Raw genomic sequence first — 72089 nt, 5'->3', positions numbered from 1 at the left:
GTTCTCCTTTCCGCAGCCCGTAATGTAACGAAGTGCAAAGAGGCAGACCTTGCCAAAGCCATCGACGCCAACGCTGCATTGGAAACTCAAGTTTTCAAACAAGGTAACTTGATTCAGGCTTATGAGGAAGAGGCTAGGTTGCGGATTGAGCAAGCGTAGGAAATGGATAAGAGGTTGGAGGATCTCAAGGCTGCCCATGCTGCTCTCTTGGAAGCCCATGAAGAGCTGGAGCAACGCGCGACCAAGCTAAATGAAGATAATCTGCAGCTGGCCGATGGGTATAGGGATTTAGAGAAACGGGCCAAGAAAACCGAGGAGGAGAGGCAATGGTTGATGAACGAGGGTCTTGCACTGGTATATCATTTTGTTGAAAATAGTATAGAATTGTTCGACAGGTTATTAATCATATCAAGAACGGGCCTGAGCTGGTAGACAACCTTGCTATGTTGCTCAATACTTTGTCTCAAGTCGGCCACAAGGGTTGCTTTGAGGAAGGTTTGGAGTATCTGAAGGCACAACATTTTGTTGAGGAGCATCCGCTGCATGTTCTGAATATTAGAAGAGAGTACAACAAACGCATGAAAGAATACGATGATCTGTCGTTTCCTTTTCAAGCTATGCTTCCCGAATTTGCTTCGGCAGAGGATGGCTTCCATCGCCTAAAAGAATATTTGCATGAGTCATCAGAAGATACGCCTTCCACTCCTCCAACCCCTCCCAAGCCGGATACTCCTTCCCAAATCCAAGGCCCAGAAGACGCAACCGCCTAGAACCCATAGAATAATTATGACTATGCTTTGTGATCCTTCTCTTATTGTAATCCTTTTTAACTTAATACAAGAAGTTTTTTTCATCCTTTATACTTTGTCTTATGAATAATATAAGTGTTGGGATTAGGATCTTTTTGTATGTCAATAAAGGATTCTTCAAATTTATTGACTTGCGGGTCACTTCTGACACACAGACAATGAATTTTTCTGACACGCGGGTCACTTTTGTCACGCAGGCCATGAATTATTTGACTCGCGTGTCACTTATGGCATGCATGCCATGAATTATTTGACATGCGGGTCACTTCTGGCACTCACGCCATGAATTATTTGACACGCGGGTCACTTCTGGCACGCAGACCAGGAATTATTTAACACGCTGGCCACTTCTGGCACGCAGGCCAAGAATTATTAGGCTCGCGGGTCACTTCTGGCACGCATTCCAGGAATTTAGGTTTAATTTGTAAACAAGACATGACTTGGGACTAAATGATTATTTGAATAAGATATGGCTCGTAGACCTATTACATGATAATCTTTGCTCACATATGCTAGCTACTAGCGGCACGCAGGATAGAAAGAAAGATAAAATGATACTTTCACATGTAACATCTTTTGAGTTGAGTAATATTCCAAGTCCTTGGGATTTCGGTTCCATCTAGTTTCTCTAACTTGTAGGCACCTTTTAACAATACTTCTTTCACTCGGTAAGGCCCATCCTAAGTTGGAGCTAACTTGCCTAAGGGTTCTTGACTCGATGCCTCGTTATTGTGGAAGACAAAATCTCCCGCATAAAAATTGCATTTCTGAACCCTTGAGTCGTTATATTTCTGCAATTGACGTTTGTAATTGTGTTCACGGATAAGTGTCATTCTCGCCATTCTTCAAAAAGATCGAGGTTCAACCGTAGTTCTTCCTCGTTATTATTGGTGGATAAAATTCTTGCTGATGGCATGCCAATTTCGGCTAGAATCATGGCTTCTGTTCCGTAAGTTAAGCTGAACGGTGTTTCTGAATTGCTTGACTTTTTCTGAGTCCGAAAATCCCAAAGTACGTGAGGTAATTCGTCTACCCATCTCGTTCGTCTAGAACCCAGCCTCAACTTGATTCCGTCTTTAATGGTTCTATTAGCTCTTTCACTTGGCCATTGGCATGTGGGTGTGCAACCGATGTAAACACTTGATTGATCTAAAGTTATTTCAACCATGCCTGCAACCCGCTATCCCCAAATTGCATTCCATTATCACTAACCGACGTTTGTGGGAGGCCACACCGACAGATTATGAATTCCCACAAAATCTTTTTCACACTTGCGCCCGTGATGGATGCAATTGGCTTGGCCTCAACCCACTTATTAAAATAATCATTTGCTACGATCAAAAACTTAACGTGTCCCGGGGCTTCTGGAAATGGTCCCATAATGTCAATAGCCCAGTTCTGGAACGACCATGCGGATGTTACCGGCACTAGTTCATTTTTTGGCCTTAAAGTTAGGAGCATGATGCTGGCCTGAGTCACATTTTCTGATCTCTTTCACTGTTTCACTGTGTCCATATGCATTCCTGGCCAGTAATAACCCGCATTCATGAGCTTGGTCACTACCATCCTTGGACCCCGCATGAAGACCACAAATGCCTTAATGAATTTCTCTTATCAAATAGTTTGCATCCTCAGCTGGCCTGAGTCACATTTTCTGATCTCTTTCACTGCGTCCAAATGCATTCCTGGCTAGTAATAACCCGCATTCATGGGCTTGGCCACTACCATCCTTGGATCCCGCATGAAGACCACAAATGCATTCATGAATTTCTCTTATCAAATAGTTTTCATCCTCAGCGTCTACTCATCTGAGAAGCGGACCCAAGAACGAACAAAGATATAATACCCCATATTGTAGTTGGTAATTTAAAGCCTTATATCTTACTTTCTAAGCCACTGCTTTTTCTTCTGGAAGTATTCCAGATGTCAAGTAAGCAAGAATTGGTGTCATCCAAGACTCAACTCCTGTTTGAATGACCATTATTTGTTGTTGCGGAACAGAAGGTTGATCTAGGACTTCGACGTGGATGTCTTTTGCAAAATGTTCAAAATTCATTGAAGCCAATTTACTCAGAGCGTCTGTGGACTTGTTCTCACTTCTTTTAATGTGAGTGACTTTACAGGATGAGAATTGGAGAATAAGATCTTTTACGTGCGAAAGATACGTAGCCATAACATCATTCTTTGCCTCATATGTACCATTGATCTATCCTGCTATCAACATCAAGTCTACTTGTGCTTCTAAATGCTTTACACCGAGGTTTTTTTTTGCTATCCGCAAGCCTGCTAAGAACGCTTCATATTCTGTCTCATTATTGGTACTTTTAAAGTCCAATTTGATGGCATAAGTAAACTCGTGCCCCTCAGGATTAACCAATCTAAGACCTGCGCCTCATCCTTCACCACTTGAAGATCCATCCATAAACAATGAACAGACCTGGTCTCGTTCAGGAGGTATTGGAGTCTGCTGTACAATCAGGCATTTTTGTTCTTGCTCTGTGGAACTTCTATGACAAAGTCTGCCAGTACCTGACCTTTGATTGTCGGTCGAGGTCTGTACTCAATCGAATGTCCCCCTAGCTCGATAGCCCATTTTGCTAATCGCCCGAACAATTCTGGCTTGATCAATACGCTTTTTAATTTGTATTCAGTCAGTACGTTGATTGGAAGCCCTTGGAAGTACCTGCGAAGGCGTTTGGCCGCATAAACCAATGCTAACACTAATTTTTAAGTATTGCATATCTGGTTTCCACGTCCGTCAATGTTCTGCTTACATAATAGATCGGTGTTTGGAGATTCTTTCTGTCTGTCAACAGTACAGCCTCAATGGCGATGTCGGAAGCTCAAAGATACAAAGTCAGTGGTTCCCCCGCCTGCGGCGCAATCAAAGTAGGCAAATCCATCAAGAACTTCTTATCTTTCGAAAATGCTTGTTCCACTACCGCGGTCCATTTAAAATGTGCTTTCTTTAAATAGTTTCTCAATGTTGACACAAAAGGGAAAGATTTAGCTGAATGATTTGCTAGAAATCTATATAAGGCCACCAATCTACCATTCAGTGTTTGCATCTCTTTGAGGGAAGAAGGTGAAGGCATGCGGGCAACTGCTTGGACCTTATTTGGGTTAGCCTTGAAACCCGCACCCGTGACGATCACACCCAAAAAGTTTCCTTCTTCCATTCTGAAAGAACACTTGCTGGGACTAAGTTTCATGTTAATCTTTCTCGGGTTACTGAATGTTTATTCTATATCTCACAACATCTGATCTTCCTAATTACATTCTATTACCAAATCGTCCATGTATACCTCTAGGTTGTGCGCGATTTGTTCTTTAAATTCTTCATCCATCAACCGCTGATAAGTAGCCCCCACATTTTTAAACTAAAGGCATCATGTTATAGCAAAACGTGCCTTGATAAGTGCGGAATGCAGTTTTATCCTCATCACCCGCTGCCATGCGGATCTGGTGGTAACCTTTGTAAGCATCAAGGAAACATTTGAATTTGAAAGGTGGCACTGCATCAACTTTCAAATCTATTTCTGGTAACGGGTAACAGTCTTTAGGGCATGCTTTGTTTAGGTCCTTAAAATCGATGCACATCCGCCATGTTCCATTGCTCTTGGAAACAATGACTGGATTTGCAACCTACGTTTGATATTGAATTTCTCGAATGATCCCAGCGTTCAGTATATCTTGAACCTGCTCATTCACAGCCTTTGTTTGCTCAAGGCCCATCTTACGTTTTTTCTTGACAAATGGTGTGTATGCCGGATTTACCCGCAGCTTGTCTTCCGCAAACTTTCTTGGAACACCTGTCATGTCCGCAGGTTGCCAAGCAAAGATGTCCATGTTTCTTGTTAAAAACTGTTTACAAAACGTCCTCACTATCTCAGAAATAGTAGGTCTAATCGTGATTGTTTGATCTGAAAATTTCTTATTCAACACCCACTTTTATGGTTCAGTTCTTTCCGCTTGCTTTTTGTTTCCACTGACTCGTCCTCCCTGAATCATATGAACTTTCAAATCCATGACCTGCTTTTAAGGCGGGCCAAGATTGACTTGTGCGGAAGGTTTGCTAGTCCCTTGCCTCAAATTTTTAACTAAATGTTCCAACTTTCTAGATTTAACCACAGCCTCAATCTCATTTTTCAAAGTAACACAATCGTCTGTATAGTGACCGATATCGTCATGAAACACACAATGCCTTTTGGGATTGAGATGTGCTATCTTCATGAGCGGTTCAGGTTTTATGAAATTCACGTTTTCTGTGGTTAAGATTTTCGAGTGAGTCTTTATCAGTGGAGTCCAACTGTTAGTATTCTACGTGAGAGTACTTGCTTTATTTTTGTTGCCGATTAGTGTTCTTGCGTCTGGTTGTTTCGAAGCTTCCGCGGGAGGTTGAAGTTTTGACCATATTGATCCTTTAACTGACGTGTTCGCCCGCGAACTTTGAAATTCCACTTTCAGTGCTTGTTTGGGGCTTTCAGATCCCAAAGTTTTTTATGTCCTTGCAAACAATTTTTCGGCAGACATTATCTCATCCCATGCTTTGGGCATTACATCTTTGCCCATTAAACAACTGATCAAGGCATTACTCCGCACGTTCTTGCGGAAGGCTCCTCTCAGCATGTCCTCGCTGATTCCTCCAATGTTTAAGCTTTCGTCGTTAAACCAAGAAATGAAGTCTTTGATAGACTCATTGTCCCGCCTAACGACGCCCATAATTTCGGATGGGTCTCGTGTGTGTTTCTTCTGTTGACTGAAATGTTGAGAGAACTTAGCTACCATATCGTCCCAACTTTTAATCAGTCCATCAGGTAGTTTTTCGAACCATTCCCGAGCTGCCCCAGTCAAAGTCAATGCAAACATATGGACGGTCCACCCACTGACTCCTCCTACCGCCACAAAGTTAAGTAGGTGATCTCTTGGGTCGGACATTCCGTTATACTTCCCTAAGGTAGTAGGAACTTTCACGTTAACTAGGAACGGAGCCGTGGCAATGCGCGGGATAAACTTTGACTTCTCAGCAAATGCTGTGGGCCACTATGATTTTGTGAAGTCTTCTTCCGCATAGCTACAATATTCCGTATCGAAAACTATCACGCGTGGGCGACTAGTTCCCTCTCTTCCATGGACCTGACTATCACCGTTGAAGTAACTAACCTCGTCACGGCGGTACGTCGGATCTCTCTGACTTCTGGAATCATGACTCTGGTCGTATTCAATTATGTGGGAAGACTCCCGCACGACTGGGCGATCTCTATCATGACCTCTCCTTCTGATTTCTTCCTCAGAGATCTTTTAGTCCGGAGACTCTCACGCATCTGGCTCCTCGGTATTGATGGAGGAGGAGACGGAGATCTCAATGGAATCTCGTAATAAACTAAAGTTCGAGCGCGAATTCGTTCTTCATGAATCATGCGCTCATATTCTTCTATAGTGTTCTCTTGCTGCTGGCATAACCATTAATCAGGAGATTGAACTCCTTCAGATATGAGATTACGAATATGAGATCTCGTAAGTGTAGAATTACCAGATCCGTCTTCCAGTTCTGAATCTGTGCGGACCTTGTGAGTTTCTATCGTCACATATCTCAAATCACCTGGAGTTGGACCCTCAGGTGCAACAACACCAGCAGAACGTCTAACTACTGCCGGAGTTTTCGTCGGCCCTTGGAGAGATTGACTTATATCGTTCGGAACAACAAAAACTTTCACAATTCTATCACAAGCATGGATGACGCCAATGAAGAAACACAGATCTAATCCCTATGGAGTTAGATTAATGAGTCCACAGGATTCGGGTTGAACAATTACCAAACTAACGATACAAGCCTAATCTCTCAAGTCCAATGACGTAAAACCTGCAAAACAACCACCGTGAGCTCGTTACGGGAAGGACAATAGGGGGGTCTTCCCTTAACCACCCTCCAACATGAAAATAAATAGCGTTCTAAAGAAGAGAAAAGTACTTAGAATATTTAGAGTAAATCGTGGGGAGTGAATGGATACCTTGTGAAGATGATGAAAGTATTTATAGCCGAAGGGTTTGGGGAATATTATTGGTCCAGCTGTCTTTTTCCAGAATATGCTCGTGTAACAACTTGGACATGTTCAGCATATGATAGGACGAGCTAAATGGCCATGTGCAAGGTTATAACAAATTCTCCAATTGTCCTTTTATAATTGGTTGTTACATCACGTGCTTCCCAAGGAAAAAACCTTGTAAATCTTCTAGAAGGAATTTAGTTAATTACAGTTGTCCCTCTAATCACCTTTGCGGGTGGGAGTTATAACCTGCGGATGACTTCTGAGGACGCCCGTACTATTCCGCAAATAGTCTCTGGATTTTGTTAATATTCTTCCTCTGACTTAAGTTATGCGGGTGGCTAATATGTTCTGCGGGTGACGTTTGAGGGAGTCCTCTTCCACCCGTGAATATTCCTTATGTGTATTTGGGTCTTTTTGCTACCCTACCACTATAACGTTATAAAACCATAATCATTACAATCATGAGTGTAAGGTGTGTGGATTTCCATTTTTTTTATTATAAGTCAAAAAAATTTCAAAGAACGATTTAAGGTATAATCTATGTTGGCAGGGCAAAGGCAGATGAAGTGGTAAAACTTATGAATTCAACCTTACCCCAATCCTTTAAAATCAGGGTCATTGCGGACATGGTAATTCACTTTCACTTTAGAAACATATTTTTCATCTATTTTTTATTTGTAAAAGGTTGGTTTTAGCATTTTGAAACTTGATTTTAACCTGTTTAAACTGGTTTCAAGGTAGTAGGTTACAAACCACTTTCAATTTTATGGCAAGAATGTATCGAAGCTTGAATTTTGGTAATGTAAGCAATAATCATATATTTCGGTGTTTATATTTTTTAAACTTACTTTTAATAACATGTGATGAATCTTGTGCAGTGGGGTTATCACGGGATAAGTGGAAGCATGAGGCGAATGAGAGGATTGGGACGGATGGGTGGTGGTTTGAGAGGCTTAGGTGGTATCTTACTATCTATGACAATATATTTTTTCTTATATTAGGTAGCACTATGGCAATATAGAATTGGGATGAATGAGTGGTGGTATGAGCGGCGTGGCTTGGTTTGGTGAGTATTTTACTATCTATGACATTATAGGTTTTCTTATCGAGCTGGATCCTAGATCTAAATGTTGCTTTATCAGGTTTGTAGTAACTATTACTGGTCCTAAAATCGCTTAATAGGATCAACGGTGTGAAGTTACATCTAACATTAAAAGTTGAGTTTGTCTTGTCTTATGAATCTTTATAGAAAGAAATGGGTGCAATTAAACTTTCGAGCAGCCTAATACTAGCTACATAATCACTTTTTGATATATCATTTTAAATGTTTAAAATTCTACATACTAGTAGCATAAGCGAGCCGATCAGAGTTAAAGCTTGTCTGTGCTCGAGCTTGAGCTTGGCTCGCCAGTTTTTTCAAACTCGGGCTCAACACAATTGTATTTATTAATTAATAATTGTTTTATATACATTTTTAATTACTTATATAAATTTTGAGAAAAACTTTAAATAAGCCTAAGCTCGTCTTGAGCTCATGTACTACCCTTAAACAAGCGAAAGCTTGGCTTGAGCTCGACTTGGTAATGTAAAATTGTAGCATATAAGTCTAAAAGAGGTAAAACTAAACACACAAGGCTCGAGCTTGGGCCCGGGCCGAGCTCGATAGCTTTAGTGAGGTTAAAACGCAGTTCATAAACTTAATACAATAATAATTTCATTTTATGTTGTATGTGAGGTATAAAACGCACTTCATATATTTAATACAATAATACTTTTTTTTAAAATTGATTTAAAGTATGTGGTTGAAAAATTTATTTTAGGAACTCAATTTTGGTTTTATTTGTTGTTTTTTTAAATGTGTTTTAAGTTCCATGGTCCACGGATTTGTTTTAGTTTTCACTTACTATATTTTCCTACAACAACGTTAACATGTTACTATTAAACCTGATTTTTTTTCATTTTGTACATAATTCGATTGTCGTTTCGCAAGCAATATTCGAATCCCGCCGCATCGCGCGGGTTACGTACTAGTCTATATATATGTATATATTCACTCGCTCACATATAGTGGTGTACAGAATCAAAAGAAATAATAAGCTCTAAAACACATATTTTTGTAATTTTATTATGCTTTTGGATTTTTACAATTTTTATAATTTTTATTTAGAATACTCTTAAAATCGGCAGACTCGAATGGAGATTAAGAATTAGCTGTCGTTAGTAGAGTGGTATCCTTTACAGAAATTAATCAAGTCAAATAATCTACAACTCAGGCTACCTCCCGAGAGTCCTTAGTGTAGCGGGTCCTCAGCCTCACCCCTTCATCACCATCACTTGTCGAGTGGCTTGGCCTTGTAATTCCAATCAGCTCTCCACCTGATTCTCGTCGATGTGACCGTGCTCATTAGTCCTTTTATGACGTGCCCCCAGCTCATCCACACATCATAGATATTCTCCTTTTGTAGTTTACAAACATCCAACACCTCATTGATTTTCATCTGGCCTAGCTCAGAATCCCGATGCATGCTTGTTGACTTCACAACTTCCATCGAAGTTTCATTATTTTTCTTTAAATGACTTTTCACTTTGAAGCACACCTCCACATCTTCTATCCATGAGCTGATCGATCCCTCATCGATATCTATATTTTCTTTTGAGGTGGCTAGGAAAGGGCGACCAACAATAATTGGGACTTGATCGTCCTCTAGAATGTATAAGATGACAAAGTCAATAGGAAAAACCGAACATCTCACCTTCATCAAAAGATTCTGAACAATACCATTAGTGAGCTTGATTGACCCATAAGCTGTTTGTATGATCATCTTCGTGGGTTGAAGTTCCCTCGAACCTAAGAACTTTGGTACTTCATGCGTGCTTTTGTATTTCAGGTCATTGATCATGCTAAATTGGAGACTTATACGAACATGTAAAAGATACACTGGGAAGACCGGACCATGATTTGGAGTCTTGGGAAGTATTAGAAGGATTCGGGAATAGTTTGGATGAGAAACCATATGCTGATGCTAAAAATATACAAGGTAGGTGGACAACAAAACGCCAAGAAGTAAAACGAGCATTTCCTGGGCTAGAAAATGAGTTATGGGACTCATAATATATGAATTTCGAATTTCTAGATGATAGGAGTATGAAAATGAGTCTTTGGTCGCGTATTGCGACACAATGGGTGCATGTCCATCGCGATACGCGATGGTCATAAAAACGTAAAAAAATGGGTTTTGACCTATATGTTCTATTTTGTGAACCCTAATCAGATATCTTCACTTTCAACCATCTATGGGAAAAAAAGGGAGATTCCAGGAGCCACATATCACCTCCAATCATCTCGGGGTTCTTAGTTCATTATCCTGAATCGATTGCCGAAAACTTATCAAAGATCATGAGTTGCTGATTTGTCTCGAGTAATACTCGGGGTGTGGAGGATTGTATCTCTATATTTTTTCTCATGTTTTTAGAACGAACTAGTCGTAATTGTTAACTATCAATCTATGAACTTTGATGTTTGGTATTATTGTGCATTAGGTCGTTTTGGTTTATTTCAATCAAGACGATTAGTTTGTCCATTGCTTTGATATGTGTTTCATAGGGTTGTATTGATTAGTTTGAATATGATGAAGCATACAATTGCCTTTAGTTGAGCCATGCTGGAAAATAACCTTTGATAACAAGTGTCGCGTATTAGAAATTATTGATGCATAAGGGTTGACTACTTGGTTAACCATATTCGGTTATTAATAATTAGTATGGTAAATGACATGAGATTGTTGATTGTTACATGATTGAACCCTTGGTGTGGTTATGTTCTCGTTAATTGTTAAATTCGTTTAACTGTTTGTTGCTTCCAAATAAAATATGCTAGTATGATTAACACTCGACAAAACTTCATAACTGTTTCTTTATAATTTTTTTGTAAATTTACTTAAATAAACGAACAAACGTATGACATTGACCACATCCTCCTCTGGATTCAATACCTGACTTACACTGTCTATATGTAAAGTTAGGCTTTTGCGTGATCGGTATAACATTGCCATCAATCTCAAATAAAGGTAAGTTGAGATGAAACTTATTAATCAACTCAACGACCTTATGATGCTATTTTTGGAGTATTCTCCTAGGGAAAGGGAGTGGTGGTTTGTAAACCCTTAATGGTTCTTTCGGCTTCTCCTCCTCTTTTCCCTTTTTAGACTTACTCGAAGATTCGGGAATTTTTGGGTTTATCCTACTTGGTCCTTGTTGGTGTAACATTCGGTTTTTCCGTATTTATACTTGTATTGTATACCCGACCCGGGTTTGTTATTCGGGTCGTTCTGGTTAATGAAAACGAGCATTTATTGAGTATATGCTTTTGTTTCATTAGTTTATGTTTATGTATTATGGTTGATCGATTAAGGAACCTCAAATCCTCTTATTTTGAAGTGATGTTCCGTTGAACTAAAAGTCCAAGGGCCAAATTGAATTAAAACAAAAAAATGCTTTTCCACGCTCGTCACGTTATGCAACACGTGGATACTTTCTCCGTCATGTAGCGCGGTGGAGTAATGACAGATTCACCAACAGGGTCTGTCATGCTACGCGACGGACGTATGTTGGGCTGTCGCGCAGCGCGACGAAGCTCATTGTCGGCAGGAATGTTGTGGAACATTCGATTTATGCCATTTTGATTCCATTTCCGCCATTATACATTCCTAATCTTGTAATTCATGAACCTAGACGGCTATTACATGTCATAATATTAATGTGATACTTGAAATTATGGATACCGGGTATATAAAAGGGTGGTATTGATTGCTATTTTTTGGGTGCATTAATATGTTGATGACTAGTCGGATTCAAAGTTAAAGAAATTTCATTATTTTATCATTACACTGATGAACGTGATTTTTTTGAATTAAATGAATAATGTTGAACTTAAAATATTAAACCTTTTTGTTTATTGATATATTTTTATTATGAACCCGAATTTTCATAGTTTTATACCAACATGTGGCCTTAATGTGGCATGTTTACCGAGACAATTAGTTTAGTTTTATTTTAGTGTGTGTTGTCAGTTTGTCGAGTCATTTGTTTGTTTCGCTTGTTTATTTGTTTAATCGAGTCTTTGGGGATAATTTTATTAGTTTGAGCAACGAGTATAGATCGACCCGCCCGTACTCAATCTCTATTCGGGTAGGACGATCTGGATATATAGAATTACGCAAAGGGTATACCCAAAATTTTCATCTTTGGTTATTTTTTATTTTTAGTTTATTTTTGTTTTAGTTTATTATTTTATTATTATTTTAATATTGTGTAACGACCACGACCGAAATGCTATACGGTCGTCGTCACTGTTTATTGTCGACATATTTAATTTAATGTTTTATTTTGAAGATTATGTCAGACCCATCGGGATCGTCACACGCCGTCGGGTGCAAGAGGCCGAGATAGAGGCTCGCGGGTGCGGGTCGTTGTAGCCCATTGCAGCTGCTCGTGGTGCACCAGAGCACCCATGTTACATTGAGCAGAATCCATGGTTTTGGAGATCTGGTATGATGGGGTGGAGATCCAACCGATCCCCGTTATTGATATACCCTCCATTGTTGGAGATTCGGTATGACGAGGATGAGGGTCAACCGATCCACGATATCAATAGACCTACCATGGTTGGAGATGGTTAGCAGATACCTCACATGGTTCTTCGTTTCAAGCATGGATCAGAGGAGAATAATATTTACCAATGGTTTCGTTCCATGCAGTTACTCAGACACATTTTCTTTTCCTTGGCGTTTGATTGATCAGTTGGTATAAGGTGACAAGATTAAAGACTATTTGATATAGCGATGGAGGTCCATGTTTGCGTGTGAATCAGCTCAGTAGGTTGAGCTCAAACGTGAGTTCTATTCCACATTAGACACGACGCCACTTATTTTGCATAGCGATATGCCATATCATTTTCACTTGGCCGACAGACTTACGAGATGTCTATGCCGGATTTTGCTGTAGCCACCGGGTTATACACACATGCAGAGGTACATACTCTAGCCTTTATTCAGAGTATCCATGTCACACCCCGACCAAAGGTTGCGGAACATGTAGGGGTGCAACGGATTGCCCAAGAACACAAGATACTATTAAAGTGACAATATTTTAATAACTCATTAATTTCATTCAATCACCAAAAGTAACACATCTTGTTCATACAAATAACATCAAATATAAGAATTTAATTGTTCATTCTTATAATAACCTAAAAAGTCTCAAATAAGATAGCATCTTCAAACTCCAATCAACAAATAATCAAACCTGTAACAATGCATAATATAATATTTGTCAACACGTACGTTGGTGAGCAATTTCATAGTTTTGCTTATATATAATATGAGGCAAAATCCAGAAACGTATATGATACTAATAATAAAAGCATCAATTGCGGTATATAAATCATAAGTAAATGCGGATCCTTTCTATTCGGTAACAACCGACATACTCGGATAATGAGGCCTATTCTACTAGCACAAGGCTAAAGTAGTTAGCGGTGCGTATGATCATACTTATTGAGGCTCAACAACAACATAAAATAAACACTCGTGCACGTAAAGCATATGAAACATATAACACACAGTAGAGCGAGTATTCTAAGTATCATACACCCTAGAGTTTGTGGTTTGAGGATCGAGTAATATAAATCATTCTTGTTTTGAATAAGTATGTAAGTTACCCCAAAAGTATAAAAATGAAAACGAGTGATGAAATGTACTCATGTGAAAAAAGTAACTTGAAGGATAGTTTGCGATAAAGAGGGGAAGGTTAAGTTCAACAGGCAAGACATAGATTAAAAAGGGTCTTGAGTTAGTAGATGGTTTTAAAAGCTTTAAAGTAAAATAACTTGACAAGTAAAATAAAATAATTAATGCTTGAGAGTTAAAGTGTAAATACATAAGAATTAAAGTAATGGTTTTAAAAAAGTAATTTTACTCGAAATCGGGTCTCGGTATTCTATTCATTAATTTTACTTAACATTTTTTAAGTAAATATTTAGGTAAGGTTGCAATACTGCAAGATTCTTTGTTAGATAGATAACAAAACGAGATTTTACGAGTGTTTGGATTTGTCGGTTCGAGTTTTTATAATTGGTCAAGCTCAAAGCCAAGATTTCAAAGTAATAAATGTTATGAGATAATGAAATAAAAAAAAACTTAACCAAGTGTGTAATTCTATTAAGGAGAATCTCGACGTCCGTTAAGCAAGTGTTTGGTTTTTTCGGTCCAAACATGTTATGAGATCCAGATGAATCCGACATGCCAAGTATTTTGAGAAAATGATTAAAATTAGTTTATAATATAGTTTAGAGAAAAAATAAGAGATTCGATGGCCCAAAACACAACTAGTGTATCTTAAGCGAGTGAACTCGGTTTAGTTCAGTCTTGGTTCGGTCCTTGACTCGGAATAAGACCGAGGATGGTTAACACATACCCAATACCATAGAACTTGTGAAAATGAATTTAGAATTTATAATATAAAAATTTTGAATGTAACATATTATTAAATCATTTTAAATGTAAAGCATCTAAACGAGAGTTCGGTCTTGATTCGGTCCTTGACTCGGAATAAGACCGAGGATGGTTACCACATACCCAATACCATAGAACTCATTAGAACAAACTTAGAAATGATAATACTCAAGTCTTACATAATATTTTAACAATAAAGTATTTAAACAAAAGTTCGGTTTTGGTTCGGCTCTTGACTCGGGATGAAACCGAGAATGGTGGCCACATACCCAATACCATAGAACTCATTAAAATGATTTGGAAACTAAAGTAATTAGAAACTAAACAACATTAGTAAGCTTTCATAAATTAAAGCATAAATTAAAGTGTTTAACAAGGACTATCATAGTCCTCCATGAAGCCTTGCCTAGCAATACACCTAAACCGACATGACCGGAGAAGGGAAGCCAAGGAAACAAGGGGAGTATGTTTTAGACAAATTATAATAAAAGGATTTAATTAACAAGAATTAGTTAGAAACAAAGATTAGTATTATTTTTACCTTGAAGAGTCAAACTATTAAGAACTTGAAGAATGGAATACTTGGATCTTAGATTGAGAGAGTTTGGAGAAGAAATAGCAAACCAAAATGGATGCATGGGACTTGTTTTTATAGTGGAAAAAGTATAGTTTAATCATAAGGGGTATACTTGCATTTCATTGGTTAAAATTGGTCAAACAATGCACAAAACAACAAGAGGTGGTTGACACAATTAGTCCTTTAAGTTTGTTTTAAGTTGTTTTTTGCCATATAGAGGTGTTATAACGTACCGAAAAGGATGTTTTTTTCCGACATTTGTGTAACATAAACGAGCATAAAACCCAACATTTTATTAATAACGAAGGATCGGAAAGACCAAAACGGGTTGGGTTTCCAATACAAAAACAAATACAAGTTAAACAAAAAATGACGAATGTCACAATCCAAGGTTATGATCAACAGGGTGATCGGGTGTTTTGGATTCTTGAAGGACATCCGATTGAGTTTTGGGAGCAGATAGGAGATAGGGACCACCCTAGTTAAGTTATAGAGTCACTTATCCGGGACCCCATTTAAAGGTACCTCCACAGGGTTGTTGCTTAAACTCTTGTCGGTCAACATTCTAGCCACGACATGTGCAACAACCTTGATTTACAATGCTTGTTGTCGATCGTTTGCCATTGGGAGGCCAACATTGCCATGCTTTTACTCACTTGATTTGCACATTACTACTCCGTGACACACTTAGAGACCCTGACGAGCAGGAACGTGTTCAGACTGGAGGTACTGGTGGTGATGCGGGACCTAGTGGAGTAGCCAGTGATGATGTTTTGGAGGAGTAGTTGGTGATACAACAGACGACCGGTTACATTTCGGTTATCATTAAACAAAACCGTAAACACTATTACAAAGCATAAACCATAAAATCTAGCCCAACACATGAGTTCTATAATTGTTCAAGAGTTGTGTGAGTTGATTACTTGATAACTCAAGATTAATCCTTTACAACTTAACTAATCTTAATTGGTATTTTAAGTATAATACAAAGGTTATTTTTACTAAAATATCAAGGACAATTCACTTAATAATTTAAAAAATTGTCTCATATTTAAACTAAGTTATCGTATAAATACTTTTTATAAATCATTTGCTTACATAAAATGATGTTTTAGTGGAGGTCATGAAGTTAGCATATCTCTTTTCTTTATATCATGAAATAACATGACTTAGGAATAAGGTGTTATCCCCACATTTAATCACCATAGCAAGCTCATATCACATGGTTACTAACTAATTGTTAAACCAAGTTAAGAGAATTTCTAACCAAGATGATACACTTTTATCCTTGATGATCTCTTTAAAAATATAAAACCCCAAAAATATTGTCTTTAATTTATATCTTTAAATTTCATTTAAAACTAACTTGTCAAACCAAATCACAATGATGTTTACTTTCGGTTAAAATAAATAAAACTATTTACAAGTAAAAATCAAACAAGTGTGTATGTGGATTGATACTTGGTTCTTTCCTATACTTTAATATATATATACGATATGTAAACTTGCCTATTTGTGTGTGGTTTAGTTAAGATTCATTTTTTATAAAATTTAAAACTAGACGTTGTGTGAACAACCTTTTAAAAAACTTAACAACTTATTCTATACTATCCACACACATCAAGTTTTTGGCGTCGTTGCTAGGGACTGTTGGTACATGTGTGTCAGTAGTTCATAGTCTAGCATTTGTAATCGAGTCTGTAATGTAATTATGTTTTTGATTATGTTTATGTTTTTGTAACAAGCGAAGTTGTCAACAAGTTCGCTCAGGCGAACTTGTTGAACAAGCGAAGTTAATGACAACTTCGCCTGAGGCGAAGTTGTCGTGTTTATATACTGTTCGCTGTAACAGTTTAGTCGTTGGTTTTTAGGGTTTCGTTTCAGCCGTTCAGTTCGAGAGTTACGTGTTTGCTAGTGTCTGTAATAGTGACCTGGAGTCACGTGTTCGGTTATTAATATAACGTGTTCGTTCATTTTGATTTACATATTCTGCACTCGTATCTAACTACGCAGGGATTCCGCACCTGCGCAGATAGCGACATCCCGTGTACGATCCGTCCAGGAACCTACAATTGGTATCAGAGCAATCGGCTCGATTGTGAGGTTCGGGATTTCACGCGGGTGTAGAAAACGTCTCGTTTGACCTATTCGCGGGACGTGTTTTTACTGGGATTGTGTTATACTCGTGTTTGACAGTCATTTTCAAGCCATTACATCGATCAGAAACTGCTAGATTGACGAAATCAGATCTGAACAGTTTCCTTGTTCATCGGGCGAAGTTACCGTTCTTCAGGCGAAGTTGCCGTCACCGGAAGTAGGGTTTCGGCGAAGATATAAGGATTAAGCGAAGTTAACCACAACTTCGCCTACCTCATAAGTTCGCCTCAGCGAAGTTATTCTCAACTTCGCTTACCTCCCAAGTTCGCTTACCTCCTAAGTTCGCTCATTCTAAGCGAAGTTATTTTTAACTTCGCCCAGTCAAGCGAATTTAAGACCCAGCGAAGTTACACTCTCCAGCGAAGTTAACTTTCAGCGAAGTTATTCTTAACTTCGCCTACTGTGCAGTTTGGAAGATTTTTTTTAATTTTCGGGTTTTCGTGTTTTCGCAAAGATGTCGTCAATTAACATCTCCGATTTGGTCAAGATGGAAGTAGAAGCGGGGTCAGCCACTAAGGCCCCGAGGTTGATGAAAGGAACTGACTTCGTGGCATGGAAGGACAGATTCATCCAATACATTAAATATCAGGATGCAAAAATGTGGGTGTGCATCCAGGATGGATATATCCCTCCAACTATGCAATACGAAGGTCGTGATGTGGTTAAGAAGTATAGCAAAATGGAGGACGAAGAAAAGAAAATGTATGAGGCCGAGAGCAAGGCCCATGCTGCTATAACAATGGCACTTCCTCAAGAGGTTCTCCATACGTTCCGAAAGTACACTTCTGCGAGAGAGCTTTGGGATGCTCTTGAAAATAGATTCGAGGGGAACGTGTGTATCCGTGCATCAAAGATTAAACTTTTGAAGACTCAGTTCTCCGTCTTCAAATTCTTGAAGAACGAATCACTGGATGATATTATCACCAGATACTATCATCTAATGACAGAGCTTAGCAATTATTCGATTACTTATCGAGAAGAAGAGATCGTTGAAAAACTTCTCGATGCTCTCCCACCGAAGTGGGAAATGTACACCGTTCTTATGAGGGAAGATAGAGACTTTCCTAATTATGATCTGGAAACGGCAGTAAACAAGCTCAGAACTTATGAGCCTAATATGGTTCGAAAAGAAACACCAACAGATCAGATACAAGACCCTGGTATGTATGGTGCAAAGGTTAACTCAGGCTCAAGTTCGAGGCCTGAAACAGCTGCTTATTACTCAAAAGGGGAGTCAGGTTCTGACTCTTCTCATGAAGGAAACGTTTCTGTAAACTCGAATGGTGATGTCTGTTTCGTTGCTGGAGGATCAAGTACTTCAAAGCCTCAAGCATCCACAAGTGGTTTCTCTGCAAATGCCTCAAGCAATAATTATTCCAAGATGCCTATGAGTGTAAAATCTGCTGAAGAGCAGTTTGCAGTCTATGCATCATTTATTGCTTCCTATGAAAACTACATCCAGGGGAAGATTGTGGACCCTGCTGTTCTGGATGAGGATTACGACCAGATCGATGCTGATGATATGGAGGAGATGGATTTGCAATGGCAAATGGCAATGATTGTGAGGCGAGTAAAACGGTTTATGAAGAAAACTGGGAGAAAGTTTGTTGGTGGTAGGCCTGGATTCGACAAATCTAAGGTAAGGTGCTATAATTGTCAGCAATACGGGCACTTTGCCAAAGAATGCAGAAATGAAAGAGTTGAACGTGGACAAGGTCGGCCTACACAACACTCTGGATTTAACAGAGAGATTAATGCCATGTTGACCAGAGAAGCAGGTGAGTACAACTGGAACCTGCATTCAAATGAATCTGGTGAGCAAGCGAACATGGCTGAGGCTGAAGTTGAAGAATGTGAGAAGGTTGATGGAAATGAGAAAGCTACTGAAGAAGAAACAGCTTTCATGGCAGATGACAAGGACAATCGCTCCGAGGTAAGTAATAAGAATATTTGTACTAATTGTGAGAATTTGTCTGAGCAACTAACAACAATAACTGATCAATACGTCCGTTTAGATGCTGATTTTAAAACTATTAAAGAAGATCACCATTTTACAAAAGCAAGAGAAACAAGTTATAAAATTAAAATAAAAGCATGTGAAAAAGACATTCAAAGCTTAAAAACTAAACTCGCTGAGAAAATTGAAATAATTGATCTTAGTTATGAAGTTTTAGAAGAAAAAACTAAATTGATTGCTGATCGGGATAAACAGATTGCTGACCACCAGGTGAAGGTGGTGGAACTGAACCACAAACTTGAGCAGTTCAGGAATTCCTCGACCATCCTTGATCACCTTGTGAGTGATCAAGGTACCTCTGCAAAGAGGGGAGGAATCGGTTATCACGAGGTTCCACCACCCTTTAACCACAACTATACTTATAATCCGAGTGTTCAGAAATCTGTTGATTTCGAAGTTCCTCAGACAACTCCAATCAAGATTACAAGTGTAGAACCAAGTGTTAGCTGTGGCGAAACGAGTTCGCCTGTTTCTAGTGTGAATATTTTTGTCTCGAGTCCAGTCTCATCGGAATCAGATAAGTTGTCTGAATCTGGTCAGACAAAAGAGAAGGTAGGGTTACCCACCGGTGGAGATAAAAATAAAATTTCTAAAAAGAGTACTCCACTCAATCCGTACGTCCCACCTTATGTGAGACAAACGGCTGGTAACACTGCCTCTACATCCAAACCAACATTTGACAAGAAAAAGGAGAGTCGGTGTTGCTTTAGATGTAACAAATTAGGACATCTAGTTGCAGATTGCCTTCTGAAGCCGAGATTCAGAGGTGTGAGGCCAAATAAAACTGAGGATAAGCGTCATTTTGTTACTGCTAAAAATGAAAACTTTTCAAAGTGCCAAAATGTAACTAATTCAAGTTTTTATAAAAACAAACCTCAGTATTTCAACCAAACCACAAGATATAACACTTTCAATTCACATAGGTTTGGGAGGCATTACACTCAATCTGCAAGGAGATTTCCTAACAGGACTTACAGAAATTATCCTGATGCTAACTTGAGAAAGCCAGGGTACGGGACGTATCGATCCAAGACCAATTGGTCTTGGGTCCCAAGATTCTAACTCTTTGTTTTATTGTGCAGGAACAGTTGAACAGGGCTGCCAACAGTCTTTAGATTGTAGATAGCGGCTGTTCCCGGCACATGACGGGCAACAAACACTTGTTGCAAGATTTAAAACCTGTTCAGGGAGCAAGAGTTAGTTTTGCTGGTGAGAGCGGAGGAAGGATTACTGGTAGAGGAACAGTGTCAAATGGGAGAATGACACTTGAGAATGTAAATTTTGTGGAGGAGTTAAAGCATAATCTGCTGAGTGTGTCGCAGATTTGTGATAAAGATTACACTGTCCATTTCACGAAGAATGAAGCGATCGTATTGAAGCCTGGTTTTCAGATACCAGACGAATGGATAGTAATGAAAGCTCCACGTGAAACGAATACATATGTGATGGACATGAGGTCTACTGAAATGGCCACCGGAGAATCTTGTTTAATGACAAAAGCAAGCGAATCAGAATCAGAATTGTGGCACAGGAGAATGGGACATATTCATCTTCGAAAGATGAACTTCAATGTCAAGAATGGGCTTGTGATGGGCGTTCCCTTAAAAAGTTTTAACTTTGAAGACAAATGTATAGCATGCAAGAAGGGAAAGCAACACAAGAAAACCCATCTCACCAAGAAGGTCAATTCTATTGCCGGTACTCTAGAACTACTTCATATGGATCTCTTCGGTCCAGTGAATGTAAAAAGTATAGGTGGTACTTCTTACTGCTTGGTGATAACTGATGACTACTCGCGATACTCGTGGGTATATTTTCTGAAAACAAAATATGAGACGGCTCAGATGGTGAAGAATCTAATTACAAAAGTTGAGAACGTCATGAGTAAATCAGTTAAATACATCAGAAGTGACAATGGGACAGAGTTCAAGAACTTTGAAATGGAAATCTTCTGTCTTCAGAAAGGAATTGAACATCAATACAGCGCTCCGTATACTCCGCAACAGAATGGAGTGGCTGAAAGGAAGAACCGAACGTTAATTGAAGGAGCCAGAACTATGCTGGCAGATTCGAAGCTTCCTGTGATGTTCTGGGCTGAAGCAGTTGCTACAGCCTGCTATGTTCTGAATAGGGTGTTAACCGTTAAGAGACTTGGAAAAACTTGTTACGAGCTTATGCATGGAAGGAAGCCCAACTTGTGCGGTCTTGAACCGTTTGGGTCTCCTTGTTCGATTTTGAAGACTAATTCGAAATTTGGTGAAGTAGCCGATGAAGGAATCTTAGTCGGTCATGTAGTTGGGACTCCCAACAGACGGGTCTTCAATACTTCGACTTGCAAGGTGGAGGTGGTTTGTTACACCGACATTACTAGTTACCAATCGCCAAAACCAAGCAATGGACCTGCTGAGCTTTTCGACTATGTTAAGCTTTTTAAGTCGTTTAACGTACCTGATTTGGAAATTTCTGAAGAAGACGAAAGAGCTGTGACGAAGATGATACTTGAGGAGGAAAAGAATCTATTACAACGACAGCTGATTGAGAAATCTCAACCTTCCACATCAAACACTATCGGTACCCCTGCGGCCTCAACTGAAGATGAGTTTATCAATCCATTTCACTCTCAGCCAGAAACAACCATTGATGAGATCTCTTCAAATTTGGAAGATAATTTGCATGTCGGTGATGTTCCGACCACGAGAATTCACAAAGATCACCCATTGGAGAATATTATAGGTGATGTGTCCTCCAGTGTACAAACCAGAAGTAGCTTGAATGAGCACACCTGTGTTTATACAAGCATTAAAGAAACGGGTATAATGAACGAATGTTTGTACTCCAGCTTTATTAGCCAGATTGAACCGAAAAATTACCAAATGGCTCTTAAGGACAGCTCGTGGGTCGAGGCCATGCAAGAAGAGTTGGCTCAATTCGAGAAGATGGAAGTCTGGACTTTGGTTGAAAAACCAAGGAATGTGCATGCTATAGGCACAAAATGGGTGTTCAAGTGCAAGAGAGATGATAAGGGGATTATCATAAGAAATACGGCGAGGCTGGTTGTTAAAAGTTTTAATCAGCAAGAGGGTATTGATTACAATGAGGTGTTCGCTCCTGTCGCCCGGTTGGAGGCGATTCGATTGTTTTTGGCGTTTGCTGCATTTAAAAAGATGAAGGTATTTCAGTTGGACGTGAAGAGCGCGTTCCTATACGGGAAAGTTGATGAGGTTGTGTATGTTGAGCAACCTCCGGGTTTTCCTGACCCAGACTTTCCTGATCACGTATACAGGTTGAGCAAGGCGTTGTATGGGTTACATCAGGCACCTCGTGCCTGGTATTCAACGTTATCAGACTACTTGCTGGAAAATGGTTTTGAAAGGGGATTGATCGACAGTACTTTGTTTGTGAAGAGAGAAGGATGTGACTTCCTGCTGGTTCAAGTCTACGTGGATGATATCATTTTTGCTGCATCAAGAGTATCCATGTGTCAGGATTTTGAGGCTGTCATGAAGAAACGATTCGAGATGAGTGCTATGGGTGAACTAACTTTCTTTCTAGGATTGCAGGTTGATCAGAAGAAGGACGGGATGTTCATTCATCAGACGAAGTACGTTCATGATGTGCTGAAGAGATTCAAGATGGAGGACAGTTCTCCATATGACACTCCAATCTGCGTCAATCACAAATTGGGCGCTGAATCAGATGGTGACGCAGATGTGGACCCAACTCTGTATCGGGCGATAATAGGTTCATTAATGTATTTAACTGCTTCTAGGCCTGATATAATGTTTGCTGTTTGTCTTTGTGCTCGTTTTCAGGCAAACCCAAAGGAATCTCACATGAAAGGTGTGAAGAGGATTTTGCGGTATCTCAAAGGCAAGCCGAAGCTAGGGTTGTGGTACCCAAAGGGAGGAGACGTTGAACTGGTGGCATATACAGATTCTGATTATGGAGGATGCAATCAGAGTCGGAAGTCGACAACAGGAGGCTGTCAGTTTCTTGGAGGAAGATTAGTTTCCTGGCAGTGCAAGAAACAGACATCAGTTGCAATTTCAACATGCGAGGCTGAATACATGGCAGCATCCAACTGCTGCTCTCAGGTTTTGTGGATTCAGCAACAATTACGCGACTATGGTCTGAATTTCTTACTCACTCCTATTTTAATTGATAATACTGCCGCCATCTCAGTAATTAACAATCCCGTGAAGCATAGTAAAACTAAGCATATTGACATTCGTCATCACTTCATACGGGATTGTGCTGAGAAGAAACTGATCAAGATCGAAAAGGTTGATACACGGGAAAATTTTGCTGATTTGTTTACCAAAGCGTTTGATAAATCCAGATTTCAAAACCTAATTGAGCTGAACGGGATGATCAATCCCGAGTAACCATGTCTTTGTGTTTATTTAAAAAAAAAAATAATAAAAAAAAAATAAAAATAATAAAAAAAAAATGTCATTATTGCTTAAAATTAGTCGGTTACCTCAGTTTGATGGACATATCCTCGGATATGTTTTGGTCCTCCTTTCGACTTAGAGAATGAGGATCGCCATTAACCAGAAGACTGAAAGTGATCGGGGCAGTTATGACGTGTGTTCTTTCAGTTGCTGAAAATTAGTCGGTCATTCTTAGTAAGAAGGACACATACTTGTATGTGGTCGGTCCAGTTGATCCATTGGATCTTCAGGATTGCCGTTTACCTGAAGACTTTGACGTGATCGGGGCGATTGAAATCAAAAATTTTATAGGGAAATGAAATTACTTTTCAAGTCTAATACTTCGTAAGAAGTTCTTTGCTTGTTTAACAGAAAATTGATCCAACCTTGGAAAATGATATATATACTGATTGTGTGTGCTTAACTAGTGAAGTTATTAAGCTTAAAAGGCTTTAGAACAGTCATTGTATGTCATGGTAATTTTTATGGTGCGTAAAAGTGTATGTGATACTAACTTAAACTACTCGAATTTACGTGGAAACTCCTTAAGAGTTTTGTATGTCTTCATACATATCTCTCCGAATGATAGGCAGAAAAGCGACTACCCAGTCATACACGAGCCCGTGAGTGTTCTGATTCCCGTGAAGAAAGCATTGCAAGACACTGCAGTGATCCAGATTCGGGACTTGCAGTGGTTTAGTACTCCGAAGTCTATAAGTATGTATAGTTAAAAAAAAATGTATATTTTTCAGTACTTATGAGTCATTGTAACAATCAAGACTTCTCAATTCTGGAGTAAGAAGAGAACGGGAAGCAGACAACGAGTATCTACAAGTTAATCAGACACTATGGGTCGAAGTCAATTCGGGATGACTTGGGTTTAGCCAAATACGCTTTGAGAATAGATAGAAGGCATCATTATCTCTGAGTTGTTGCCCACTTAAATTTTGAGCTTAACTGAACCTTAATCCGTATCACAGAAACGATGAAAACCATTTAAGTTATTTACATGCTTACAACCTGTTTCTCTATGTCATAATACAGCTAAACACGGATCCAAGTGACAGTCACGTAGTTAGTATGATTCCTGTTAGGATCTTTTCTAAAAACGTAGTGGTCCCTAACTAGACTGAAATTTGATCCCTTATTTCGTTAAATTTTTATAAGTTTTCTATTTTTGTAGTTGTATTATTTTATAACTGGTTACTTGGAAATGATCATATTTTGTTTAACTCTTTTTGGAAGCTTCTAATGTTAAGTGCAAGATTCTTCAAACTTAAAGGGTTGATTTTGAAATTACGGGCGAAGTTGTTGAATTCGGCGAAGTTGTGCTTAACTTCGTCTAGGCGAAGTTAAACGTAACTTCGCCTGAACAAACTCTGCCCTATATAAGGACTTTTAACAGTAACAGTATCATTATTCACAACTGATTTCCGGCGAACTTACAAAATTTCCGGCGAACTAAAGTTATTTCCGATTTAGATCTTTGATTCCAGTTTCTATTATTCCTTGACGGTATGTGGTGTCGATATCCTTCAAAAACACACTCGTTCGTTATAGTTTTACCCGGTTCGAGACCTCGGGTCGTCGAACCTTCAAAACCTAGTTTTTCAACCTTGTGATACGTGTTCATGGACGAACTTTACGTCTCAAAACCATTATTATGTGTTGTTCGTCTCACATTGATCATCAATTTGTCCGAAATCATCGGATCTAGCCTTATGAATCTGAACAGTCGCCGTTTCAGATTCAGGCGAAGTTAGGGTTTAGGCGAAGTTATCAGCAACTTCGCCTGGGGATTAATTTCGCCTAAGGCGAAGTTATCCGTAACTTCGCCTTGAACTCAAATTCGCCTGAGGCGATGTTGTGATAAGGCGAAGTTATCATCAACTTCGCCTATACCAATTCTCTTAACAGTTTTTAGACGAACTTACAGATGAAGCGAAGTTGTTTCCAACTTCGCCTCACCTTTAAGTTCGCCTGTACAGGTTTAATCACAACTTCGCTCGTGGTACAAAGCGAACTAGTGAGTTGCTTAAACGTTGTCTAACTTGTTTTGTTTTGTGCAGATATGGCTGCTGTTGGCGGTGTGGTGGTGATGACGGTGATGATCAAAGACAATTCTTTCCGGCCCATAACCAGTATATCACTTTAGATCCAGACGCAAGAGGCGTAGAAGACTACAGGGAGATTATCACGTTTCTCCAGCGATCAAGAATCTTTCATGCGATCACAAATACCCTGCCCATTTCACTGCCTAACATTGAAGACTTTTGGCAGACAGTATACTATGATTGCAGGCCTGAGCCCCCGGTGATGCGAGCAACCGTCAATGGTCATCATGTGCAGTTTTCCTCGGAAGATATACGGTTGGCTCTGCAGTTTGGTGAAGAAACAAGGGATGACCCAACGGAGTTCGTAGCTCCTTTTCGTGATGGAGCGTACCTGAGGATGGGTTATTCAGGACCGTTGGGGGACACGCAGAGGAGGAAAGGGTTTTTGCTGGATCAGTGGCGCTTCCTGATGCATGTATTGATTGTATGCATGTCTGGGAGGAAGGCAGGAACGGATGGGATGGGCGCGACGATGCAGTCTGCCATGATTGCGCTGACTTACAACAGACGATATTCGTTTAGTCAGCTGATATTTTACGAGATTGATCGTCAGAGGAGGGCGGTGGCGCGCGAGCGATTTATCATGTATCCTCGGTTCTTACAAATGATTCTTAATCATGTCGCTCCGTCGCTACCGCAGAGACGCCCTATTAGATACGTCGAATGCGTGACGAAATGTATCTTTGCTCAGTGCCGCACTTCGAGCACTCGTAGCAAGCCTGAGCTGCGTCCCAGGCATACTCCATTATTCGGGTATCTCATCAACCCGGAGTATGTTCCTGCAGGAGGGGACGAGTTCAGAGACCCACAGCCACATCAGGCGGCAGCACCCCATGCTGTACCAGCTGCGCCTGTTGTATCTACTGTTGTTTCTGCTACTGTGCCAGCTGCTGCATCTTCTGCTGTGTCTACTGCTGAAAACGTCGATCTTGAGGCTGCTTTTAGCGGCCATGGATTGTTTGATATGGATGTTTCGGGTTCTCGGGTCATGGAGGTTACTAGAGCAGTTACTTCGGTAGCTGACTCCGATCTTGACGAAACATTTGCTGAAGCGAGACAACTGATGGTGTCTCGGGAGAGAACTACTGGAAAGAGGCCGAGAACTGTTTACGAGGATGATGAGGAAGTTGATGAAGAGGAAGCAGTTCAGATTGTGCTCAGACGTTCACGAAGAGAACGGACAGGTATGGGTTCGGGAGCTGGAGAATCTTCGAGGCTGGTACGTTTTGCTCCACCTGCCTTGTCTGGGTTACCAAGTGTACCACCTGCGGTCACTTCTGCTGCTGATGTCCCGCAAACTCCAACGCATACTTCTGACAACGAAAGGATTGCATCGCTAGAGCGGATTGTTGCTGAACAGACAAAGACCATTCAAAGCCTAGTGGAATCCAATCGACTACAAGCAGCCCTCCTGGTTGAACACGGAAAAGTAATAGATGCCTTCAAGGCATTCTTGGCATCTCAGGGGGAGAAGACTTGTAGGGGAGATGAGTTGCGGACAAAACGTAGAGAAGATCAAGACGATGATCCCAATGCACCGGAAGGTGCAGGTGGTGAGCTGCCAAGAACCTCTCAGGCTCTTGGGGCTTCCACAGCTGAGGGGGAGTCTACAAGTGCAGCCGGTGACGACGTTGTAGATGCTGATGTGGAAGATGTTATAGATGCGTTGAAAGAGTTGGATGAGGATGATGATGAGTTTATGAATGAAGATGATGTGCTGCCGGTTGATGAGATCGAGAGGATCGGAGAGCAGATTACTGTTGAAAACGTGTTAGAGGAAGGGGAGATTGTTGATGACTCCGTGGAACATGAGATTCCGGAGGTTGAGAGACCAGAGTTGGGTGATGAGAGCGTGGTGGAAGATACTGAATGGGAGGAACAACCGAATTGGAAGGAGGGTTGTGCTCACTGGTTCATAAAGACGAAGAAGCCGGCGATCCCTAAAATGTTCAAAAAGAGTTACAATATTAAGGGATACGCAGAAGCAAAGAAAGGTATTATCTGCTGGTTATATGACGAGCAGCTGCGGCTCTTCGTGATCAAGAGATATGATGGAATTCAGTACTTCAGGAGAACGTTGAGATCTCTAAACACACTGCCTGAATGTGAGGTAAAAGATTTAGCCAGATTGGGATTGATAAACCGAAGTGAAGACAACATGGCTAGAATCATCGGGAAGATCGTGTGGAAGGAGTGCGTTAAAGAGAAAAAGTTTGAGCTACTGAAACCACAAAAGGGGAAACTTGTCGAAGACAAGGATAGAGGTCTGAGAGTTGATGGAAAACCTTGGATGGTTATGAAATATAAACCGATCCGGTGCCTTAAAGAAGAACCTATGAAGCTCATGCCCAAGGACGTGCTCAAAGACCTAAAATGGTGGTTTGTGGACTGTGAGACAGCGGAGGCGGTAATGGAAGATGAGGATGAACAAGAAGTGCTTAGGGTTTACGACCCGATGCATCTTGTTAATCTATCGCAGGCTGATCTAAAAGTGCTCAACGAGAAGAAGATCTTCTACATTCCTGCTTGGAAGGATCAAGCTAGGAAATATCAAAGGGTGGTGTCGGTATGTGTTAGAGAAGGAGCGCACGCGTAGAGATGCAAGATTACAAGACTCAAGATTTGATGATCAAGATATGAAGCTACTGCCAAGGGGGAGTCTGTTGGTACATGTGTGTCAGTAGTTCATAGTCTAGCATTTGTAATCGAGTCTGTAATGTAATTATGTTTTTGATTATGTTTATGTTTTTGTAACAAGCGAAGTTGTCAACAAGTTCGCTCAGGCGAACTTGTTGAACAAGCGAAGTTAATGACAACTTCGCCTGAGGCGAAGTTGTCGTGTTTATATACTGTTCGCTGTAACAGTTTAGTCGTTGGTTTTTAGGGTTTCGTTTCAGCCGTTCAGTTCGAGAGTTACGTGTTTGCTAGTGTCTGTAATAGTGACCTGGAGTCACGTGTTCGGTTATTAATATAACGTGTTCGTTCATTGCTCGTGTGTTTGATTTACATATTCTGCACTCGTATCTAACTACGCAGGGATTCCGCACCTGCGCAGATAGCGACATCCCGTGTACGATCCGTCCAGGAACCTACAGGGACACATGGTGAATTTGTACAAACAATCCAAGTATTTATTAAACCTTGTTTATAGTGTATATATTTAAAAACCTATCAAAAAGAACAAAAATATTTTTCTTTCTTCTTTATTTTTATTTTATTTTTATCTTTCTAGTTTTATAAGTTGCTTAGTTAATTTAATTTTAGTTGTGCTATTAGACTTTTTACCTTAATAAGTAGTGTATATCCTCTACATCTTCTCCCGAATTCATTTCATAACTTTTCGAACCCGAACATCACTTTCGCCGAAGAACACACACTTGGGCACGAAAACCAACCGGAGGATTTAAGGATGAACCAGAAGGATATACAACAACCGAGGAAAACCAAGAGGAACCTATGATGAAGGAACTAAACAACGAGCTAAATATGAGCCAATATGTAAAGCCGACACTTGACGGCTATGGCAATCGCGTTGCACCACCCGAATTTCTTCTAAATTTCAAATATCATATATTATACCATTCATATGATTGATAACTCTGTCCAATTTCATGGGCTTCTCGATGAAGATCCTTTATCTCATATCTCCCAATTTCTTCAAATTAACGGAACTTTCAAAATCCAAAATTGCTCCAAAGATAAAGCTAGGCTTAAACTCTTTCCATTTTCACTCCGAGGTAAAGCCTTGGAATGGCTTGAATCTTAACCATCCGGTGCCATCACTGTCTAGAATCAGATGGTAGAGATAATCCTTATAAAATATCATCCACCCGACAAAACTGCAAGTATCGCGACAAGATCACCGGATTCTGGACGGATGAAGACGAATCACTACACGTAGCATAGGAAAGATACAAGAGCCTTATTCGACGATATCCGCACAATGGATTAAACGAGTGGCTTCAAGTCCAAACTTCCTTCGACGCTTAAACTAGCCAAAAAAACAGGCAATCGATCACGTAGCAGGTGGAGATCTCAGAACTAAATCTCCAAATGAGGCATTCGAGATCTTAGAAAAAGCTGCCAAGAAAAGCTTTGCCTATGATCCATCTTGATCAACCCCATCACACAAAGTCATACACCATGTCGACAACAATACTTATATCTCTTCGCATTTCGAGGCCCTCTCGAATAAATTTGAACAACTTTAGTCTGAGCTGGTCAAAGTAAAGGTAAAGTACGAAATCTGTGGGGAGATCACAAGGTCAAATACTGCCAAAGTATGACTACCGAAGAATGTAATTCCGTAAGCCGAAAAAATAACATGTTTGGTAACACTTACGACCCTCGTTGGAGAAACCATCCTAACTTCGACCGGAGGGATGGGGCCAACAATCAAGCTTCCCCTGTCTTTGATAAACGACCTTTCAATCAAAACCAACCCTCTCAACCTAAACCTCCATACCAAAATCAAGGTGCAAGTACCAGTCAACAACCAATTGGTGGATCTACAATGGAGACTCTACTTACGCAACTCATAGCAAGTGCTAACGCTTCAAACAAATTAAACGAAGATAGATTCCTAAAGAACAAAGTGGAGCTAAGATACCAAAAGGCTTATTTATAAAACATCGAAAACCAAGTAGGTCAGCTGGCCCAACTACTTTATGAGAGACAGCCTCGAGGACTCCCTAGTAACACAATTACCAACCCCAAAGCTCAAGCCAATGTTATAACCCTAAGAAGTGGCATAAGTGCTACAAATAACTCGCAAGTCACACCCATCCAATCGGAAGGTGAGGCTGAGGTTCTTGACATATCCGACAATCAACCGAATCCAGCTACTTATCCAGTCAAAGAACTTGTGAAACCATATGGTCCACCAATTCCTTATCCAGCTCGACTGAAGTAGGAAAAGGTAGAGGCACAATATGGCAAATTCTTATAACTCTTTAAGCAACTGCATACTAACCTTCCATTCATAGAAGTCATTTCCCAAATGCCAAAATATGCCATGTTCTTAAAGGAAGTTCTATCCAACAAAAGGAAGCTAGATGAACTATCATACGTGATACACAATGAAGAATACTCCGCCATTCTCTAGAACAAGTTTTCAAAGAAGATGACTGACCAAGGAAGTTTCACTATCCCCTTCTTGATAGTAAACTTGTTTGTCAGCAATGCCTTAACCGACCTAGGATCTAGCATCAACTTAATGTCTTATACGGTTTTATCTAAGCTAGGACTTGGAGAACCCACTCCAACTCGTATGAGCATTCAGTTCGCCGATAGATCAATGAAATTCTCAAGAGGCATAGTTGAAAACATGTTAGTCAAAATCGACAAATTCGTATTTCCAGTTGACTTCGTTATTCTAGACATAGATGAAGACAACTCTGTTATATCCGTTACCCGACCCATTTTTATGTTCGGGAAATTTTACCAAGAAAATGTCGCGTTATTCAAGTTAATATTATTTTATTATTATTTGTTATTATAATTATTTAATATATTAAAATAAATTTCAAACATATTCAATTTCAACCCTAAACAAAACTTTTTACCCTTAATATTTCCATCTCTAAACTCCAAGGACTAAAGTGCAAATTTTCTTTATTGTAACTTCTTAACCCATTAACCGAGAAACCCGTACCCGTTTTTAAAACCCAAACCGCGACCCGTATACCCATTTGTCTTGAGCCGTATTTGTCGTGGTTAAATTGGAATTGATTAGTGTATATTAATCCTCATACCTTTTTCGGCCTAACCGATGTAGTGAATTAGGAAACAAGATCGATATTGATACGAAATTGATTATTCTATGAGCCGTCCTAAACCAAATTACTATTATACATTTACAGATCATCATAACTCAATTAATCTTTCCCACACCATCTGAGAAGGAGTGCCTATCAAACTCCCATAATCAATTAACTTGTAACAGCCTTAATTACCCTATTCGTCATCGTTTCTGGCTGGTTTAACTTTGATCAAATGAAGCATCCAATCAACATTGTATTAGGTAATTAAATATATGGTTTTGTTCGTCGTCCATTATGCTGCATTAACCCTATGGTAAATTAAACAAAAGATTTACAGATTTAACGATTGAGGTTTTAGGGTTCATGTCTATTTGGGGGTTATTTATTTGTGGTATTTAAATTTTCAGTTCTGTAATACACCTAAGTTATGCCACTATTCAATATTTTTATAAAACCGACATATTACCGATCACTTTCTGAACCTATTTTAAAACCATTTATATCTATATCTATATATATATATGTACATATATATATATATATATATGTGTGATTATACAATTATATATTAATTATTAAAAATTGTTAATGGTTTTAATTTATATATAGGGGTTTTAATATATATATATATATATATAATATCACATTATTTAACATATAGTATAAATTAAAGTGTTTTATAAAAAGATTATATTTTATTTAGTTATTATTATTATTAGTGTTATTATTATTATTGATTATTTACAATAGTAATTTCAAAGAAATAGTTATTAATAGTATATATATATATATATACATACGTTAAATGTATTGTTTTAGTTTAAAATATATACTTAAAAGCAAATCTCTTTATAGAAACAATTCAAAAATTATAAATATTTATTTAGTGAAGTATTTTATTTATAAATATAATTTTATATGATTAAAGATATATTATTTAATATAAACTTGTTAAGTAAAGGTAATATTACAACATAATAAAGTAATAATAAAATTATGTAATATTTAACTTTCTCAAGAACGCATTCGATCATCAAAGTACCGAATCTCTATCTAGTTTTAGATTCGTTATTCAATTCGTATTATTTTCCGCAATTATTGTAATTAGGAGTTCTTGTCGGGAATTTCCGAAGAGCGTGATTTACCTCTTTCTTATCTATGTGTATTTAATATGGTGAGTAATTCACTCCTCTTTTTACTTATTTTAAACCTTTTGGTGGACATATGCGTATCTTTTATATTTACCTATTATATAGTATTCATAATTGCAACCGTTTAATCCTTGTGTGTATATCAGTTGATGCCTACCTTGCTATATGTTTATTTGCTTTAATCTACTGCATTCGGAGAGGTCCATCACAGTAATAGTATGATCATACGACTGTCGTAGTGGTCGGCGTCCAATCCCATGACAATGGTTTCACCGACAACTCACTCATGGTAACCAATGCCTAATTCACATGTCAACGGTTTAGCCCATTCTTTGTTATATGTTTGAATGTTTAAATGCTTTGGCTTAATTGTTTATCTCATAAGAAAAATTTGCATTTTATTTTAAATATTATATTGACTTCAAATTAAAAGGTGTTTTACTCACTCAACATGTGTTGTTGACAAAATTATTTCTATTTTATATGCATATGCAGGTTATCGTGTGAATTGATATCATGACTTGTTGAAGAATTTAGGATTGCTATGCTAGAAGAGATATAATCAAGACTTATATTTGTATATATTGTTTTGTTTAATGAGTTGTACTATGTTATTTGACTGGATTTGAATATTTAATTAAATTAAAAAGATATGGCCGCCTTTAATTATTGCATGATAGTACCTTGAGAACTGTGAGCAATCAGCTCATGCCCCGATATTTTCGCCTTAGGTTGGGATGTGATAGATGGGTTTAAGATAGGTCGTTAGTGGTGCCTTAGTAGCATGCTTAGTAGCCCCATACGTGCTTATCTGTTTGCCTTATGTTTTCAAATTCTTTGTTTATAGCTTTCTTAGATAATTATTTAATGATTGTTTATTATTATTATATTGTCGTGCACACATACAACTCCGAGGCTATGCGTCAACTTCAAAATCAATTTTTCTTAAATAATTTAAACCAAGTAGATTGCCTTTTATTTTTGAGGAATTCCTTAAGAAATCCCTAGGTTGTTTTTAAACCAAATTCACAGTGGTTCGTGGCTAAATTCGGTCCTTTCCGATTATTGTGTTATATTATTTATAAATGGGCAGTTGGGTGAAAAATCCATGGTATCCATGGGCACTCCTACTATCAATTTCTCAACTTGTTTTGAATATTATTGTTGTTGGAGTTCATCATACGTGGTGATTCACGCAATGTTCCAACTACTCATTTTTATCTCGTTATTTAGTTGGTAAAGCTAAAATGCCATGCAACGCTCATGGGTCGTTCAACTCTATTGTATTGATAATTCGTTAATTAGTTGGTACAGTTAAAATGTCATGTAACGCTAATGGGCCGTCCAACTCATTTACTTTTATTCGTTATTTAGTTTGGTTGGTTAAAACATCATGTAACGCTCATGGGCCGACAAACTCAATTGTTTTATTAATCCTTTAATTTGTTGGGCCATTTGAAATTCCATGTAACGCTCATGGGATGACCAACTCCCAAATTGATGTTATGTTATTTAGCTAGACCAATAAAATACCATGGAAAACTCATGGGAAGCCCAAATCAAAAATTATATTAGTATGCTAACAAGTTGGGTGGACTTAGAATTATTTTAGTGTATTGACACGTTAAGTTAAAGAAAAAAATTATTTATTTTTGAATAAATTATTAGCTAATAAAGGGTGGACTTAGAATTTAAAGTACGGACTAAGGAGTGTTTTGGGCCTAATGTCTAGGGCTTGGGGTATTTAAATCTCTTAAACCTTTCAAGAGAAAGACGACTCCAAGAATTTGCAACAAGTCCAACTTGATTCAAGAGAAAGACGTTCAATATCTAAAACCGATTCTAGGTAAGTTTTAAGATAAGATATTGTTCATTTAAAATTCAGCTCGTTTAGTATTTTCTTAGTTATAGCTAAAACAGGTTACACGAACCAATAAACGATCGGACCTTGTCCGAAAACGAGTTAGATCTTGATGATAATAATGATAATAATAAAAGTCATAATAATAATAATAATAATAATAATAATAATAATAGAATGCAGCAGCATCGTAGCATAACAATGAAAATAATAACAATAACAATAATATTAAACACCAAATTGATTAAGCTAGGAAAGGACTGTGGCAGCAGCTATGCTTGTATATAAACAAATGGTATGAATCATTAAGCATCAACGCCTTATGGCTGTCTTGTTAGTATGTTTGGTCAGTAATTGGGGGACCCAGGTTCGATTACCGGTTCTTGCAAATCTTTTTGCAAACCAGCAAGAAGATGCGAATTGGATCAGGCTTACATATAAGTTGGACCCAAGATGCGAGAACTAAGCCCAAGATGCGAGAACTGTTGCGAGTTAGAATTGAAGCTGAAGTTGGACCCATGCAAACTAGAGTTGGGCCTGATCCAAGAACCTCGAGCGAATTCGAGAACAAATAAATCCTTGCAAATCATATAATAAACCCATGTAAATTAAATAACAACTCCATGCAAATTAGAGAACAAGCACACGCAAATAAGAGAATAAGCTCATGCAAATTAGAGAACCAAGCCTATGCAAATCAGAGAACCAAGTCCATTCAAATCAAAAAAACTATAAGCTAAGCTAATTCAAACATAATAAACCGAACTTTTAAAAGGACAAGTTAGCCAATAAATTAAATACACACACATGTATGATGATTGAAACCAATATAACAATTGAATAGTATAAACGTTGAACGTAGGGAATAGAAAGAATCTAATAACAACCATCATTACATAAAATAAACTTAACTATCAGTCTAGTTGATCAAGTATGCCTAGTTAACCTTGTAAACTTGGTTAACTCGATCTACTAACATGACTAGTTTAGATTGTAGTTAAATGGTTAAGTAAAACTTGTGCATGGTAAACATTTAGCCGTGCATAAATGACGAAAGGGAATTAATGTTAGCTCCGAATGTAACAAGATCGAGGTGAGTTTCTATGACCCATTGTTTTCCTTTTAAATGTTTTGGGGCTATACGCATACTCGTAGGAAGAAGAATCGGTATACCTTGCTTTAATTTTGTGACGTATATTGTATGTTATGTTATATACATACGATGTATTTATATTGAATGTATGGAAGAACAAGTTTGTCGACGCGTGAAGAAATATTTAGATTATACACGGGTCGTGAAAGAAAGTGTGTAAGCTTAATGTATGCTATTGGGTACATGCTTGTTAGTATAGGTTCCTTACATGGATAATAGTTAGTGTTCCTTTAATGATATTATATAATTAAGTAGATGTTCCTTGTATGGATAATAAACAATGTTCCTTCTATGGGTAATATATAGGGTTCCTTCTATGGACAATACATGTTCCTTCTATGGAAAATATATAGCGTTCCTTCTATGGATAATACACATTGCTCCTTCTATGGATAATATATAGTGTTCCTTATATGAATAATAGTAAATGTTCTTTTAATAGATATTATGTAATGTTCCTCTTATGGATATTTATAAAAGTTTTTTACGTGCAAAGAATAAAGCTAGAACTCACTCAGCGTATACCTGACTTTTAGTATGCATGCAGATATGGTTGATGACGTTGTGAGCTTGAGGTGCGCACAAGGCAGTCCATATTGAAGATCAGTAGTAGAATTAAGTTAAATGTAAAAGTTTTAGTTTCCGTTGTAAATTGTATAAGCTTCCGCTGTAACAAATTGAGTGTATGAGTAAATCCAACGTCTAATGTATGGCACTGGGACTAGGGCCTTACACCAAAGTTCTTAAATCTCATTTTTCTGTCATTATTTCTTCCAAACTTTCTAGCGATGAGAAAGAAAGATTACTCAGAGTTATTAATCTCATAAGAAAGCCATCGCTTTGAAAATCATGGACATCAAAGGCATCAACCCGTCATTTTGTACTCACAAGATTCTAATGGAAGAAGACTTCAAACCCGTAGTGCAACACCACAGACGACTAGACCCAAACATTCAAGACGTGGTGAAGAAGGAAATTCTCAAAATGCTTGATGCGTGATTGATTTACCCCATATTTGATTCTCCTGAGGTAAGTCCAGTTCAAGTAGTCCTGAAGAAAGGTGGAATGACGGTGGTCACCAATGACAAGAATGAGCTGATTCCTATAGGAACCGTCATAGGATGGCGAGTTTGCATCGACTATTGTAAACTCAATGATGCCACTAGGAAAGACCACTTTCCTCTCCCATTTATTGATCAGTTGCTCGAGTGTCTATCAGAAAAGATGTACTACTGTTTTCTTGAAGGATTCTCTGCTATTTTTAAATTCCTATCTAACCTGAAGATCTGGATAAAACAACATTCACATGCCCTTACGTCATATTTGCATACCGACGAATTCCCTTTGGGTTGTGTAATGCTCCAGCTACTTTTCAACGTTGTATGGAAGCTATCTTTCACCACATGATTGAGGATTCAATGGAAGTCTTCATGGATGGCCTGTCCGTCTTTGGAAATTCCTTCAATCTTTATCTTGAAAATCTAAAAAGGAAAAAAAGGATGTCAGCAAGATGTGAGGAAGCCAACCTTGCGTTTTACAGGAAAAAAATGTCACTTTACGAATAAAGAAGGTATCGGTCTCGGGCACAAGTTATTTCAAGGCGAACTAGAGGTGGATAGAGACAAAATAGAAATCATCTCCAAACTTCCACCGCCTACATCTATTAAACCCATTCGAACTCATGTGTGATGCATGTGATTTCCCTGTTGGAGCAGTCCTAGGACAGAGGAAGGATAAGAACTTTCATCCGATCTATTACGCCATCAAAACTCTCAACGAAGCTCAAGAGAACTACACAACTACCGAGAATGAGCTTTTGGCCGTAGTATTCGCTTTCGACAAATTCCATTCTTATCTAGTCATTTTAAAAACCATCGTCTACACCGATCATGCGGCAAATAAGTACTTGTTCACCAAACAAGATGCTAAACCCTGTCTGATCCAATGGATTTTACTTCTACAAGAATTTGACATCGAAATCAAGGACAAGAAGGGTGTTGAAAATGTTGTAGTCGATCATCTTTCTCGTCAAGAATGCCCAACTTCACAAGAAATGGATGGGGTCAAGATAAATAAAAATTTCCTCCAATAATTTCTTATGCATATCTAGAATCATAATGGAGATCATCCTTTCCCTCAACACAGTCCGTGTTTTGCAAAACACGGCCATGCCTAGTCTCTGGTACAGATTCTCAAATTTTCAATTTTAAATAGTCTTGACCCGTTTTCATTCTAAACCAACTAGGATGGCTCACTTCAATGAACGACACCCATACTTGCAATTTTCTAGCATAACTCAAGAAGAAACAATGGAAAACAACCGGTAAGTGGATAGTTTAGAAGTCAATGTTGTATGGTTGTATAAGAACACTTGAAGAAGTAGATGAATTTCATCGAATGATGAGTATGGTCGAGGGTCCATGGATGAGAGTGTTCCAAAAAATGATCTGTCGGTCACCGAACTAATCATGGATTTTTTAGCATCATTCCAGCTAAAAATAAATCAAATACTAGTCGGCCTTTGGTAGAGAAACACACTAACGTTTAGATTCAGAGGGGAGTGACATGATTCTGACCTCACAAATTTCGGTGTGAAAATCGGTATTTACACTAAGGAGGAAATAATGATCGGCATATAGTTCAGGTCGACTCACACGTTTCTAGATGATATATGACGACCACAAACGTTTATAGGGAAATTTAGAAAAGACGCATGGGAACTGATATCACCACATAGTGGGGATAATTACAACTCAAGTTCCTCAAAGAGCACCGAACAAGAAGATCGCTTAAGGAGGTACATTCACCATCTCCTAGGTAGCACGCTTACCAAGCCCGACACTAATGTAGAAATTGTTGTTAGTGCATAAAATGTTTTTCGCTTAGGTCTTGTGAAGTTTGGAATATGTTTTAATGTTTTGGGACGTATAAGTCACATATATAGCAGATATGTACTTATATGGTGTATCTATAAATAGGTGTTTAGGCTTATACATTCGTTTAGCCTTTTGGTCCAACTTATACTTGTTCTCTAATTATCATATCTTGTTGTACTTCATTGCTATTGATTGAGATATATGAGAAATAGTGAGAATATAATGATAAATCTTGTTGTTTTCAATCACGTTTAGGGATTCCGCACCTTCACGTTGATTCTAGATATCGATCTACGTTTTGTGCACGACACAAAGACGTTCCTACAAGTGGTATCAGAGCATTGGTTCTTGAATCAGAAGAAAGATAAGACACACTCGTTTCACGTCAAGAATCGATCTATTTCTCAATCGTTATAAGTTTGTTTCGGAATCTTGAAAGTCAAATCATGTCCAAAAGCTCAGAGATTGTTTTTTTTTGTTTATAAATCATGTCTGGAAAGTTTCATTGGATTTCGAGTTCGTTTACTAGCTTAAATGTCAAAAATCGTTAAAAACCGAAAGAATGGCCGGTTCCAAAATCAAAATTCGATTGCACCAAAATTTTCTCTTTTATGTTGGGAATATTTCTGGGAAACTTCGTGTAATTTCGAGCTCGTTTGATCAGTCAAACGTCAAAAAACGTTAATATGTTTTTGGTTGTTTGGATATATACGGCCGGATGAGCACATATACGCCCAGATAAGCACTTATACACCCAGCTAAGAATTTATATGTCTGGATAAGTATTTTAGACTTATACACTACTAAAGACTTATACGCTGCGAAGGACTTATACGCTTCTAAGGACTTATACGTTTTTAAGGACTTATACGCTGCTAAGAACTTATACGTTGCAAAGGACTTGTACGCTGACAAAAACTTATATGCTCAAAATTATACGCTGATGAATCTATTTTTGGATTTTGGAGAAAATAATTTGGATAAGATTGGTATAGGTGATTCGTTGTTATTGGTGAGTGAGTAAGGAATGGATAAAGCATAATAGCCTTAACATTTACTTCATGTGTGCTTTAGAAATAATTTTGGGATGTGTGTGTAAGACTATGTGGACTAAGTTTTAGCAGTGAAAAGATTTTTGAGGATTTGTTCAAGAAAAGTGGAAGACTTGATTATCAGCCGCCAAAGAGTTATAACTTGTCACATTGATTGAAGATGTTCGGAAGAAATAAATTTCATGTGTCTTTTACTTTAATGATTGAAGTTTTGAAAAACCTAGTCTAAGAAATATCCAAAGCGGAGTTTATTGGAGCATGAATGTGTATTGCTTAGACACCAAGACAAAGCAATATCCAAAGGGAATATTGTTAGTAGACAAAATGTCATCGCTTAGGTCTTGTAGGTTATGTATCAGAATAGTAGTGTTTGGAATGTATTGTCACGTTTATAAACGTATAAGTCATATACAATGGATATGTACTTATATGGTGAATAAATTATGCGTCGAATAAGACATATACGTCGTATATGTTTTGTCAAGTCTATAAATAGTGGACTAGGCTTATACGTTCAATCCCTTTGTGGTCCAGAAAGTACTTGTTCTGTAATTGTCATATCTTGTTGTACTTCATTCCTATTGATTGAGATATATAAGAAATAGAGAGAATATAATGAGAAATCTTGTTATTTTCAATCACGTTTAGGGATACGCACCTTCACAATTATTTTAGATGTCAATCTACGTTTTGTTCACGACACGAACACGTTCCTACAATTCTAAATCTCCGTGATCTTTGGGCACTTTATTGCATAAAGAAAGGAAGGCGTTGTAACATTACGTACCTTCTTTGCTCTTTATATTTTAAGAATACCCAAGCGAGTTTTGGTGTACCATTGTTTGGAGGAGAGTGGACTGTGAATCTTTACAAGAAGTATGGAGGAGGCACTCGTGGCACACTAGTGCCAGCTCCATTACCCCTAGACCTTGATTACTGCTCAAGGATGGGAATGGTTGAAGTAGTCTCCAACGAACCGTGCATTGTGAGGTTGGTAGACTACTTAACCATAATTATGGAACCAAATAGCCAATGATTGACATAAAGAATCTTGATCCCATTCCATGTATGCTTACCTGTAGGATCTTTGTAGTATGACTAGGTGTGTGGTTGTGTTGACATAATCTGATGGTTTGTTTGTGTTTGTATTTGAACACTTTTATTTTCATTTTCTTTGTATGGATGTTAGTAGAAAATATTATTATTAGTTATGTACAATGCCCACTTACCGGACGGCATGGGTAATTATATACCCATGCTTATTTTGTGTCTTATGTTTTGTGGTTGTATTTATAGATTTTATGTAGGTAGGATATCTATTTAGTGCTAAAAACAACTTGGCGACTTGAAAGGAGGCAACAATAGCAAATATTTCATCTCGGCTCGTAGGGAAGTTATATTCCTTTTAAGCCTCGTTTACCGTTTATTTTTAAATGTTTTCACATTGAGGACAATGTTAGATTTAAGTGTGGGGAGGAGGTTTACACTTGACCAAACCGAATCTAAAAGGTGAAAATTTTGAACAAATATTTCAAATTATTCTTTTTGTTGAAATAAAAACCATTAGCTTTTTAGATATTTTTGACAAACTGGGAAACTAAGAAACAACGAAAAACACTAGAGAAAAATTAATATACCTCAAAAGTTATCAATTAAGAACATGAGACTAACTTTATGCAAAACACAACGTTTTCGCCCAATTCTTTCGTTTTGTGAGATTAAGCATTCATGCAGATATTCAGAAAAATACTCATATATTAGATAGTTTTGAGTTAGTCTGGTACTTCCTGAGACTAGAACTTGTCGTGAGTGTTCTTTCGAGATTAGATGGAAGGCTGCACAAAAAGATAGGTAATATGTTTCCAAAATCCACAAACAACCACATTCAAACCCCAAATCACATAAAACCTATTCCTATCACCAAAACACTAAACCAACCCAAAATCCTATCCTACCAAACTACCCGTTCACCAATAGAATTCAGCATTGATCTTTTTCCGACAGACCCTATAGAACTGGAATGCATAGCATGCTTTCTGTTTCAATTTACTTTGTTGCTTACATTTCGTGAAACCTAGGTTACCTCCAGAACTTAGGGAGACAAACTTTCTCTTTAGCAATGAGGTGAGAAAAAGTTGCGCCAAGAGGAACACATGCCACCATTTTGTGGGATTTCCAAAACAACAATCAAAAGACAAGCAAAAAAATACAAACGATTTTTGGGCTACGGAAATTGGTCTCACGAAGGAAGATGTGGAGTAAGTCAAACCCAATCCCAATATAAATATGCCGAACTAATGAGGGTGGAGGGTATTAGGTTCAAAGGGGAACGATCCATTAGAGTTGGAAATTATATTCATAGCAGGGTTGAGGAAGAACTGATCCACATCTTGGATAAAACCGATCTTAACGGTCTAACCATAAAAGAATCATTAGGATTGTAAAGAGAAAAACTCCTAATTCACCCAACATCGAGACGAAGAATGGACCAAGAGCAAGAAAAAGAAGACAAATGTTGAAGAAGAAACTCGATTAGTCATACCCCACCTCCAAACAACTTTTCCAAAATACCAGAAAAAACCTATCATCCACACACCATAACCTTTGGAAATATATTATCGTTTAACATATGCAACATTTCACAAAGTGGGTGGAGAATTGATTTCTCGACAAGCATATTCTCTGTAAGTTGTATCTTGCTAAGGGTGTTTATACATAAAACATTACACGTATGTCTAGTTATAAAGCCGAGTGTGTGTGAAAATTGAGAGCACGTGACGTTTCATAAAAAGAAGCTTATAAAAGCAACCCATAGTTTTAAATATCACTACATATACTAAAAGGTTTTGCTTTTATGGATTACTGGAACTTTTTTAAACTTCTCGGGATGTTTTAGCTTTGGTTAATGTGATGTTCGAAGAATTTGTTCAAAGCTTGCTTGATGACAAGCAAGGTTCAAGTGTGGGGAGATTTGATATCTCCAAATAAGCGTGATATTGGCAATAATATTAGAATAACTAATCACTAGTGTTTATAATTTCTATCTATAGGTATATATAGCCTAGAAGAATAAAACGAGCTCATATATGATTAAAATCGGTGTAAACAAACTCAACACACTCCATGGTGAATCAAGGCATGGCCATGTCTTAAACATATGAAGAAAGATAAATATCAGGAAGTCATAACATGGCCTTGTTAACCTAAACACACCTATGTCTACAAGAACAAGAAGAAACGACAAAATAGATGATTCTGAAGATAAACATGACCATGTTTTTTCAAAACACACCCCATGTTGAAATTACAAGGAAAAAAGACAACTTTGGACCTTTCTAGACTCACCACAACCGTGTCACTTCCCTGCTGTACGATCTGATAACTAGCATTAAGTACAACATGACAAAAAAGTCACCATGTCTGTGTTTTGCTAAACACGGTCATGTTTTGATGACCTGATCAGCCTATAAATTGAATGCTCATCTTCCACATTCAATACACCATCAACAACATTATATTCACTTCACCCACCTCCTTTCTCCACCAATAATAAGAGAATTATCATATCTATCCTGTCCTTGAAGATTAAGGATATTAAGCATGTGAAAGAAGTCATTAGCATCAAAGATTAGTCATCCAAATTGGTTATATTGTTTAAATATGATCATGTTTGTATCTCTTACTTTGATGTACAACATTATGCTTACTATTAGCTAAACTTTCATAGTATCATCTTGGTTTATAATGAATATTAATTGAAGTTTAATAATATAGTTTGAACATGTGATCGGTTTTATTAAGTAAATGTTATGTTGTAATTATCACTTGATGAGGAATGTTAAAATACTCTTAAAAGATACCCCAAGTTCCGAACTTAATGATAAGCCGGAAAACTGCCATTATTGTGTAAGGGCTTGGTTGAGAAGAAAACATAAAACCTAATTTGAACATGGACCAAATGAAGTGTTAGTAGTAATTGATCATCTTAAAAAGGATATTATTAACAATGTTGTGAAAACATATTAGTGATGTCCATCCATAAAATCGGTTGATTACTTGTCAAGTGAGTGTACAAGATAACATATTTTAAACAACTCTTGGATGGTTATTACATGATGTAAGTCCCCGAGACAAGATCTTTCAATATGATATGAAGTTAACACTTTGTTATGCGGAAACTAACAAACTGGTGATCCAAGAATAAGATAAAAACAAATACTAAACACAATCATAAACAACTATCAGCTCCACCTTTTCTTGACCTTATTTACTAAAACAATTATCCATAACATCAATTTAGTTTGTTTCTTGGTTTATCCATAACCTTCATTTGTATCAAAAAAACAATCATACACAAACTAAATTATAGTCAACAAATAAAATCTTCGGTCAATCACAAGTGATTTCTATCAACCAAGAAACAAAGAATTTATCAGAATATATCAAAATAGTTCTGCATAATGTACCGAAATCACTTCTAAACATGGAATCAAACACCACTAGCACATCATCGATTAATTTTTTTTAAACGAAACTAAGCAATTGACAAAATCAGAGAACAAAACACTAATATTTAAAAACACTACATCAAAGGTATTAATTCTATGATAATTTGGGCCAAACTCACACCAGAATTTAATAGGCCTGATCCATCACACGATACATAGTGGGAAGCCATAAAGATTAATCCATTCACTTCTTTAAAAAAATGATTCCCACAAAACACTCGTTTAAATACAAAAGTATTAAAAGTAATTGAAAATAAAAATAAAAAAGTTAAACATAAAAACTATACTTCTAAAAAGGCTCAAATTACACTTTAGATGAAATTGGGATCAAATCGTTCTAGGACTAATCAAGGAACACTTTTTTAGCAAGCGCATACTTTGCAAGATCTGGTCCATTGTCAATATTGTTGCCCTCTTAAATCCATGCCTGTCATAATTACTTTGAGGGATAATACCGGACACAATTTAGGTATTATGATCTAATTCGACCTACACTTAAAAATTATGAAATTTTTTTACCATGCTTCATTATTGTTTTACCGTATCAAACCACCTCAACTTCACTTAAACCTTAAAATCAGTAGGACAAAATGAAAGAACAATTAATGCACAAATTTAATGATTTTGAATTAGCAAAGACGAACAAGGATATTGTTGTCCGCCTAAACCTAAGCATGCAAGTCTACTAAAAATCCATTAGATATGATTTAGCTATATTAGAACAGCTAGCCAACAAGTGTTCCCCACTAGAAGTCATATCCCTATTATCAAGCAACACCCCAAGTTTCATTCCCATAGATGAGTATGCACGATTTCATCAGTAGGGCTTGCATACACCATGACCCTTGTGGCCCATTTCTAAATGGTATTAGGACGTGAGCAAGGGGACCAGGTTTGACTAAAAACGTGGTTGATCAAGTCTGTAGTGTATTTGTACTTTGAAGTACGAGGTGATCAATTTATTGACTTATTTGGCAAATAAACTACAAGTTTGCTCTTTGAGCTCATTAAATATTCATTCCAGAGAAATGAATACCCAGTTGAAAAACCGCATAAACACCCAATGGTGTTCAGACCCCTAAGCATCCCATCAATACAAGATTTAAGGCCATAGGACCATATACCATGAAATGTTAACCACTTAAACTGGAAGCATAAGAATTTAGTTTGTAACACCTATTGTATAGAATACTTACATGTTAGGCCTATCTAAGCATCATACGACAACCAATTCTCATTTTTATAACAACTGATTTCTTGGTGATCTAATTGATTCAAGGCTTGAGTATGGCTCGACCTTTCATTCCAGTCCTTACGCATGTATATTAAAAATAAGAATAAGATCTTAAGATGTGTCCCACATTGAACATGTTCATTAACTTCAGACAAGTCAATGGTCAAACTGACTTTTCATTCTTAAGGGCCGATTATACTGGCACATGGATTACAGGGTCAAGAAGATTCATATCATTTCCCATACAAATGTAACAAAACAAGATCGTACTTTTGAATTTTGTTTAATTTGTGTTTTGTTTTTCAAATAAAACACACACACATGCTATTTTTGTATTTATAAATTTATCTCCCCCCCAACAAACACACACACTATATTTGTGTTTTTAATTTTTTTTCTCCTCCTAAATTTGTGCCAAAAGTAAAAACTAAAAGAAAAAAAACTTTTATGTACAAATTGACATAAAAAATAGAGTCAATCATCAAAGAGAAGCATTTGAAGGAACCCTACAAGCACATTGAATCGTTGTACCAAAAGGTTTGGTAAACAAGTCCGCCACATTATTATTAGTGTGGACCTATTCCAAATGAATCAATTTACGTTCGAAATAGTCTCGAATAAAATAAATTTTAATGTCACTGTGCTTGGTTTTATAATGTTGAACCGGATTCTTAACGATAGCAATGGCAGCATCATTCTCACAGATAATAGGAGTGTCTATAAATTCAAAACCATAGTCGAACAATTGATGTGCATTCAAAAAACCCGTGAGCGGTACGTGGATGCAGCTACATATTCAACCTCAGCAGTGGATGTAGAAACCATATGTTGCTTTTTTGCATTGCCATGAGATGGGCCGATCTCCCAAGTACTGACATCCAACGTATGTCAATTTCCTGTCAATATCACAACCTCCGTAATTTATGTCAGCATAAGCATATAAATCAAACTCGGAATTCAGTACCATTATCACACCGTATACCCTTTACTCTCAAATTTGTCTGATTTTCTATCTACACTATGAACCTTTTAATTAGCTCTGCATGTATAAGAGATGCTAAGCATTTTAACAAGGCCAACCAAGTCCATGTGAAGTAGTTGAAGAAAAGAATCAATAGTGTTAAACAGTTTTGGTTTATGAGATTTGCGGTGATGTTTTCCTTGTGCACAAGCCACAAATTTCTCACCAGTTATAAAATCGTTGATTGGAAACCCACGAACAATGCTAGTTTTAGCAAGACGGTTAAGGTTTTTATCATTGGCATGACCTAATCAGCGATGACAAAACATGGCATTGTTTTCCGACACTTTTGACATAAACAAGTAATTTATTCAGAAACACATTGATTCATGTCGATCACGTATACATTATCTTTTCTTTATGACGTATACATCGGATATGTACTTGTACGGTGCATAACTTATGCGCCAGATAAGACATATACGCCGTATATGTTTTTGTCAAGTCTATAAATTGTGGACTAGGCTTATACGTTCAATACCTTTGTGGTCCAGAAAGTACTTGTACTGTAATTGTCAGATCTTGTTGTACTTCATTGTTATTAATTGAAATATAGAGAAATAGAAAGAATATAGTGAGAAAACTTGTTGCTTTCAATCACGTTTAGGGATTCCGCATCTTCACGTTGATTCTATATATCGATTCACGTTTTGTTCATGAGACGAACACGTTCCTACAAGTGGTATAAGAGCTTCGGTGCTCGATACCAGAAGAAAAGACAAGACACACTCATTTCAAGTCAAGAATCGATCTATTTCTCAATTCTTTATAAGTTCTTCGAATTCGTGAAAGTCAAATCATGTCCAAAAGCTCAGAGATTGTTCGTTTTTGTTTATAGATCAAGTCTGGAATGTTTCGTTGGTTTTCGAGTTCGTTTACTAGCTTAAACGTCAAAAATCGTTAAAGATATGAGAAATTATCCTTTTCCAAAATCAAGATACAATTGAACCAAAATATTCGCTTTTATTTTGGGAATATTTCTGGAAAATTTCGTGTGATTTCGACCTTGTTTGATATGTCAAACGTCAAAAAACGTTAATATTGTTTTGGCTATCTGGACATATATGGCTGGATAATTACTTATACACCCGGATTTGTACATATACGCCCGGATAAGCACATATATTCCTGGAAAAGCACTTATACGCCCGGATAATCACTTATAGGCCCGGATAAGTATTTTGGACTTATACGTTGGACTTATACATTGCCAAGGACTTACGTTGCTAAGGATTTATACGTTTTGAACACAAAAGTTTGAAAATTTTAAAAATGGAATTTTTGAGTTAGTTTAATATTGAAGCTACATCAAGAAGAAATAGAAGGCAAATTTTTAAGAAAGAATTTGATGATTTTTGAAATGATGACTGGAGAATCATTTGAGCGTTTAATCAAAAGATATCGCAAGCTTGTGAGGGAAATGAAATATATCAGAATTGAGAGGCGCGAATTTGGATACTTTGATAGGTTCGCCGATACACTCGTTGACACCTCACCTGAAATTTGGGGTAAATTCATTTTATCAATACAATCAGACCCCAACACATACAATCTCTCAATTCATCAAGAAGATAAATGATCGTGAAGTGTCTCTTCAAAAGAATAGTAAAGTTGATGTTTTTGAAAGTTCAGTAAAGTGTACTCATTTTGTTATGAAATCAGAACAAATTCATGAGTTATTTGAAGATTGTGAAAAGGTTAAGAAGTCCGAGGATGAGATTGATGTCCTAATTGGCTAATATGAAAAGTCTGAAATGATTGTAAAATGTGAAGAACCGTCATTGCCGGAAATTGAAATCACACCAAAGTTTGATGATGATGGTGATACATAATACGATGAAGAATTGGTTTTGGGATCATTGTTTCAGTTTTCTGATGATAAACTGAAATTGGATTTCAAGAAGATGAAGGTTGAAGATAAAGCTTAGGAAGTTGTTACTGAAGCTAAGGGAATTGAACTAGTCCTCAATCAAGTCAAACCAGAAAGTTCAAACATCCTGACTGTGTAGGTCTAAGAGGTTAAGTTATTTGAGGCACACTCTAAACCTTATGCTCACTATTAAATTAAAATCAAAACAGAGTCTAATCATGAGTCGGTAAACATTCAAAGCATAAAATCATGTGAAAAATATTGAAGTTAAACAAAATAATAGTAGTATTATAAGTTATAAGGGTTTATTTGTCATTAGTTTAAAGTTAGTTTAGGGTTAAAAGTGTCAATGTAAATAGGTTAGGGTCAATACTGTAAACAGATTGAAACGGTTATTGTTAAACGTCGCGACTGTATTATAGGGTTTATATATACCCTCATCGATCCCTTTGTAATTTGTATTAGACAATATTTATCAATAAGAATTCGTTCATCATCATCATCGTGTTCTTGTTCTTGTTATATTATATCATTGTTTGATCACCAAGTTTTACAACAGTGACATCAGAGCCAGTTTTATCAAAGATCATTCGGGAGAATATTATCAACATCAACATAATCAATTGGCGGTTATTGAGAAATCGATTAAAGGATTTATAAGGAGGGATCACTAGTTGAAATCGAAATCAAGAAATTGTTTCAGTGCAGATTCGTTTCATCCCAGACTCATAATTGCTCAGATTCGGCATTAATGTTTCTGAATTGGCGAAATCGTTTGTGGATTGGGGCTATATATCATCAACAATTTTTTAGACAGATTAATCATCAATCGAAGACAAAAAGGTTTGATTATTATTACCGTAGGTTTGTTTTTCGTTTGATTAGAATATTCTGGTTGGATTTGCATCAGTGGTGTGGTTATTGGAATCAAAATCAAAGGAATTGACAATTGGTTTTGAAAGACAGTGGTTAAAATCAAAGTTAATGTTGGTTGTTTCATCAAAAATTAAGATTTTGTTTTCTTATTAAGAAAACCAACGGATAGAGGAATCAATAGTTGTTATATTTGATCAGTGGCTGCACTTTTGTTTGGAATACTCAGTTTGGAATTTTATATTCGGTGGGTTTGAAAAAAGGGGCAGAAAGTGTTTTGTTGTTTATTGGCCATCATAAAATATTGTTGTTTGTCTTGATAAGGAAAACTAACAGTGGAAGATTTTGACGGAAATTGGGTTGCATTGGAAGGATAGGAAAGCAAACAGGTTCAGATTTTTTGGTTAAGAGGAATTGTGATCAACGACGGAGAAGCGGGATTGATTGTCAATAGCAGATAGGCGGGTTTGATTGTCAACAGCGGATTGGCAGGATTGGCATCAACAACAGGCAGGTTTGACTTTCAACAGCGAAGCGGGTTTGATCAAATTAGGAACCAAAAGGATAACCAGGTTTTGTTTTCTTAAATCTTGTACAAGTATTATCAATTAGTACTTGTGGGAAGATAAAGAAAGTTTTAGTATAAGGGTTTTTAGTTTAGAATAGAAAAGTAGGCACGAACTATGGGGGACGAATCATTTAACAAAGAACTGGTTGCGATTAAGGAAGGAGGAACGTCAATGACTTTCCAATGTCCAATTCTAAACTCCACAAATTACACGATTTGGGCTATAAGGATTCGAGCAATTTTTAATGTCCATGGAATTTGGGAAGTAGTGGAACCAAGTGCAGAAACAGAAGCGGAAGTGGATGAAAATCAAAATAATATGGCGATTGCATTTCTATATCAAGCACTTCCAGAAAATATGGTTTTGCAAATTGCAAATCTTACTTCAGCAAAAGATATTTGGGATGCATTAATGGTTCGACATGTGGGGGTTGATAGAGTTAAACAAGCACGCATTGAAACACTCGAGTCAGATTTTGAATCATTAAAGATGAATGTTAACGAATCACTCGATGTTTATGCCGGAAAGATTAGTCAAATCGCATCACAAGCAAGTAGTCTTGGGCACACTTTGGATGATAAAAGATTAGTTCGAAAGCTTTTGGGGTCTGTACCAGAAAAATACATTCAGATAGTAGCAGCGATCGAACAAATTGCAAATCTTAATACGATGCCATTCCAAGAAGCAGTTGGGAGATTGACGGCTTTGGAGGAACGCACTAAGAAGCAAACTAAGGAGGAAGACGTGTCAGGAAAACTTCTATTCACTAAAACGAATGAAAAGGAAATGGGCAAACACCAAAAATGTGAGCATTGCGGTTGTGGAAACTCATATCGGGAAGGCTTTGGATGTGGCCAAGTAAAAGGTCGGGGTTCCGGTAGAAGTCGAGGCGATGGTCGAGTACAAAAGTACAAGCGTCACATACGGTGTCACAAGTTTCATGAACTTGGGCATTACAAAAATGAAAGTCCAACATGGGAAAAGAAAGAGGAGGCGAATCTGATCCAAGAAGAGGACGAGGAACCAACTCTACTTTGAAGAAGATTGAAGACCTCACTTGAACTATATTTAGTTTAAGGGGGAGTATTGAAGTTAAACAAAATAATAGTAGTATTATAAGTTATAAGGGTTTATTTGTCATTAGTTTAAAGTTAGTTTAGGGTTAAAAGTGTCAATGTAAATAGGTTAGGGTCAATACTGTAAACAGATTGAAACGGTTATTGTTAAACGTCACGACTGTATTGATAGGGTTTATATATACCCTCATCGATCCCTTTGTAATTTGTATCAGACAATATTTATCAATAAGAATTCATTCATCATCATCGTGTTCTTGTTCTTGTTAGATTATATCATTGTTTGATCACCAAGTTTTACAACAAAAAATGTGAGTTACTTTATAAAGAATGTTTAGTAAAAGGTGTGGAACAAAAAATGTTAAACTCACACCGACTCTTTACTAAATGATCTTAAACGTGTTAAGGAAGGTTATGATAAACTTCAAAAATGTGAAAAGGCACTTTGGTAAAAGATTAATCAAAATGAGAAAACAATAAACAGACACATTGACGAAAATGATGCACTTAAACAAGAACTACAAGCTGTTAAAATTAGACTAAAAGAGTTGATTTAAAGCTTAACAGTTACAAAGTAGCATTTTTTTCCCTGGATAATAGTATCCCCAAACCGACCGGTAATGATGAGGTAACTGGGAAAGTTGTATATGATCATGGTGTGTGGTATAATCATGATCATGGTAATTCGGTTGAGGTTAACAATCAAAAATTTGTTAATAAGGTTGAATTAGTCATGGTAAGACATCTGAGAGCAAGCAAGAAATCCAGTATCAAAATCAACCCAATAAGGATTTCTTTATTCAAAAAGACAAAGGTAAACAAAATGAGGAATCTTTTATAAGAATAGTCCTAAGTTTGCTTACATTCCAAAATAAGATGTTGTTACATCTAAAAACAACCAAGATCTTCTTAAAACAGAAAAAACAAAATTTTCAAAATTCAAAATCTAATAATACGAGTTCAAACGTCAAATCTATTATTCCAAAGGTTCCTCCGAAACAAACGTTTAAAAGAAAAGACGATATTGTTAAAACTATTCCGGGGAAACCAAAAGCTATTGAGGTTGTTGATTTGAAAGATTGTGACGTAAAATGGTTTGAAAGTTTGAAATTTTATGTGAAAAGATCCAAATCAAAGTTCTATCATTGGATTATTAAGAAAAAAAAGACTCATATGTCAAATCCACACAAAGTTTTGTTGAAAAAGAGCCATGTTTTGAAAGTTCGGATAACAATGTCATATCTGTAAAATCCAAAAGTTCAGATGATTCAATAGTTTTACATGTCAATTCTGGAAGTTCAGACAACAAGAGTTCTGGTTTAGTGAATATGTCTAAAGATTCTGAAACCGTTGAGATTTATGAAAATGTCAAAGGGTCAAAGACCAAGGGGACTTGGGTTTTAATGTTTCCTTAAACTGTGTGTGCAGGGGCTCCAAAATTCATACCGTCTATCATTGGAGCATGGTTATGCTAACCACTATCAAATCAATGGAGGGCGAGGCATATACTGGAAATCTGAAAGGAGCTCATTACGGTTTGCTTTTCATATCCATTTTGTAATACTGAATGTCTATTCTTGTAAATGAGGCTGCCATTTTGATTAAGTGATCTAAAATACCTAAATGTTAGTAGACCACATCAAACAGTCAAATTTGTTTTTGTAAATATGTTCTCTTTTCAAACTGGTTTTTGGTTTTAGGGGGAGGTATTTCATTGAAAACTCAAAAACATTCAAATATTTGAAAAGGCCAAAAACATATAAATTTTGTAAATGCCAAAACATTCAAATATGTTGAAATGAGTTTTTGAAGCAGAAAGGGAAGATGATAGTACATTGATCATCGGGTTCCAAATCCTGTAAAAAATGAGTTGTTTATTTCCAAGTAGTGATTCTTGTACTGATTTGATATGTCATATCCTTTTTACCGTTGAAGGTTAAACGTGAAATATAAAGTATATTAGAAAGTGAAATCTTATTGTGTTCTTTATCTCACAATGTTTTCCGCGCATTGTGTTATATAGTAAATTGGTTACTAGGTGTGTCGATCCGTACAAGTCACATATAAATGACTATATGTTGAAAATGAGTTTTTTAAGCAGAAAGGGAAGATGATAGTACATTGATCATCTGGTTTCAAGTCCAGTAAAAAATAAGAGAAAAAGGCTGAGTGCTTAAGTGTATTAGTGTGTTGGTAGGCCTTAAACAAACAAGTAAGGAAAAGTAATGATATAAACATAAAAACTAGCCTAATTGAGTGGATTAACATCTTGAAGCATAGTTAATGTCTGTTTTAAGTATCAAAATTTTTAAAATATTGTTGTGTGTGCATGTGTTCATTTTGCGAAGAAATTCAACTTATTTTTCATTTTTATTTTTTTTTTTAGAAATTCAGCTTATTTTTTTTTCTTTATTTATGTTTAAGTCTTGGGTCCTCTCTACATGTAGTAATACCGATCTGAGGATTAAGACCTAAGTATTCTGCTTTATTTTCTTGGTGTTTCGTACAAGCTTTGGACCTTCTCTGCATATACTATAAGCACAAAAGTATGAAAGTCATGTACCAAACCGGAGGTTAAGGCCCTGTACAATTTCACATTTCCGTTTTATTTTGAATATTGATGTGGGAATACTGAATATTACAAAATCGATTGGAACACACTTAAATGTCATTGTTTTTTTCAAGATCATTAATTTGGACATGATAAATACAGTTTTTTGTGGTGATAAACTGTCAAACGGTTGAAAAATATTTACAAGTATTTGAGTATGCTTACATTGTTAATTAAAGATTTTCAACTTACAATTATCATGACATGCAAAGCTTGAAGAGGAGTTTGTTACACTATCAAGACATGAGGGGGGAATTATTGAATATGACTTAATGATCGAAGTTTTGGAAAACCTATTCTAAGCAATATCCAAGGAGGAGTTTGTTGAAGCATGAATGTTTGTTGCTAAGACACCAAGAACAAGCAATATCCAAGGGGGAGTCTGTTAGTGTATAAAATGTCTATCTCTTAGGTCATGTGAAGTTTGGAATACGTTTTAATGTTTTGGAATGTATAAGTCACATATATAGCGAATATGTACTAATACGGCGTATACGTACATATACGCGTATATGTTGTTTTTCATGTCTATAAATAGGTATTTTAGGCTTATACATTCATTAAGCTTTTTGGTCCAACTTATACTTGTTCTGTAATTGCCATATCATATTATACTTCACTAATATTGATATATATGAGAAAGAGAGAGAATATAATGGGAAATATTTTTCTTTTAAATCACTTTTAGGGATTCCGCACCTTCACGTTGATTCTAGATATCGATCTACGTTTTGTTCACGACACGAACATGTTCCTACATTTAATACGTTTGTGACTAATACAGATTGGTTGTTTGACTTCGGCCTTTGGAGTTGATATAGATTTAAATTTTGGTTTGTGTATTTGCCACACTTACTTATTTCGTTTAAGCTCCTGACTTACAAATTTTCGGGCGTTCCACTCACCCTCTAAGGAATTTTCCTTCGTAAGTTTTCTATTAAATTGTTTTTTAAAACCCATACCTAGGCATACTCCTTTGTTCTCATCCATAATAAGGAATATATGGATGATAGGGAAAATTTCTAGCTATATGACCAGAAGTTCCACAATTATAACACGATTGTCTTTTTACACGAAATACATTATGGTCTTGACGATTTGTGGGGACTTGTGAATTTCCTGTTAACCTTGAAAGAACATGACCCAGATCATGTATAACATCATGTACGTGTAAACAAGATGATAAGGATCGACCAAATTGTATTTGCTATACTAAACAATGTTGCGGGATAATATCATAAAGGATTCACAACACAATCACTCATAAGCTCCAATATATTGATATAACAAAGTGAGTACAACTGATCAGAGAATTTCTCAAAAACGGTTACAAAATAATGACATGGTAAGCATATATATAATAAACATGTTGGACCGTATAAGTCTAATGTAGCGTATAAGACTTATTACATTGTTATCCTAACTTTTAGAACATGATTCTTTCTCAACAAAAACTTGATCGGATGAGTCCTCTTTCTTAACAATCTAATGATATAACTTTGAATTGGATCTTTTTACATAAAATTTCAACCTTTCAAACCTTTTCCCAACTCAATATTTCAAATCAACCTTCTCAACAACTTTCGGTTTCTACAAAACATTCTTAACGGAATTGTCTTTTTTTCGAACGTTTGTTTCGGAGAATCCTTTGGAACAATTTATTTAACATTTGAGCTTGTATTTTTGGATTTTGAATTTTGAAATTTCTGTTTTTCTGTTTTCAGAACATCTTGGTTGCCCACATCTGGTTTTGGAACGTAAGAAAACTTAGGACTATTCTTACGTTTGTCTTTTTGAACAAAGAAATCCTTATTTATCTGATTTCGATACTGAATTTCTTTCTTGTTCTCGGATGTCATACCATGAACGAATGCAACCTTATTAACTTGCTCACGCATAACAGTTTGTAATTCCTGTTTAAGTGCAGCATTTTCGGCCATGAATCTGTTTATTGTTTTCACATTCTGATCAAACTTCTTTAAAAGTGCCATTTCGCTTTTTTGAATTTGATCATAAGCTTCCTTAACAAGTTCAAGCTAATATAGTAACGATTCGGTGTGAGATTTTAACCTTCTGTACTCCACCTCTGTTTCTTAACATTCTTTTGAAACTAATTCACACTTTTCACATGATTTTACATGAGCACAATTTTCCATATTGTTCTTTTGGAAAGACAAAACATGATTCTTTATTTTCTCGATGAATAGAGAGAAATTGTATGTGTTGGAGTTTAATTGAATTGACATAACAAATGTACCCAAAACTTCAGGTGATGTTTCAACAGGTGTATCTGTCAACCTGTCAATGTACTCTAACTCTCATTTCCCAATCCTGGCATGCTTCATTTTGTTAACAAGCTTGCAATATCTGTTAATTAAAGAATCAAGCGATTCTTCAATCAACATATCAAAATTATCAAATTCGTTCTTCAAAGCTTGTCTTTTATCTCTTCTCAAAATCTTTTCGTCATTAAATGAACTTGAAAAATCCATTCTTTCAAAATTGTGCGTAATCTTTATCAACGTATATAGAAACGTGTAGGTATATTAAAACATATACAGAGACTTATACGACAATGGTAGCATCAACGTATACGTATACACACACGTCAAAAGTAACAATAGTTAGCGTATAAACCCCATGTATAAGTGAGTACAACTGATAAGAGAATTTTAGTATCATTACCACAAGAGCAAGTACAATAGGTATCTTATTTCACAATCTTTGGTACCTTATATTTGCCAATTTTAGTTGGTTTAGCAGCATCAACATTTACCAAGTTATTGTCAATAGCAAAACCAAAAGATTCAAGCATACAATTTTCACTCTTAAAAACAGAGACCACACAAACATCAGTTTTAACACGACCAAAAAATGAACCAGTCATAAGTTCATAATTATCAAAAATACATAAGTCTTCCTCATCCTCTAATAAATATTCGACTATTACTTCATCTGCATTTGAAGTAGAAGCATTAGTATCACCATTTTGACAAAAAAAATAGGCTCAATGAGTTTGAGTTAGCCTTTTCCCAAAGTCTCATTTTCTACTCTACTCTGATACCAATTGTAAGTTCCGAGACAGGAATTTTCAATATGATTTCAAGTTAACACTTTGTTATGCGGAAACTAACAAAGTGGTGACCCAAGTATAAGATGAAAAACAAATACTAAACACAATGATCGACTTCAAAGCTCACATATATTATGTCAGGTACTTAAGTCTCTTTAACAAGAAAAACCGATTACAGCGAGGATGTTTGTGTCGCCTAACCCTAAACAATAATAAACATAAGTTTATATAGGATTGTACAAGCCAAATAGGCCATGCCCAATCTAGACCCAAAAACCCGTTAAGCCCACCAAGGGATTTAGGTTATCATTAAACAAAAGTGTCAACACTATTACAAATCATAAAACACATAATCTAGCACAACACATGAGTTCTATATCTGACCAAGAATATGATGAAGCATACAATTTTCTTTAGTTGAGTCACACTGGTAAGGAAACAATGATAACCAATGCCGTGTTTCAGCGATTATGATGCTTAAGGTTTGACTAGCTGGTTAACCATATTCGGTTATTAATAATTAATTAGTTAAATGACATGATATTGTTGTTTGTTACAAGCTTGAACCCCATGTGTGATTTCGTTCTCGGTAATTGTTAAACACATTTAAGTGTTAGTTGCTTTTAAAAAAAAAAAACCTACTACTGTGATCAGCACTCGACAAAACTTCATAATTGTTTCTTTATAATTTTTTTTGTAAATATAATTAAATAAACGGACAAATGTGTGACACTGACCACATGCTCCTCTGGATTCGATATTTGACTTAACCTGTCCATTGGTAAAATTAGGTTTTTGCACGATCCGTACGACACAATCATCAGTCTCAAATAAAGGTAAGTTGACATGCAACTTCTTAATCACCTCAATGACCTTATCATACTGTTCTTGGAGTATTCTTCCAGGGAAAGGGAGAGGTAGTTTGTAAACCCTTAATGGTTTTTACGGCTTCTCAACCTCTTCCCCCCTTTTAGACTTACTTGAAGAATCGGTAATTTTTGGGCTTAGCCTAGTTGACCGTTGTTAGTGTAACATTTCGGTTTATCCGTATTCGTACTTGTACTGTATACTCGATCCGCGTTTGTTAGTCGGGTCGTTCTAATTAATGAAAAAGCACATTTTTTGAGTATATGCTTGTGTTTTAGGGTGTGTTTGGCCTAGCCTTTTTAACCAAGCTTATAGCTTTCTTAGCTTTTTTTACAAAATAAGCTTAACTTGGTTTTTGGCTTAGCTTTTTAAGCTTATGCTTATTAGCTTATATAAGCTCATTTGAAGAAGCTTATATGAAGATGGTTTTTTAGCTTATTTGATAGAAGCTTATTTGTTTATGGATGTAAATTACTCATTTGTCCTCAAATGATGGTGTATTAGTAATTATTACTCTAACAAATTAAAGAATGTTGGATTTAACAACTTATTAAGACACATAATTAACTTGTAAAATATAAGCTAATCCAAACACTTAAAATGAGCTTATCAAATAATAGAAAAAAAGCTATGAGCTAATTTTATATATAAGCATAAGCTTAAAAAAAAAAGCTAGACCAAACACCCCCTTATTAGTTTATGTTTATATGTTACGGCTGATCGATTAACGAACCTCAAATCCTCATATTGTGATATTACTAGATTAGTTGATTAAATGATATATGACTATGTGTTTATAGTTTTTATGGGTTATATCTCATCCTCGTCCTCATGGTATGATCATACGCCGTCGGAGTAGCTCGATGCCATATTTGGGTCGGGTGAAAAGACACTTTTATTTAATGTTATGCTAGTTGAAGTAATGCACAATATTGCAAACAAATTGTCATTATTATTATTATTATTATTATTATTATTATTAGCATTACTATTATTATTATTATTAGTATTATTATTATTATTATTATTATTATTGTTATTATTATTATTATTATATATCTCAAACTTGTGATTCCTTTCTCAACTTTTTTTTTGACAAAATATATCTGTATTTACGCATATATCTAGGTGCATGGGATGATTAAAGATGCAAGGCATTAGTTATAGTTATTAAAAATAAAGAACAATGTGTTTTTGATTTTGTCATTTATGTATTTCTTGGATTTTTTTTTTGGTTTTGTTAACCATTGTGTACTTTGAGATGAATTAAGTTAATTAGTTCTTGTCACTAATTTAATTAGTGTGTTTTGAATCATGATACAAATATTGTCGCGAGCCGACATGTTCCACCGTTAGGTTGAGGTGTGACAGTTTGACCATGTTTTGGGAACATATAGTTATACCACGTTCGGAACCTTCTCCAATTATAACACCTCCTTAACATATTCTTCATTATTGATGGTGAAAAGGGCATTCGCGTGCCCTCTCGGAATCATTTTTGTATTACTTGGTAAATGACCAGATGGTCTTCCAGACAACCGTTTGGCAACTGAATATTTGCTATTGTCGCGGCTTGGTACTTCAACATAGCATCGTGCTCCACTAATTTTGCTTCATTAGTAGCTCGGCTCCGTTCATTGCGCTTTAGAATCTCAGCCTTCATGTCTTCAAGCAAGGCCTTCTCTTCTCCATTCCCGCCTTGGTCTGCATTAATTCCTTAACTAGATTTATTTGGACAAACAGGTTCTCCCTTCGTTGTTGCTGATATTGGGGCTGGTACCCACTAACTTACCTCCTCGATAATTGTTCTAATTTCTCCCGCTAGTGTTCCCACCAAACGAGGGGTTTTGATAATGCAAGGTGTTATTCACGAATGTCACACCCCACCTTAAGGAGTAGGCGTGTGACCAACACTGGTATCAGTATTGTAAATATTTCTTAGTATATGTTGCATAGCGGAAGCCTTTTCATTTAATAATATTACATTTGGAACTTCGGGAACTAAATAACCGGTAGTTGGTACAAAAGTTTTTAACATGGAAATGATTATTTACATATTTTACGATATTATTGATTACCTATAAAATAGTTTATAAAATACGTCAGTAACACATGATGGTAAACATGTTAACACTAAAACATTGTGTACACTTATTTATTCTCTACGGGTATCTTGTAACCTAACCCGTGATGGAAAAGAGAATAATTAAGTTCGGAAATTTGGAATTACTATTATAAATTCAAGCTTATCTCGAATTGCTCAGCAAACACCACCATGTTCGAGTACTTAGCAACTACCAATATTTACAAAACCATTCCTCACATGGGTATAACTTGGACCCGCCCGTCATGGCGGAGGAATAACCAAGAGTAGTTCGGTATGCTCACCGACTGCCCATATATGTAAGGATCACGATAAATGTATAAGATAGCCTGAGGGCCAACGATTACTTTTGCTTATAAAGTTCTAGGGATATATAATCCCATTTGAACATTTGTTCATATGACTCGTTTAAAGAGTTCTAAAAGTTTGAGCACATTCACCATTGTTTATGATGATCAGTACAATACTAATTTCTGCTTGTGTGTTACCTTGGACCTATAGTACGAGAGTAATCTTTTGTAAATACTAGATCAAGGATCTAGAATTTGACCTTTGATTTTTTTAGCACAGCTTTAACCTTGATATATCATTTGTTTGTATAAAACATTTGGATCTTTAGTCCCTTTATTTATTTACCATTTATGTGCTAAGTTTCTTCTTCACGGAGAAATGTCGTTGCTAGGGTTCTTTTTCAAGAAGAGACGTTAATTTGGTTATACCCGTTGTATATAAAAAATTATGTTTCTTAGTTAAAAAGAAAAATAATTTTAACTATAACCTTTGCATATGAAAAGCTCATATAGGCATAAATTTGATCAAGGTTTGTGCTATAACCTGACTAAGGTCTAAGCCATATTAATAAAATACTTAATCGGAACCCCTACCTTACACGGATACCTGGAGTTGGATGCTTAAGAGTCTTTGAGCAACACTTCTACTATATATCATGCACTAGAGATTACATGGTCGGAACTTCGAGGCTTCGGAACTTTGGCATGTTTCCCGAGACTTATGTGTGTAAAATGAGAGTGTCTGGGATGTTTTAATGCAGAGCCTGACCTCCCCTTTTATAGGCAAAATTTTCAAAGTTCTTCGCGTATCGAGAAGACTCCGCACCACCGGGTACTCTCATGTGGTGACACATGGGGTGCCGCGTGGGTCGACATGTGTCCTCTTACCATGGAGGTTATGTTGTGTATCACGATAGACCTTGGACTTGGTTCATCATGTAGCGTGACACCACCCAATATCAGGTTTTGCAAGACTTTCATCGCGCTTCACATAAAAAAAATCAGATTTTTCATTTTTGATCCCGTTTCACAAAAATATAATGCGGCTCTCAAGCATCCCGTGGTGATGCGAAGTGTAAAGTGCGCCAACAAAGAATCACATTTCGCTCGTCACACTTCGCATGAGCCCGAGCCCGTGCGCATGTTCATCGGGTGATTCACACCCTCGTTAAGGCCAATAAGTGTCTTGTCATACAAGAATATTATCTTGTGAATTATTCTCCTTATAGCAGCTCACTCGTTTATCTTTTAATCAATGTGGGTCAAATCTATTTTCTTTTTCTACCAATGTGGTATAAATCCAGTTTCTTATTTCTTTAACGTGGGACAACTGTAATTTCTTATTTCACCAGTGTGGGAAATAAACAATTTATTATTTCACATTCTCATTAACATATTTTGGGAATATGATTGGTCTTCAACTTTTTAAAGTTTACATAAAATTGGTTTAAAATTTTTAAGATATTACAACAAAGTCAACCTCTTCCTAATTATCCACTAAACTAACCTGGCAATCAATGGTGTTGTGGCCTCCACTACATATCTCGCATTTTGCAGTGCTCTTTGTTTGTTGTTTGATCCTTCACTATCTTTGTTAATGAGTAGATTTGTGCTTGCATTGATGTATTTGAGTCGACTTGTAACACCCTCTCGATGTAGTGGATGAGCTCCTGATCTCCAGTATATCGTAACTCGATGTTAAGTCTTCAAAAAGGTTATAACACTTGTTGGATCCTGGTTTTTCAAAATGTTTCCGTTGGTAGTTTGATTCAGCATCTCCCTAGTGTGGTGTGAGGATCCATCGTATAACTTCTAAACGAGCATCAGTTATCCGTACCATGACAAGAACAACTAAGAAAATGGTCCTTGAATCTCTCCTAGACCTCTTAGATTGACTCATCCGTTCTCATATGAAACGATCAAATTTCATCATGAATTCGAGGCGTCTTAGACAATGGGAAGTATTTATTAATGAATTTCTCTTGTAGTATGCCCCAAGTGGTGATGGAGCCTTTGGGTAAAGATTTAAGCCATTTGAATGCTTTATCAACGAGAGATAACAGAAATAATGAGATATAGATAGGTTCATTATTAACGTTTTCAATGTTGGAAGAAGAGGGAACACTTGATAAATAACGAAACCTTTAAATACTAAACTAAACTAAGAAAAGCGTAAAAAAAATTGGCGAGTTCCAAACTTGGGTTGTTCTCCAAATCGTGTCCCCGACAACGACACTAAAAACTTAATGTGCGAAAAGCTATATATAAAATGATAATCAATTTCTGCAATTCACAACTAAGCTTTAAAAATGGAACAACCTAATTAAGCTTCACACTATGGGCGAGTTTACCGGTCGGGCAGCAACATAGTCTAGAAAGTCCGGAATTCAAACACAAAGACACTTGAGGTGGCTCTAAATACTTAACCCTAACTAAGTCTGGCCTAATATTGTATTTTAATTTAATTAAGCATAACTAACTTACTTAACTAACAGGAAAACTTAACAAAGCTTAATGAGTTTAACAAACTCTTAGATTTGATGAAAGGGAACCACCTAGGTAAGGTATCTTAACAATTATTCACGAGGCTTTGTTTGAATTCCGAACTTTCTAGACTGTGTTGCTACCCGACCGGTAAACTTGCCCATAGTGCGAAGCTTAATTAGGTAGTTCTGTTTTTAAAAGCTTAGCTGTGAGTTGCATAAATTGATTATCATTTTATATATAGCTTTTCGCACATCAAATTTTGGCGTCGTTGTGGGGGACACGATTTGGAGAACAACCCATATTATATTTTAATTTAAGTAAGCATAACTAACTTACTTAACTAACGAGAAAACTTAACAAAGCTTAATGAGTTTAACGAACTCTTAGATTTGATGAAAGGGAACCACCTACGTAAGGTATATTAACAATTATTCTAAAGATAGAATAATTAAACGATGCTAAAGGTAACTAGGTCCCCATCGTCAGTTTTAATAAGAACCCCTAACATCATCTAGACAACTCGTAAACTCACAGTTGATTATCTAAGTACCCTAATGACTTATTTCTTGGTCCGCCTCAAATTCGCAAATCCCTCTAAATCCCGTAGTCTTAACAAACCTAGGGAAGAAGGAATTATTCCAAATTAAGGATTTCATAAATTAGGTTACAAATTAACCTAATCAACCGCTAGAAAACAGATCGAGGTCTTGCAACGGCTAACTAAATCAACTAGGCCAAGAGATATTCCAACCCCTAGTGTCTTGGCCCAACACAGAAACCGGTTCATGCAACTTATAACTACACGGGGTTCAATTAAACCAATCACATTCAATCACAACATTATAACTCATAATAAACTCACAAAACATGAAATTGACAATGGATAAACAATCAACTATTCATTAAACACTCTTTAAAACATCGATAGTAATCAAAACCAAGGTAGTTCTATGGAGTTTAGCTACTCATACAAAATATCTCAAGAACAGTAGTATTAAGGTTTTCAACATGTTCATGGTATGATTACAAAGTGTATTGAAGCAAATAAAATAGAACTGAACTTCCACCACTCGTTAAACTCTTAATTCTATAACCCAGATGTTCTCTAACGATTCCAGCAGCTTCTCATCTCTCGAAATCACCATAGGGGTGTTTCTTGATGGTTAGGGGGTTCAATAATCACATTTAGGGTTGCAAAAACAGGTTTTATAAAGTTTCCAAAATTTTTCACCGACAAAAATCTCGCCGCCCATCCCGACGGGTTGATAACCACTCTTTCGCGTATCTCTATGGATTCAGATTAACATATTGTGTTTTCTTTGTAAAATCTTCGTTATAACTCCATTTTCCTCCCCGTTTTTTACTATATCGATCTTCGGAAAATAAGGTTAAATCATAAAGAAACTAGTAAACTAAAGAATGTACGAGAGTGAAAAAAAATTGGAAAATAAAAATGGACTGGAAACAATAATAAAACCAATAATAGTAGAGAGGCTTATAATATACATAAAGGTAACAAGCGTTACACATAGTGGTGAAGCTTTGACGAAAAGAGACGGGAGAGGAGGGGGGCTAAAAGTTTCGGACGATAGCGGTTAACTTTTTACACTATTCCGCAAAAACGAAAAAGAGAGGGCGGGATCTCCCCTAGCGCAAGGTATCCTTCGGCCCTGGTCGCATACTCCATCGGGAGATAGTATTGTAACTAACACACTATCAAATATACGTAATATATTATCTATATCTGTATTACATATAAAACATTTTTGATAGGCATTATGGTCATTTTACACTTTTGAGAGACCATTAAACATAAACTAGCGAGACGCCGCTAAAATGAAATACACCGTATCTTCGACGACGTTCCATGGTATCTCCGGCTCCTTTAAATTAGGTTACGCAAACATTTCAGTGCAATTACACATTCTCAATTATCATACGGCTTTGCAATGAACGGTGTGTGTAACCCTGAATTGTTCAATTAAACCAGTCACGTTCAATTGCAATTACTCATCCTTTTAACTCCTATTTCAATTCACCAATTAAACCGTTATGGTTTAATCAGTGCCCAACCAATTCTCATTGGTTATAATCACTTGTATAATTCGTGTACATGGTTAATTGCAGTCCCCCTACACAATTGCAAAACATGGTGTATCAACTGAATCGTCTTTCATTGGTATTTTGTTTCTAATGACTTTTTAGTCTTGCAATATTGTAGGGCTAACATTCTATATTAGGATTAGGATTGTGTATGTCTTTCTATTTGCTAATAGTATGTGTATTACGTACCTCGGTACGTTTATTTTGTACCATTGTAATGTAAACTTGAAGAAATGGGGACCATATAAAAGGTCACTTTACCCATTTCTCTAAAAACTCTTCACAACTCTCATTTGAAATAAAGAACCCACTTGGGAAGAAAGAGAAACTCTCATTCCACCAAACACCAATCTTTTGTTTTGAAACCAAGAAGAAGGCAGTCCAGAAAATCTTCTAAAACCAGGAAACCTGCATCTTCATAGAATCCTAAGGTCTGTTCTTCAGATTCTCACACACCCCAACACTTTATAATTCTAGACAAGAAAAAATATATCTCAATTTTCTGAGATGGGCTTTTATCATCTCAAGGAGAATTGTCTTGTGATGAATAGATGCAAGAAATTCTTAATGTATCCCCGGTTTATTCAGCTTATTGTCCAAGACCTGATTCCAGATTTGGTGATTGATCAGACAATACAGAATGATGTGATGCCACTGGAACATATGACTGCTGACACTGTTCGACGTATGAAGAGTTATAGGCAGGACCCACATCCGAGAACCAAAAGATTGATTGGTCATCTGGTTAATCTAGATTATGTATGTGCTTCTGACTATCGTTGGATCCACAACGATTCGGATTCTGAGCATGAAGAAGGTCCAGGTGGGAACGATGGTGATGATAATGATGGTGGTGATGGTGATGGTGGTGATCCGGGTCAACGACAAGCTGAGGTTGAAGCAGCTGCTGCTCAACGTAAATGAAAAGGGAAGGAGGTGGCCGGTGAAGGGTCATCCAAACGTCGTGTGACAGCTGGTGCTGGTGTTTCACTTGGAGTTCAACCTCCAAGGTCGTCTATTATTCAAAGACCGGCGGTGCCGCTTGGCATGATTCCCCGTAACTCACTTTAACGACCACACTCACATCGGATCCTAGGCTTGGCATGATTCCACAATCCGTTTTATCTACTTGCCAAGGCCTACGACTGCTACATCGGTGGTTTCACCTACACCGACAATGATGCCTCTACCACCTATGGATATTTCATTTATGAGGATTACTCAACCTCAAGGTCCTGTGCAGCCAGTGCCAACCTCCTTTCTAGCTATGCCTCAAGAGAATCAGACGAACATGCTCTTGAGTCTGCTTCATCTTTATGAGAATCAGATGGCTGCTGATCATATGGCTCAAGAGCGTATGCTGTAAAATCAAAGAAGGCTGATGGGATATGTATCGTTCTATCAAAAGGAAACACAGGCCCTCCGTGAGATTGTTACATCTCAGGGGGTGAAAATTAAAGAACATGAGGATTTGATTCTGCAGCTTACTTGTAAAGATGATGAATTAAAGAAGCTCATAAATGATGAAGAGGATCCAGATGTCTCGGGTGCAGGGGGAAGTTAGCCGAAACAAGATCACGGCTCATTCTCTGGTGCAGGTACGAGCGGGGTTGCTGAGAATGTTAACAAACAGTTAGTTGTTTATTAGGACTCGACGAAGGCTAAACCTATTGAGTCGATAAAAGCCTATACTGTTATATTTGTTGATGGTACGGGGGTGGTCAAAAGCATTGTGAATGCGGATGAGATAGAAGTGGGACAGTTTATGGAAAGGTCCTTAACACGAGAGCAGATATCTATGCTGTTAGGTTTGAATGAAGATGAGCTGAACGTGTTAGAGACTGAGAATGATGTGGAGACTGATAATGATGTGGAGGTTGAGAATGACGAGGAAATCCTGATTGATCCAATGATTCAGATGAACACGTCATTTTTTTATGAAGATGAGGAGGTTGAGACTGAGGACGTGACGGCTGAGGAATACCCTGATCTGTTTCAAAGAACTAATGTTGATCAGGGTGCTCCTGTATTTACAGAAGAAAATGTTAAAGCAGCCGAAGACCACTTGGAAAAAATGTCAAAGGGTAAGAGTATTGATACAAAATTCGACTCAAAGCCAAATCCGACTGTTGCTGATATTCAAGGATGGTTTGCTTGTCGAAGCAAGAGAACTCGTAAGATTATAGATGCATACAGATATATTGATGAAGAACGAAAGCAGGAAGCCATTGCACGTGCTAAAGCCAATCAGATGACTTCTTTCAAGGTCGTGTCAAAATTTCGAGGTGATATTATTTTATGGCTTTTCGATTCTGATTTAAAGGTATGGGTCATCAGATGGGAGAACAGCGTTCAGTACTACGAAAACATTACTGACGTTCTCTCATTACCGCGATGGGTTGTCCGTACCCTGGCGTGTCGACCTTTCATCAACCGTGGTGGAAATCGTCAAGAAGAATGGTTTCATCAACATTTGCTTCTCGAGGTCAACCACGGGTTTAAATTCTTTAAGCCGTAGATTCCAATCCGTAAACGTATTGACGAGATAGATCCAAGAACGGGTTGGAGGAAGCTTATGCTTAAAGTTAAACCACCAAAGACAATGAAGATTGTGCCACTCAAGACGCTGAATCATCATATTTATTTATCGTTCAGCCGTTCGTACTATGATAATCGTACTAGCGAGGCAGTTATTGTTTTGGGAAAGGGCTTAAAGACCGAGCTGATTAAGATTATTGATCCGATGTGGCTCGTGAACTTGACTGAGACTGACAAGGATGTGCTGTTCAAGAATAAGATATTAATCGAGCGTCGTGAAGACTATGACCGAGCATTGCAATTTCAACGTGTTGTTCGTGTTTTTAATGAGTTTGGGATTCACAGCTGTAGAGAATGGCAGACAGAGCGCTTCAAATAATTTAAAGACAAAGAGCTCAAGACGAGGGGGTGTGTCAGTGCACGATTTTGCATCTCGAGTCTTTGTATTTATCGTTTTGTATTTATTAATGTAAAAGATATTTATGATATTAAGTTAGTTCGTTATATGTAAGCTAGTTCGTTAAGGATGTTTAATGAACTAGTTAGTTTACTTAATGTATCACCCATTCGTTAAGGATGTTTAACGAATGGGAGTTTAGTTCGTTATGTATGTTCCCATTCGTCATGGAATGTTGACGAATGAGGCATAACGAATCAAGTGATTCATTATGTTTCTTATTCGTGTCTGTAATGTAACGAAGTGGAGGCTGATTCGTTACGGCTTGTGTAACTAATCAAATCCATATTCTATATATAGAGGTTCATACCTCTGTTAATTTAAGTTTTGGTTAGTAACGTACTGAAACTCTGTCTGATTCTCTCTCGATCCAAACTTCACATAAGCTATACATAATTTACATATTACAACTAATATTATATATATATATATCAATATGATTAAGAGTAATCAATGAACTAGATCCGTTTAATCGTATTAAGATCTTAGATCTGAAATCGTTACTAGAAATTAGATCTGGGATTCAAACATGATTACGATGAGGTTTATGCTCCAGTTGCTAGGCTTGAGGCGATCTATCTCTTTCTGGCCTATGCTTCATGTATGAACTTCAAAGTATATCAGATGGATGTGAAGACTGCCTTTTTGTATGGGAAAGTGAAGGAAGAAATATATGTCAAAAATCCACTAGGTTTTGAAGTTCCTGATCATCCAAAACATGTTTATCAACCTTATAAAGCTCTTTATGGCCACCAGGCACCTCGTACTTGGTATGCTACATTAGCAGAACATCTCTTGAAGAATGGCTATAGAAGAGGTGTTATTGATCAAACACACTTTTTCAAAAAGGTGAAGGATGATCATATTCTGGTTCAAGTATATGTCGATACCATTATCTTTGGTTCAACATCTGATAAATTGTGTAGAGAGTTTGCACAAGTCATGCAAAATCGGTTTGAGATAAGCTCATTGGGGGATATGACTTTCTTTCTCGGACTTCAAGTTGAATAGAAATCAGACGGGATTTTAATACATCAAGAGAATTACGTTTGTGACATCATTCGGAAATTTGGGTTTAAGGACTCCACTCCTTTCCTCACTCTGATTTCTACCCGACTAGTGCTAGCTTCAGATCCATCGGGAAAATTAGTTAATCAACATCTCTATCGGTCAATGATTGGCTTTCCTATTATAAGTCCCGAATCTGGATCACTACAATATGATATCAACTAAACGAGTATTGGTGAGGAATACCAACACTCGGTGATTCAAGAACACGAATAATAACAGTAAAGGTAACATGGGATTACTTCAAAACACACGTATATTATTGAATACATCAGGTGCTTAAGCACTTACAATACTTGAGAAAATAAGAATGACCAACCATAACCCTATACATCACATCTCTATATATAGGGATAACAACCAAAGGCCGGCCCACACACCAAAAAGCCCACCGAGAACACAAAGGTGTTCTCGGTTTACATGTGCACCCAAAACCCAAGCCCAAGCCCAAATAACTAGTACTAATTACAATCAAGCTCAAACCACAAAACTAGGCCCAACAATCTCCCCCTTGGTTTGTAGCTTTATCTTTACTCTTCCTCCATGTAATCAAGATCCGCATCCTTCAACCCTTCAGCCCAAAATTTGTTATTGATGATAAATGCCACCATGCGTGTGTATTCTTTGGCGGTTGTTTCAAAAAGACCATCAGCAACAATATGATGCGTACTGAGTGTCTTGATGTCCTTCTCATGAAATTTCAATAGATCCTTAGGGTCAACAAAGCGATATTGACCTTTCCCCTTTTGTAGCTTGACAACAGCTGTAGCAGTAAAGGGATCAAAGAACCAGAATCTCATGTTGTCCAATGTACCATCGGGAATGGCACCAGGTACATGAATGTAAGTAGCTTTCTTTGTGGGAGGCCACATCACATTCACCATAGTTTTCCCATTTCGTGGATCCAGGACTCCTTTGGCTTTCTTCAGGAAAGATTCAGCAGTCGGCATATTTGGAAAGCCTTTATCAACTTGACGCTTGAGAAAGTTCCAGAAATCGGTGCCTCGTTCGTCGTGTGATGGATTGGAAAATGGAGCATTTATTAAGTCACACAAATCAAATTGAGTCCAAGAACCAAAGTCCTTCATCTTTTTGTAGTACTCCATTGTCCCTGACTTTCTCTTGACCCACCACATGCTCTTATCTGCATCAAAACCCCATGATAGATCACCATATTTGTCAGAGAACCCCTTCTGAAGTGTAACAACATATCTCTCTGGGTGATCTGAAGATACAACATTTTGATCTGAGTTCTTCATTACCAGCAGCTTCTTCTTTCCCTTCTCAAGCAACTTCTTCTTAATTCTGTCAGACTTCTCTTTTGTAACAGATGGTGCATCCAAGTAACGATTCAGAGAATCTGATTCTTCTTGTCGACTGACACCAATGTTATCGTCCGGATGAGCATTAGAATCTTTGTCTTGATCAGTAGTTGGAGCTCGATGTACCATATCTTCATTTTGAACTCATCTCCAAACTTTTGAAATAGCCTTTGTTGAAGATCGAGATACATGGCAGTTAGGCCTCCCATTCCAGACTGCAATTCTTTAATCTTGGAGTCTTTGTCTGAGTTTCTGGCCTCAAGCTCTTGAAAACGAACATCCTTAATTACCGAATCCTGCTCGAGTTAAAATCATCGTTGCAGAGCCTGAATGTCCACAGGAGCATTCTCAAGAACCACTCCTTTTCCCTTGTTCTGATGAAAGGCTTCCTGCATGGCAAGAATTTGAGCAACCTTATCTGAAACACCCGAACTTGACTGACCATGAACAAATTGACTAGATGACCCAGAGGGGATATTTGCAGCGTCAATGTGCGGAATTTCTGCTTCAAAATCAAAGTCATCACCGAAATCACTGGACAATAGTTCCATAAATGTTGGCTCAGTAGTAGATGTAACTGGTTCAGTTTGTGATTCTGGGACGTGTGATTCTGATTAATCGGTGACTTGTTGAGGACTGGAGGTTGATTCTAGTGCTGGTGTGATTTTTGGTGTTGGTGTAGCTTTGGTTGTTTCAACTTCATTGGCCAACTCGCTTGATTTCAAATCATCTCTCTTTCCTTTACCATGAATGAGATCAGCAGTTGGCTCTTCTTCATAGTCTTCCTCAGCATCTTCAGTAACTGTCGAAGGAGGCTTCCGACTGAAATAGGACTTTAGCAGCTTCGAGGGCTTTTAATCTTTCATCATCTGTAAGAGTACTTGGCTAACGAGGCTCTTCTTCCTCATCTTCATCATCGGAGATCTCAAACGTAGCAGCACGTGGTTGAGCGGGTACCACGTGTTCATCAGCAACCTGAGCTATGACTAGCTCAGCTTCGGTCTCAGTAAAATGACCAAATTTATCCAGGGGTCTCAATTCCCTGTAAACTATTTTGGCCCCTTTTCTTGACTACTTCATTAACCCAAAGGAGTTGGGTCCCATTATCTTCATATCCAAGGTCTCAACAGTTTTAACCAAATCAGTGTAATGAGAGTCAAAGATCATCTGCAAAAACCTTGGGTACATCAAAATCATCTCCTTCTTCTTTGCCCTGAGATTGCTCATCATTTCATTGAAGAAGAATTTGGAATAGTTGTAATTCCAACCCATGATCAGAGCAGCAACGGTTTGCATTTGAGTGTGACTGATCTTATCTGAACCCCCCTTTCTTCCTGAGATACATGTGAAGAACGTGTGCAATAGATATCTCCAGTAGGGGTGAAACAGCTTCTTGATTGCCAGTGGATAAGTGCCTTCATACCCCATCCTAGTAATTACTTCAGTAACCTCGGCTGTAGAATACTCTATTGGGTAGTCGGGTTGATCCCCAAACAGCAGTACCTCTTTGATAATTGCTTCAGTAACAGTAACAGTCTTCATCTGTATTTTGGAGTCAATTGAAGTAACTCCATCTGCCCCTTGAGAGTTGATCTTTGCATTCTTCTAGAAATCGGTGACCATCTTCTTTCAAATGACAGGATTCTCATGAAGAGCATGAGAGATCCTGCAAGTATTCAGTCCAACAATCATCGACTTGAATTCCTTGTGAGCTAGTGGCGGATCATACAGATGACCAGCTATATTATGAGTGTCTACGAACTTTAACGGATTTTGATCAGTCATATCTGCACCAAACTTAACAAGTTAGATAGTGGTAATGGATATTTGACCCATAAATTAAGAAACACTTGGATTATTAAACATGGTGGGCTCAAATGAACTCCTGTGATAGTCCAAGAAACTTGGAGTGGCCCAAGATAATACCACAAAGAGAGTCTGGGACCAAACAATGAGAATTGGGCCTGGCACAGGGGATCTCGGTCAAATAAGGGGGTTCTTGGTCAAAAGAAATCAAAGACAAACAACCGAGAACAATATATGATAATCTATGGGAGTTCTCGGTCAACATAAGTCAAACCGAGAAATCCTTGCCAGCTGGACAGAGACCGAGAACAATATATGACAATCTATGGGAGTTCTCGGTCAACATAAGTCAAACCGAGAACTCCTTGCCAGCTGGGCAGAGAACCCCTTGGATTCCACCTTGGAACATGTGTCATCATCTTCAATCTACCGAGATCCCCCAAAAACCTTCATTAAACCTGCAAATGATCTATAAGTAGTCAACCGGAAACTCATAATCAACACTAAGAAATCCACCGAATATCCTAATTAGTCAAGAATCCACTTTTGATTTATCAAATCGACTTACAGTAGCCTCATCTAACATCAAAGTAGGCCTTAGTGACATCAGATTTCATAGATCCTGGTCCAGTTCTGCTAGTCACAAAAGCAAACTAGAATCTTTGATTAGTGAGAAAGCTATGATCTCG

At 37.2% G+C, this 72089-nt stretch overlaps 2 protein-coding genes across 2 annotated transcripts; one reads left to right on the top strand and one right to left on the bottom strand.

The window, feature by feature from the left end:
* Positions 1 to 1638: 1638 nt before the first annotated feature.
* LOC143636337 (uncharacterized) lies at positions 1639 to 1977 on the bottom strand. The gene has a single exon (XM_077103960.1). It carries the CDS (start codon positions 1975 to 1977, stop codon positions 1639 to 1641), a length of 339 nt encoding a protein of 112 aa, XP_076960075.1.
* A 47735-nt stretch (positions 1978 to 49712) lies between these two features.
* LOC143636335 (uncharacterized) lies at positions 49713 to 50636 on the top strand. Its single transcript, XM_077103959.1, has one exon. The coding sequence runs from the start codon at positions 49713 to 49715 to the stop codon at positions 50634 to 50636; it is 924 nt and encodes a 307-aa protein (XP_076960074.1).
* The last annotated feature ends 21453 nt before the right edge of the window (positions 50637 to 72089 follow it).

The sequence above is a fragment of the Bidens hawaiensis genome, unplaced genomic scaffold (genome assembly GCF_021521415.1).
Source record: "Bidens hawaiensis isolate Kalapana, Puna unplaced genomic scaffold, B.hawaiensis_p1.1 tig00007885_1, whole genome shotgun sequence".
NCBI lineage: Eukaryota > Viridiplantae > Streptophyta > Magnoliopsida > Asterales > Asteraceae > Bidens > Bidens hawaiensis.
Note: the sequence above shows the minus strand (reverse complement) of the source record. Positions and strands in the feature narration are given on the sequence as shown.

What these genes read in the sequence shown, in the direction of transcription:
- LOC143636335 (XM_077103959.1), top strand. Translation starts at nt 49,713, where the DNA reads ATGGGGGACGAATCATTTAACAAAGAACTGGTTGCGATTAAGGAAGGA.
- LOC143636337 (XM_077103960.1), bottom strand. Translation starts at nt 1,977, where the DNA reads ATGGTTGAAATAACTTTAGATCAATCAAGTGTTTACATCGGTTGCACA.